The sequence below is a fragment of the Coregonus lavaretus genome, assembly GCF_964263955.1.
Source record: "Coregonus lavaretus genome assembly, chromosome: 2".
In the NCBI taxonomy this organism is placed as follows: Eukaryota; Metazoa; Chordata; class Actinopteri; order Salmoniformes; family Salmonidae; genus Coregonus; species Coregonus lavaretus.
The window spans coordinates 57,376,004-57,436,253 of record NC_139989.1 but is presented as its reverse complement, the minus strand read 5'-3'; the positions used below and the strand labels follow the sequence as shown (position 1 = coordinate 57,436,253).

General features: G+C 43.0%; 2 protein-coding genes across 2 annotated transcripts; both read right to left on the bottom strand.

The window, feature by feature from the left end:
- Positions 1 to 1,615: 1,615 nt before the first annotated feature.
- On the bottom strand, positions 1,616 to 4,064 carry LOC311104171 (lipopolysaccharide-induced tumor necrosis factor-alpha factor homolog). The gene is made up of 3 exons (XM_084145866.1): positions 4,000 to 4,064; positions 2,285 to 2,429; positions 1,616 to 1,975 (listed from the first exon to the last, which is right to left on the bottom strand). The coding sequence occupies exons 2-3, from the start codon at positions 2,413 to 2,415 to the stop codon at positions 1,870 to 1,872; spliced, it is 237 nt and encodes a 78-aa protein (XP_084001992.1). The 5' UTR covers positions 2,416 to 2,429; positions 4,000 to 4,064; the 3' UTR covers positions 1,616 to 1,869.
- Positions 4,065 to 18,492: 14,428 nt separating this feature from the next.
- Positions 18,493 to 29,253, bottom strand: LOC311145452 (lipopolysaccharide-induced tumor necrosis factor-alpha factor homolog). The gene is made up of 6 exons (XM_084181695.1): positions 29,219 to 29,253; positions 29,012 to 29,064; positions 23,194 to 23,390; positions 21,712 to 21,780; positions 19,784 to 19,928; positions 18,493 to 19,474 (listed from the first exon to the last, which is right to left on the bottom strand). Exons 3-6 carry the CDS (start codon positions 23,372 to 23,374, stop codon positions 19,369 to 19,371), a joined length of 501 nt encoding a protein of 166 aa, XP_084037821.1. The 5' UTR covers positions 23,375 to 23,390; positions 29,012 to 29,064; positions 29,219 to 29,253; the 3' UTR covers positions 18,493 to 19,368.
- Positions 29,254 to 60,250: the final 30,997 nt, after the last annotated feature.

Genomic DNA, 60,250 nt, shown 5'->3' with positions numbered 1-60,250 from the left:
TCACGTTGAGGGAGAGGTTGTTATCCTGGCACCACATGGCCAGGTCTCTGACCTCCTCCCTATAGGCTGTCTCATCGTTGCCGGTGATCAGGCCTACCACTGTTGTGTCGTCGGCAAACTTAATGATGGTGTTGGAGTCGTTCCTGGCCGTGCAGTCATGGGTGAACAGGGAGTACAGGAGGGGACTGAGCACGCACCCCTGTGGGGCCCCCGTGTTGAGGATCAGTGTGGCAGATGTGTTGTTACCTACCCTTAGCACCTGGGGGCGGCCTGTCAGGAAGTCCAGGATCCAGTTGCAGAGGTAGGTGTTTAGTCCCAGGATCCTTAACTTAGTGATGAGCTTTGAGGGCACTATGGTGTTGAATGCTGAGCTGTAGTTAATGAATAGCATTCTCACGTAGGTGTTCCTCTTGTCCAGGTGGGAAAGGGCAGTGTGCAGTGCAATAGAGATTGCATCATCTGTGGATCTGTTGGGGCGGTATGCAAATTGGAGTAGGTCTAGGGTTTCTGGGATAATGGTGTTGATGTGAGCCATGACCAGCCTTTCAAAGCACTTCATGGCTACAGACGTCAGTGCTACGGGTCGGTAGTTATTTAGGCAGGTTATCTTAGTGTCCTTGGGCACAGGGACTATGGTGGTCTGCTTGAAACATGTTGGTATTACAGACTCAGTCAGGGACATGTTGAAAATGTCAGTGAAGACACTTGCCAGTTGGTCAGCGCATGCTCGGAGTACACGTCCTTGTAATCCGTCTGGCCCTGCGGCCTTGTGAATGTTGACCTGCTTAAAAGTCTTACTCACATCGGCTACGGAGAGCGTGATCACATAGTCATCCGGAACAGCTGGTGCTCTCATGCATGCTTCAGTGTTGCTTGCCTCGAAGCGAGCATAGAAGTGGTTTAGCTCGTCTGGAAGTCTTGTGTCACTGGGCAGCTCGCGGCTTTGCTTCCCTTTGTAGTTGCAGTTTATGGATGACAAAGAACTGTTGGCAGTCTGCTCAAGCTTCCTATCTGCTCATAATAAAAATGCTGAGTCATCTCTTCAATTCAGACAACTTTAATCAGAGCTTTACGGAGCAACTAGGCAGGAAGTGAAAAGACAACCATAAGATCCATTGTAATTATTGACAACATTCCTTTATGACAAATGAGTAGTAGAACGTTCAGAGGAGAAAGAGAACGGGATCAGTGAGGGAACATCTACAAGAGTGTAATAAGAAAAACATCACAATATAACAATACTACAATAAGAAGTATGATGGTGATAGATACATCTCAATATAACAATATTACAATAAGAAGTAGAGTGGTTTAGAAGTTCCTTCACTCTCATGGACTTCAGACGAGTACAGAACTACAGTGAAACAGCTATAGTGCAGCTATTATCCTTCTTTGGTATCAGGATTCTCTTTGGAAGTCACTACAAATGTCAAGTCTGGCCAGGGACCTGTGTGGCTCAGTTGATAGAGCATGGCGCTTGTGGGTTTGAATTCCTACTAGGGTAACCCATACAAAACTGGATAAAAGCATCTGCTAAATGGCATATATTATACAGTATATTGTGGAGCTGAGGGAAGCTCACCGCCTGCTCAGGGACTATACAGGATATATATAACCCTTTTGGCTACACCTGGGTCGTATTCATTAGGCACCAAATGGAAGAAAATGGACTGAAAAAGGGAGGGACTACCTGGACAATGAGAAATATTTGTTTTTGTTTCTTTGTTTCTTCGTTGTAAAACATTTTAGAACATCACATGCCCTAATGAATACGACCCTCATACATTTACAGAAATGTTGATTTGATTCAAGTGCCATGTCCAAGTCCTTCAGATAAAGGTAGTACAGTGACGTCAGGTCAAGTTAATATCAAATGCGTTTGTAGACGTAGATGATTTTGTTGCAGGTGGGACAGCTGTGCTCCACGTCTTTACATGATTCTACACAGAACGGGATGACGCAGCATAGCCAGCACCTACAGGGTTAAACAGTGGAATTAATTAATTGTCTCTGTCCAAAATGGTACCCTATTCCATAATGCACAAATTAAAGGTATGCCTATAGGCTTTAGCTGAGAGGGCTAACACAGGCGTGTCATGCACAGAAGACCTGGGTTTGAACCCTACTTTCCATATTCCCTAGTGCACAACTCAAAGGTATTCCTAGGCTTTAGCTCAGAGGGCTAACACTGTTGTGTAGTGCACATGTGACCCGGGTTTCGTACCCCAGTCGGTCATATACACAGCTATACTACAGCATAGCATTAGAGGATGATTTCTCTCACCCGACGATGAAGAGGCCACCACAGATGAGCCAGGTGAGCAGGCCAGGGTTGGTTTCTGTCTTGGTGACCACGGTCTGCTGGCAGTGGGGACACATGGTCAAACCTCCAACCTCCTTCAGGCTAGGAGTCATTATTACATGTGTCACTGAGGAGAGAGAGAGACACAAGGTTAAGAATAATTATTACATGGGTCAATGAGGAGAGAGTCACACAAGGTAACCAAGTTCCCCACCAAGTTCCATTTTTTCCCTTATTTTTTTTCTTAACATTTCCCAATCTTTTATGCTTTCCTTATTCTGTCCATCTTTCTTTGGACACTCAAAACATTTTCTTGCCTCTTCCCATGTCTTTTGTCTATCTCTCACTTTCCTTCCATCATTCTTTACGACTTTGAAGGGGGCACCGATGTGACACGGATTGTAGTGTAATTGAAGAGTGTAATGTAAAAGGAACTATTTAGTGGATCATGAAAACAAATTAATTCAACTTATCCAGAAAGACAGAAATACTGACACCTGGTGGTCTGCTGAGTACAACTGCACTTTATAAACTTTCTACACACACGTGTGCACGCACACACACACACACGCGCACGTGCAGACACACACACACACACAAACACACACACACACACACAGTTGAATTGTACTTCCTTATACTAGCCCAAAGAGAATAAAATAACCTTCCCTTTCTAAAGACTAAATATTTACTCAGGTATTGTTTTGTTCTGCTAAACAGTTCTCCACAGCAGACAATGATGTTTCCTTTGAACCAGTTTACTGTAGAATCTTAGCCTGGTCTCTGACTTGTTTGTGCTCATTGTGACAATTACAGCAATGGAGTTGTAGATTGCAGATCTGGGACCAGGCTAGTCGAGTCTGCCTGAGAGCTGAGGAAGAAAATCTGATCCAGGATCAGAGAGTCCATTCATTCCCACCAGGCTGCTGCACATTTTAGAGTGCCTCCAAATCAAATCACCTCTCTGGCACAGCACAATAACATCAGTGTAAGAGAAGGGTCACAACCCAAATGGGTGAGAGAGGCTGTGTCTCAAATGGCACCCTATTCCCTATATAGTGTACTACTTTTGACCAGGGCCCATAGGCCCACTATATAGGGAATTGGGTTCCATTTGGGATGAAGCCAGAGAGGAAAAGCCTAATCCAAAACATGGATGGAAACATTGACTTGTTATCTTGTGAATGTATGCACAGATTTTACCTTCTGAACTTTTCTCCTTCTAGTCTTTGACTGAGACATTATGTAACTTCATATCCCCTGGTTTCCTGGAGTAGCTCTGACTGAGACATTATGTAACTTCATATCCCCTGGTTTCCCAGAGTAGCTTTAGATACAGTTTATAGATATTCTGTGAGTCACCTTGTTTTCCGGTATTTCACATTCCTTTCTCATTCCGGAAAATGTTTCATTCTTTCCATTCATTCCTGTTCTCACCCACCGCTCCTGTCCAGGACCTGCCCATACATATAGTCACTGCTCAGACTGCCCACACAGTTTGGGTCAATTCCGGGGAAATAATTCTACTCAGGTCACAAGTTGTTGTTCAAACATGTCATGTGCATTTGGGTTAATCTTCGAGTAAGTTCCTTATTTAGCTCATATTAGACCCCAATTAACCTTTGATAATGTGTGTGTGTGCGTGTGCGTGTGTGTGTGCGTGTGTGTGTGAGGTGGAAGTGGAAGTGTCAACTCACCGACTGGCACAGGTCCACTTGGTCCAGAGGTGTACTGTGGTGGAGGTGGGTACACACCTGCTTGGGGACCTTGAATAGGAGAGTAAGATCCCAATCACAATGTGGTCACAATGCAATGAACATGTTGTTACTATACCACCATGCTCTGTGGAGTTAGATTGTATCTGGTGGTGGAACCGTGCTTCTACATTTGCATTGCTTGCTGTTTGGGGTTTTAGGCTGAGTTTCTGTATAGCACTTTGTGACATCTGCTGATGTAAAAAGGGATTTATAAATACATTTGATTGATTGATTGATTGGAAATGGACTTGATTAAAGGGATAGTTCAGCAGTTTTACATAGCGGTTTGCCATTATTTAGGTACTTGTTATCTTACCTCAAAAGCAGTCTTTTGTCACAGGTTGCTTGCTCAGACTCCTTTCAATGTAAGGAAACAAATTGTCTAAATATGTAACATTGCTGAACTATCACTTTAACTGGGTTAACCCACATGATTCAGATAGTTGCGCTGTATCATCAACAAAATTCACACCCAGTGATGTTCATTTCCAGTTCCAATGGGTTCCACCCCATTTCCAGTTCCAATGGGTTCCACCCCATTTCCAGTTCCAATGGGTTCCACCCCATTTCCAGTTCCAATGGGTTCCACCCCATTTCCAGTTCCAATGGGTTCCACCCCATTTCCAGTTCCAATGAGTGGATGGAGGGTGGAGAGGAGGAGAGGAGGATGGAGGGATGGAGGGGGGAGAGGAGGAGAGAGGGTGTGGGAAGAACAAAGAGAAAACAAACCCATACCAGATCACTTCCATTTCCTCATGTCCTATGACGAAAACCAAACACCTGTCTTTAAACACCTGTCCTTAAACTCCTGTCTTTAAACTCCTGTCTTTAAACACCTGTCCTTAAACTCCTGTCTTTAAACACCTGTCCTTAAACTCAAGTCTTTAAACACCTGTCCTTAAACACCTGTCTTTAAACACCTGTCCTTGAACACCTGTACGTCCTCTCATTCCAGTATGAAGCACAGGTGACAGAGGAACGGTGACAATGGCCATAGGAGTTGGCAAGACAATGCAAACAGATCTGGGACCAGGCTAAGACAGGGGGTCATAGAGTCGGAGGCTAGAGACCAGAGGACTGTAGCCAACAGGAGTCCCCACAATAAGGGATGTTTATTTCCCTATTCTTTCACTTCATCGCTCCTTCCCTCTCCCTGATTAGTTTTCAGTATCAGGGGGACGCAAATGGGGGTTTCCTGACAGCCCATCAATCAAAGTCTGAGCTCCAATCTGTGGGACGCTAACGCAGGTGTCTGTAATTGTAGTCTATGCAGCATACTTACACATATACACACTGGTCGTGGCCGTAATCTGGCATGCCTTCTACTTACTTAAACTGCATATTGTGTAGTAATCATACTACGTACCTTTTAGCACATACTGTTTAGTAAAAAGTATGCAGTTTGCCACACCCGAAACGAATTACTTTTGGTACGTTCAAGACAACTGGTAATTCGGAAACAAAACGAGCTCAGACTGGGAAAAAGTTAGAGAAGTCGTAGCTCTAGGACGATGCCCGAGTTTATGATGTCCGATTTTTCCCAGTTGGAAAAGTTTTTTTCAGAGTTCCTTGTTGTCTTGAACGCACCATCAGTTACAGCTTCATATGAACAAGAAAGGATCTTCTGTAGCCCGACCCAGTGACCTTTCGTGTTGTTGTTTTGGGCTAACGTTAGCTAAGTAACTAGCATTTGGAACTACATATTTGGAGTAAACATGAGTGTACCGTTGGCCTACGCATGTATCAATTGAAGAGTCACCTGAAGCGTGAAAGGAATGGAAGATGCAGTAGAGGAATGCAGTGCTGAGACATAGGGCTCGTAATGAGGACGACTAGCTACTACTCTGAATATTGTGTAGTGAGCTTTCTGGCGCCCAGAGCTGCTGAGGCTTCACCCAAGTGGGTGCCATACAAGCAAGGGAGAAGTCCAGTGGCTACACGACTCATGCTGGTTCCCAGAGTAGGTAGCCCTCTACAAGATCGTCACCAGACTCCTTCATCAACCATCTCCCTGACCACCTTCCTCTGATCAAGCCATGAACTGTCCCTCTCTATCTTTGGAAGATGCATGCACTCAAAGACTTGGCCTCTATTGGTTGACCTAGCCAACTATAGCTAGGCTACTCATGATGTATTGCTTGTTTGTTTTTATATTTTGATGCGCTTTGAGATTGTTATGAAAAGCGGTGTAGAAATGTAATAAACAAAGATGGTTTATTTAGTTTAGTAGAGCAAACATCTATGAAGATGTATCTTATCTAATTGTTACCATGCAACTGCAACAACATAGCTTAGATGTGAGAGTGCATTTTTGAATGTTGAAATGTTCAAAGTAAAACACACCAACAGTGGCTGTACCGGTATCAAATACATTCTTTTTTTTACAAACAAGAAACATATCAATGAGAAAACAGAAATCCACTTTGGGCTTAAAAAAAAGGACTTCACCAAAAACAATTAACAGCTACATACAGAATACATAAAACTACTTCTTAATCATGGCCTCTAAAATGGCCATAAGGCGTGCCTCCCTGGCAGTCACCTCCTTCTTCCGCCTCCACATCTGGACCCTTCTGGGAGGGAGAGGAGGAGATTGGGTGATGGAGTGGCTGTAGCCTCCCTCCATGCTGACTCTGGTGGGGAAGCTTTCAGCTCCTGAAAAATATGGAAAAGGATAGCTTTCAGCATCAAACGTACTAGCTACATGTAAAAGGTATTATGCCATTCTCTAGAATACTTGCACTTTTCTAACATGTATATCTTCACACTTACATGAATGTTCCACCGAAGCATAGGAAATAGATGGGAAAGTGTTGTTGCTCTCAGAGAAAGGGGAACTTTAGTATCCAAGTACAGCACAGCAATAAATGGCAAGATAACATACAGTAGCGTACTGTGTATTTTTGCTTATGGTTCTCCCACTTATTTTTCACTCATGCAGGCGACAGCTGCCCCTTCAGCTCACACTCCTTCACGTAGATCATGAAAAGACATAAGATGAAGTACAACATTAACCAAAACATGAGCAAAGTAGAGTTGTGTGAAGTTTCTGTAGACAGCTAGACTTCCACATACTTTATCAAATTGGAGTGCCAAGGTGAAACAGCTACTTTCACCATAACAGGTGCAATGAAACTAGCTAGCCTAGACCCATTCAGGCTGTAACCGTTCAGGTGGAAAGTAATATTGCATAGCATGAACATTACAACACAGATAAACCGACTTGACAAATCAGGAGAACTAGAAAAAAAGTGTTGGGACCAGTACCACTGTGGAAAATAGGAATGTAATAGTAGGCTACCGTGTTACTAACATTAGCTATAACTAGTGGCAGTGCATAGTGCAGTGGAAAGAGAGCTAACTATGGCTAACATGACTTACTCAAAACCTTTGTAGCGGCATTTCTCCTGCCACGTTCGTCACTGAGTTAAATGCCTGGTATAGAGAGCAATAGTAATGGCGTCTTTTTGTAGGCACTCACTCTGTCATGGTTCATTGGACAAGGCCTATGGGAAAATGAATGGAGTTTGTGTAGGGTTTTTGGATAAACGCAGAAAATAAGGTCTGTGGTAAACACAGGCTTAGGAGATCTTACACGTTTTGTTCTTTAAGATAATCTTAATCAGCTAAGGTCGCTGTTTGTGAATTTTGAAGCATTTATGTAATCAAAATAAGCACATAAAGCACACAAAAGGCTTCATAATTCATAAAGGTAATGTTAACTGACTGATATTACCTCATAGAACAAAACGTTTAAGATCTCCTAAGCCTGTGTTAACCTCAGACCTTATTTTCAGCGTTTATCCCAAAACATTATTCTTTCCCAATCATTTTCCCCATAGGAATGGCTGAATGAACCCGAGGTAACGCATTTCCGGTTTTTAGGATTACAAGCTGGCGAGCTCTATTGTCATCAGATCATGTAACAGTTTTAACACAAGCCCTGGTATTTACAACAAGTAGCTAGCTAACAACGCTAATGTTAAATATGAAGTTGTCGCTCAACAGCAAGCAAGTAGCTAACCCTGTAGCTAACATGACTGTTCAAACAGTGCTAACTTATAAAGCAGATCTGTTTTCAAAGATGTAACGTTACGATGAAATAGTTTTGATAATTTTAAGGAGAACAAAAACTACTTTCATTTGAACACCAGCGCAGAAGCTTCGCTATTCACCATCTTCCAAGTTGTTTTGTTGTTTACTTGAAGAGACCTAGCTATCAAAACTCGCAGCCCCACTCTTCCAATACATTGTGGCTGTGAAATTCCCGAAAAGTGTGCAGCGAATTCTACTAGATGAAAATCCGAAATAAGTATAACATCCTGGCATTTAAACCATATTCGATTTTCGAAAATTCATATACTGTAAAACATGTTTTTGCATACTGAATGTTCATGTGCGATTGCGTTGTTTCACACTATTCCTTGATTTGGGTAGCACATATTTAATTGATCAGCTAATAATTGACCACCCCCACCCCCACCCCCACCCCCCCACCCCCCTACCCACCCACCCCCACACACACATACACTGTACCAGTAAATTAACAATGGGTACTACATAATATTTGGTCTCTCTCTCCTCTCTCTCTCTCCTCTCAGCTTGATCTACCACATTACAGTTTCTGCTTTACTCTCAGTTCAGTGAGTTCACAGTGCTTTACAGTCTGAGGAGGTATGCACTCTCTCTCTACCTCTCCCTCTCTCCCTTTCCCAATCATTCCCCACTCTGCCTAATACAACAGGTTGTGATTAATTTGTATGGTCGGTAGCAACAAAAGCTCCAATAAGTTGTCTTCACCACTCCCACAGGACTCTCTCTCTTTATCCTTTCTCCCGTTCTCTCTCTCTCTCTTCTTGGTTCAATTCCACCTCACTTTACCATGTCTTCAGCCCAGAGACCTTACTATTTGTGCGAGACTGTAATTTATTAGAGCTTACCCAAATCTCAAGGGGGTAAACTTCAGTAGCTATTAGCCCACTTGCATTGTAGCGAGGACGTTTTTCAATTAACCAATGTTCGTAAACTCCTCTAAAAACCAATGTTCCCAATGTTCGTAAAATTATAAAGATATCACAAGGAAGACGTCACTAACGGCATTCAATAGTTTGAATCACTCAATTATCATGTTTTGCAGAGAAGTGATTGCAGTCTGTTCCTCAAGACTTTGCAGAGAACAGCCAATTCAGTAAGTCTGAGTGCCCTCTACTGGCACACTGGAACTACAGCTTTGTTTCACTGTGGGTGTATTCACTAGGAACCAAACGGAGGCAAGCGGGCCAAAACGGGCCGGTAACTACCTGAATTTGACGAATAAGAAACTCAAATTTTCATTGGAAAAACATTTTTCTACGGTTTGCTATGGTGTGTACACTCTTAGAAAAAAGGGTTCCAAAAGGGTTTTTCGGCTGTCCCCATAGGAGAATCCTTTTTGGATTCAGGTAGAACCTTTTTTCCACTGTGGAAAGGGTTCTTCATGGAACCCAAAAGGGTTTTACCTGGAACCAAAAGGGGTTTTACCTGGAAACAATAAGGGTTATTCAAAGGGTTCTCCTATGGGGACAGCCGAATAACCCTGTTAGGTTCTAGATAGCACCTTTCATTCTAAGAGTGTACTAATGAATACAAATCAGATCAAATCAAATCAAATCAAATTTTATTGGCCACATGTGCCGAATACAACAGGTGCAGACATTACAGTGAAATGCTTACTTACAGCCCTTAACCAACAGTGCATTCATTTTAAATAAAAAAGTAAAATAAAACAACAAAAAAGTGTTGAGAAAAAAAGAGCAGAAGTAAAATAAAATAACAGTAGGGAGGCTATATATACAGGGGGGTACCGGTGCAAAGTCAATGTGCGGGGGCACCGGCTAGTTGAGGTAGTTGAAGTAATATGTACATGTGGGTAGAGTTAAAGTGACTATGCATAAATAATTAACAGAGTAACAGCAGCGTAAAAAGATGGGGTGGGTGGTGGGGGTGTCTTTTGGACCTAGACTTGGCACTCCGGTACCACTTGCCGTGCGGTAGCAGAGAGAACAGTCTATGACTAGGGTGGCTGGAGTCTTTGACAATTTTGAGGGCCTTCCTCTGACACCGCCTGGTATAGAGGTCCTGGATGGCAGGAAGCTTGGCCCCAGTGATGTACTGGGCCGTACGCACTACCCTCTATAGTGCCTTGCTGTCGGAGGCCAAGCAGTTGCCATACCAGGCGGCAGAGGTGGGACAAAGTCATTGTTATGCAAGTCACAAGTAAGTCTCAAGTCTTTGCCCTCGAGTCCCGAGTCAAGTCGAGTCAAAGATGAGGCAAGTCCCAAGTCGAGTCAAAAGTCAAAGCCATCAAGTCTCAAGTCGAGTCCAAAGTCCTACCATTTTAGTTTCGAGTCATTTCAAGTCCTCTTACCACAGAAATAAAATGTATACAAATCATGTATGTCTGTAAGATTTGTATTTATTTAAACCTTTTTATACAATAACATTAATCAAATACAGCAAAAAACATAACATTTAATTTTCACAAAAAAAATGCTTGTATTTGAACAGCATATTGCACTAGAACAATGCAGAGAGAGAGAGAGAGAGAGAGAGAGAGAGAGAGAGAGAGAGAGAGAGAGAGAGAGAGAGAGAGAGAGAGAGAGAGAGAGAGAGAGAGAGAGAGAGAAAATGGTTTACGGGGAAGGACAAACACCAAAGCTCTGGAAGTAAAAACAGTGTGGGAACCTGCACTGCAAATGAACAGATCTTACTCCATGTGAAACTCCTACCACAGGAGAGAGAGAGCTGTGTGGACAGGTGATGAGCAGAGAGTGAGTGTGTGTGCGCGCATGCGTGCTGTGGACAGGTGGAGGGAGGCCCCTATACTGCATTGCATTTGCAAAAGATCAAATTGGCCAAAAGTCTGTCAGTCATTTGTGCACGATGGGGACGCAGAATGATGCCACCATGGCTGAAAACTCGCTCCACTGGAGCACTAGAAGCAGGCACTGCCAAGACTCGGATGGCTACTTGAAAGAGTGAAGGAAGAGTCTTACTGTTCAGTGCCCAGAACAAAAGGGCATTCTGTCCTTCTGCCATGTCAATGTAGTGACTTAGCTGTACTGCTGGTGGGGTCCCAACATCCCTTTTCTGCCTCTTATGGTATGCAGCAAACAGCCCTTCTCCTTCCATGTCCTCTAGTTCTTCTTCAGCAGGCACCGGCACAGGCTGCTCTGTCTCTGCAGCATCTTGCAGGATCAATTCTAAAAATAAAAATAAAAACGTGTCACAACAGCAGAAACAAAAGAGCCCTTATTTCTGATGTTGATGATACTGTTCAAGACTGAAATTTTTTATTATTGTTAAAGTCAGATTAATATCACATTAGATCCTATATCAGATTAAGATCAAATTATTGTACGTTGCATTTAAGTTGCATTGCAAGTCAATAATATTTACCTTTAACTCGTTGTGCCACCTCTGCCTTGATGTCACGGTTGACCAGCACATGGGGCTCAATCCACAGCAGACAAAAGGCTGGATCCAAGGCAGCTGCTTTCAGGTAGACTGTGTCTGAAAAGGGGGCAGTGATCCCTTCTTGAGACTGGGCCATTTTTACATTAATGAAGATCCCAAGAAATCTTTTTTTCAGGGATGCCTGCAGACCTCTGACCAGGCCACTCAGGAAACGAACTTGAGGCTTCAGCTTCTCAAGATGGTGATTGAGGGACAAGATGGATGGAACAACTGCACTGATTGTAATGACTTTCTCCCCCTGTGTCAAATCAGTTGCTTCTCCGAACGGTTTTAAGATGTCCACCAACTCCTTCAGCAGATTCCACTCTCGTGGTGTGAATGACAGTTCTTTATGCCCGGCCTTCTCAAGAACTGCGCAGAGCTTTTGCTGATCACAATGAAGGACTGCTTTTACCTGCCGCAGTGTGGAATTCCACCTCGTGCTCACTGCAGCAGGGATGCCTCTGTGCTCCCCAAATTCACCATCGAAGATGTCTTTAAACGTTGTGCTTGTGTGGAGCAGGGAGCTAAGTTTTGATAACTTGGAGAGAGAAGGACATGCCGCTTTTGTTTCTTTCAAACCGTCTCCCACAACCAGCTGCAATGTGTGTGCAAAACACTGCAGGCGCTGTTTCTTTGCCATAGCAGCATCGACGGTTTGCTGGTCTTCTTGGGTTAAGTCATGCCATAGCTCAGGATCATCAAGATTATCTCCAGCATCTTCATCTTCCTCCTGTTCGCTGGGGAAGCAGACTGTAAATGCCTTGCGCATGTTAGCAGCATTGTCACTAATTATATAGTCCAATTTAGCTTTGATGTTGTATTCATCACATATTGCCTCAAATTGGTCACAGATTCGCTCTGCTGTGTGAGAGCCTTTGAAGCGGTTGCAGGCCAAGAGATTAGTCTTTAGCTGTACCCTCTCTGCATCTCGCTCCATCCAGTGCACAGTGACACCAAGGAATCCCCTCATCTTTCGATCAGACCAAATGTCCACAGTGACTGAAACATGGTCAGTGTTGCTCAATTGAGTTTTTAACTTTGACCGTCTCTCCTCAGCAAGGCTCTCTGTTTTTGTGGTCAGCGTTCGGCGACATACTGGGGTATACTTGCTGTCCAGCACAGCCAGAAAGTGACGAAAGCTCTTATTTTCCACAATAGACAGAGGGAAATTGCAATCAATAATCAAGTCAGACAGTATCGCATTGGAGATGGCCTTCTGCTGTGGGTGGGTCAGGCTGTAACGCACTACACGAGTGTCAAGGAATTGTGAGATTGAAGGCTGTTGTGGTTCATCTACGATGATTTTGTTCATCTGGTATTCTTCATACCTGTAACAGAGAAGAATATGAAACAGATGTCAGAAAATCCTTTACAGCCACACATGTTGTATTTGAAACTACTCTTTACTCATATCAATGTTGTTGTGTTAATATTCATTGCCTATTGTACACTACGGTTTACGATAATACATTTCAGTGTCAGTGTATGCAATATTAAGAATATTTTCACTGCTTCAAAATTCATAAGAAAGCCCTTTCCCTCAAGAAACTGAAGTCATATGCTTTATAGCAGTGGTTTTCAAAGTGGGGACGGGGACCCTTGGGTGCCGCGAGGGGGTTCTAGGGGGGCCATGGCAAGTTGGCATGAAAAGTATAGAAAAACAAAATAATTGAATAAATTAAATAACTAAAGTAAACCAAATTAAACCAAAAATAAGCTAAACAATATTCCCATTAGTTAAGAACTGCACTATAATAATCTATTGCATCTCTGAACATTACTACTATAATCGTTATTATTTTATTATATACTGTATATATCCCAGTGGTGCGCTGCCTCACAGACCTACTGTAGACTACGGTAGCACTCTGTCCATGCGCTGTCTGCTGTTTGGGCATGATATGAAAAGGGAAGGCTAATGGTGGATCTACTGTGACTGTGTTATCATTTTCCTCTTTACAATGTATACGTCTTACTATGTTTCCTGTTGTACTTGGATGGGTTTAGGGATGCACCAACTACATCCGAGTTGTGAAAGGGGGTGCATTCATTGTTTAATTGTGATATTTTGTCTTCAGCGACAGTTCAGCTTAGTTGTGATTAACCAAAATTACATAAACGACCTCAATGAGGCAGCACACCAGCAACTCTGAAACTGAATTCTAAAACGCTTAACGTGAAAAACGCTTAACGTTGCTTAATGCTTAATATACTAAGACAGTAATATTATAAGACCAAACTCTGCAAATATCATATTAATAAAGCATACTATGTACAAAACATCAGATGAGCCCAGAATACATAGTAGCCTACATAAGACATGTTAAGCCTTTTCTTATAATGGTTTTCTATGGGAGGAAAACACTTAACGTGTTGTTAAACGTGTTTGCGTTCATATTCTGGCCTCATCTGATGTTTTGTACATTTAGTATACTTTATTAATATGATATTTATAGTTTGGTCTTTTAATATTACTGTCTCAGTATATTAAGACACGTTAAGCCTTTTCTTATAATAGTTTTCTATGGGAGGAAAACGCAACGTGTTATTAAACGTGTTTGCGTTCAAATTCTGGGCTCATCTGATGTTTTGTACATAGTATACTTTATTAATATGATATTTACAGAGTTTGGTCTTTTAATAACACTGTCTTAGTACATTAAAGAACGTTAAGCGTTTTTCACGAAAGCGTTTTAGAATGTCCATATAATAGCAGTTCAAAAATCCATATTTTTGTAAGCATGAACCAGCAAGGGAGACGTGCGTTTGTCTCGTTGATACAGTAAATATGCAGCAGCTAGCTAGTAAGTTACGGTACATCCGATAAGGTGCGTAGCATTCGTTCAAAACTTACCTTTCTTTGTGCAACTTCAGGTGTCGAACAAAGTTGGACGTTGTGGCAGCTCCGTCTGTAATCTTCGATCCGCATGTTTTGCAGATTGCAACTCGTTTTTTGTCGACTACCTCGTAATTTTTATAGCCAAACCAAACTATCTTCGGTATCATTTTGACAACTGGCGCGTTGTTGCTTGATGTGCTTCATTGGTTGTCTTGCAATGTGCCTGCTTAGATGCTGTCGAATCAAAACAACGTGGGACTACAGTGATTGGATAACGTGCAGGCAGCGCGCGCTCTCTGTATGCATACAGGTGGATGGTGCACATTTTTTTCACAGATGCAGATAAACGGAGAGCGGCGCGGCCGTGTGAATTTTTTTTTCCCCAGTTTTCATGGGAAGTAGCAAGTCTTCTCGAGTCATAAGGCGCAAGTCCAAGTGAAGTCACGAGTCATTGATGTTAAAGTCCAAGTCGAGTTGCAAGTCTTTGTACATTTTGTCGAGTCGAGTCTGAAGTCATCAAATTCATGACTCGAGTCTGACTCGAGTCCAAGTCACATGACTCGAGTCCACACCTCTGCCAGGCGGTGATGCAACCAGTCAGGATGCTCTCGATGGTGCAGCTGTAGAATTTTTGGAGGATCTGAGGACCCATGCCAAATCTTTTCAGTCTCCTGAGGTGGAATAGGCTTTGTCGTGCCCTCTTCACGACTGTCTTGGTGTGTTTGGACCATGATAGTTTGTTGGTGATGTGGACACCAAGGAACTTGAAGCTCTCAACCTGTTCCACTACAGCCCCGTCGATGAGAATGTAGTCCACAATCATCTCCTTTGTCTTGGTCACGTTGAGGGAGAGGTTGTTATCCTGGCACCACATGGCCAGGTCTCTGACCTCCTTCCTATAGGCTGTCTCATCGTTGCCGGTGATCAGGCCTACCACTGTTGTGTCGTCGGCAAACTTAATGATGGTGTTGGAGTCGTTCCTGGCCGTGCAGTCATGGGTGAACAGGGAGTACAGGAGGGGACTGAGCACGCACCCCTGTGGGGCCCCCGTGTTGAGGATCAGTGTGGCAGATGTGTCGTTACCTACCCTTAGCACCTGGGGGCGGCCCGTCAGGAAGTCCAGGATCCAGTTGCAGAGGGAGGTGTTTAGTCCCAGGATCCTTAACTTAGTGATGAGCTTTGAGGGCACTATGGTGTTGAATGCTGAGCTGTAGTTAATGAATAGCATTCTCACGTAGGTGTTCCTCTTGTCCAGGTGGGAAAGGGCAGTGTGCAGTGTAATAGAGATTGCATCATCTGTGGATCTGTTGGGGCGGTATGCAAATTGGAGTAGGTCTAGGGTTTCTGGGATAATGGTGTTGATGTGAGCCATGACCAGCCTTTCAAAGCACTTCATGGCTACAGACGTCAGTGCTACGGGTCTGTAGTTATTTAGGCAGGTTATCTTAGTGTCCTTGGGCACAGGGACTATGGTGGTCTGCTTGAAACATGTTGGTATTACAGACTCAGTCAGGGACATGTTGAAAATGTCAGTGAAGACACTTGCCAGTTGGTCAGCGCATGCTCGGAGTACACGTCCTGGTAATCCGTCTGGCCCTGCGGCCTTGTGAATGTTGACCTGCTTAAAAGTCTTACTCACATCGGCTACGGAGAGCATGATCACATAGTCATCCGGAACAGCTGGTGCTCTCATGCATGCTTCAGTGTTGCTTGCCTCGAAGCGAGCATAGAAGTGGTTTAGCTCGTCTGGAAGTCTTGTGTCACTGGGCAGCTCGCGGCTTTGCTTCCCTTTGTAGTCTGTAATAGTTTTGAAGCCCTGCCACATCCGCCGAGCATCAGAGCCGGTGTAGTACGATTAAATCTGAGTCCTGTATTGACTCTTTGCCTGTTTGATGGTTCGTCGGAGGGCATAGCGGGATTTCTTATAAGCGTCCGGGTTAGAGTCCCGCTCCTTGAAAGCCGCATCTCTACCCTTTAGCTCAGTGCGGATGTTTCCTGTAATCCATGGCTTCTGGTTGGGGTATGTACGTACGGTCACTGTGGGGACAACATCATCGATGCACTTATTGATGAAGCCAGTTACTGATGTGGTGTACTCCTCAATGCTATCTGAAGAATCCTGGAACATGTTCCAGTCTGTGCTAGCAAAACAGTCCTGTAGCTTAGCATCTGTGTCATCTGACCACTTTTTTATTAACCGAGTCACTGGTGCTTCCTGCTTTAGTTTTTGCTTATAAGCAAGAATCAGGAGGATAGGGAGAGCTTTGTATGCGTCTCTGTGTGTGGAGTAAAGGTGGTCTAGTGTTTTTTTTTCTCTGGTTGCACATTTAACATGCTGGTAGAAATTAGGTAGAACGGATTTAAGTTTCCCTGCATTAAAGTCCCTGGCCACTAGGAGTGCTGCCTCTGAATGAGCGTTTTCCTGTTGACTTATGGCCTTATACAACTCATTCAGTGCAATCTTAATGCCAGCATTGGTTTGTGGTGGTAAATAGACAGCTATGAAAAATATAGATGAAAACTCTCTTGGTAAATAGTGTGGTCTACAGCTTATCATAAGATACTCTACCTCAGGCGAGCAAAACCTCGAGACTTCCTTAGTATTTGATTTTGTGCACCAGCTGATGTTTACAAATATACACAGACCGCCACCCCTTGTCTTACCGGAGTCAGCCGTTCTATCCTGTCGATGTAGCATATAGCCCGCTAGCTGTATGTTGTCCATGTCGTCGTTCAGCCACGACTCCGTGAAACATAAGATATTACAGTTTTTAATGTCCCGCTGGTAGGATAACCGTAATCTTAGGTCATCCAATTTATTCTCAAATGATTGAAAATTCGCTAATAGGATTGATGGGAGAGGCAGTTTACTCGCTCGCCGTCAGATCCTTACAATGCACCCCGACCTACGTCCACGATATCGTCTCTTCCTCATGCGAATGACGGGGATTTGGGCCTTGTCGGGTGTCTGTAGGATATCCTTTGCGGCCGCCTCGTTGAAGAAAAAATATTTGTCCAATGCGAGGTGAGTAATCGCTGTCCTGATATCCAGAAGCTCTTTTTGGTTATAAGAGACAATGGCAGAAACATTATGTACAAAATAAATTACAAATAACGCGGAAAAACACACATAATATTACAATTGGTTAGAGGGCTGTAAAACGGCAGCCATCTTCTCCAGCGCCATTCTGGTTTCAACCATTATTCTCACTGAATCCAGTGCTTGACTTGGACTGGAATAGGTGCCGGTACTCCACGATACTGTTCAGGTAATAAGAGGTGCAGGAGCTCAAGCAGTAGAACATTTGAGGTGCCGGTACTCAGGTCGTGCCCATGTCAAGCACTGACAGATTCAATAGGTTCAACAACAGATTATCATACTGTACATGTCCGGGCATATTGAACAAAGCACAAACAAAGGACTTGAGTGTTTTGAACAGCACACTGTTGTTTCTAGAAACAAACATCTAACAAACTGTATTAATCTCTCTCTGAATCCCTGTGTGACCCTTTCTAATTGTTGAAGAACAATTGTCTCTCATGAGAGTGTGCACTAAACTGGAGCATTCAGTTATCAGGAGCAATTATCAAGTCTGTCATTGAATTGCAACTTGAAAACTCACTTAAACTCGTGAAGAACACTTATTCTATCAGACGTCAACTGTGTCTCAGTTTAATGCTTCTCCATTTCCTCTATCTAGCCCAACAGGGACCGTTTCTGAATTGTGCTACTGATCTGGACTGATTAAATGTTAGTTATAGGAAGTTGATGGACTGTTGCAGGAAATGTATACAATAAATTGTTACAGGAATTGGTGCATTCCAATAATCTCACCTTCGTCCTGAAGTGTGCATGGGCTAGAGAGAGTTTCCATGTACTAGTCATTTCCTTTCAAATCCATGAAGAGAAGTGAACAGGTACACACTTTGGAGGAAAGGAGAGATAATTGGGACGCAATCCTGGTGAGATAAAGTTATAACACAGTAGCTGTGAAACCAGTGAGGCTTGAAGTAGTTGCAGTTTATGGATGACAAAGAACTGTTGGCAGTCTGCTCAAGCTTCCTATCTGCTCATAATAAAAATGCTGAGTCATCTCTTCAATTCAGACAACTTTAATCAGAGCTTTACGGAGCAACTAGGCAGGAAGTGAAAAGACAACCATAAGATCCATTGTAATTATTGACAACATTCCTTTATGACAAATGAGTAGTAGAACGTTCAGAGGAGAAAGAGAACGGGATCAGTGAGGGAACATCTACAAGAGTGTAATAAGAAAAACATCACAATATAAAAATACTACAATAAGAAGTATGATGGTGATAGATACATCTCAATATAACAATATTACAATAAGAAGTATGATGGTGATAGATACATCTCAATATAACAATATTACAATAAGAAGTAGAGTGGTTTAGAAGTTCCTTCACTTTCATGGACTTCAGACGAGTACAGAACTACAGTGAAACAGCTATAGTGCAGCTATTATCCTTCTTTGGTATCAGGATTCTCTTTGGAAGTCACTACAAATGTCAAGTCTGGCCAGGGACCTGTGTGGCTCAGTTGATAGAGCATGGCGCTTGTGGGTTTGAATTCCTACTAGGGTAACCCATGCAAAACTGGATAACAGCATCTGCTAAATGGCATATATTATACAGTATCTTGTGGAGCTGAGGGAAGCTCACCACCTGCTCAGGGACTATACAGGATAGATATAACCCTTTTGGCTACACCTGGGTCGTATTCATTAGGCACCAAATGGAAGAAAATGGACTGAAAAAGGGAGGGACTACCTGGACAATGAGAAATATTTGTTTTTGTTTCTTTGTTTCTTCGTTGTAAAACATTTTAAAACATCACATACCCTAATGAATACGACCCTCATACATTTACAGAAATGTTGATTTGATTCAAGTGCCATGTCCAAGTCCTTCAGATAAAGGTAGTACAGTGACGTCAGGTCAAGTTAATATCAAATGCGTTTGTAGACGTAGATGATTTTGTTGCAGGTGGGACAGCTGTGCTCCACGTCTTTACATGATTCTACACAGAACGGGATGACGCAGCATAGCCAGCACCTACAGGGTTAAACAGTGGAATTAATTAATTGTCTCCGTCCAAAATGGTACCCTATTCCATAATGCACAAATTAAAGGTATGCCTATAGGCTTTAGCTGAGAGGGCTAACACTGGCGTGTCATGCACAGAAGACCTGGGTTTGAACCCTACTTTCCATATTCCCTAGTGCACAACTCAAAGGTATTCCTAGGCTTTAGCTCAGAGGGCTAACACTGTTGTGTAGTGCACATGTGACCCGGGTTTCGTACCCCAGTCGGTCATATACACAGCTATACTACAGCATAGCATTAGAGGATGATTTCTCTCACCCGACGATGAAGAGGCCACCACAGATGAGCCAGGTGAGCAGGCCAGGGTTGGTTTCTGTCTTGGTGACCACGGTCTGCTGGCAGTGGGGACACATGGTCAAACCTCCAACCTCCTTCAGGCTAGGAGTCATTATTACATGGGTCACTGAGGAGAGAGAGAGACACAAGGTTAAGAATAATTATTACATGGGTCAATGAGGAGAGAGTCACACAAGGTAACCAAGTTCCCCACCAAGTTCAATTTTTTCCCTTATTTTTTTTCTTAACATTTCCCAATCTTTTATGCTTTCCTTATTCTGTCCATCTTTCTTTGGACACTCAAAACATTTTCTTGCCTCTTCCCATGTCTTTTGTCTATCTCTCACTTTCCTTCCATCATTCTTTACAACTTTGAAGGGGGCACCGATGTGACACGGATTGTAGTGTAATTGAAGAGTGTAATGTAAAAGGAACTATTTAGTGGATCATGAAAACAACTTAATTCAACTTATCCAGAAAGACAGAAATACTGACACCTGGTGGTCTGCTGAGTACAACTGCACTTTATAAACTTTCTACACACACGTGTGCACGCACACACACACACACGCGCACGTGCAGACACACACACACACAAACACACACACACACACACACACAGTTGAATTGTACTTCCTTATACTAGCCCAAAGAGAATAAAATAACCTTCCCTTTCTAAAGACTAAATATTTACTCAGGTATTGTTTTGTTCTGCTAAACAGTTCTCCACAGCAGACAATGATGTTTCCTTTGAACCAGTTTACTGTAGAATCTTAGCCTGGTCTCTGACTTGTTTGTGCTCATTGTGACAATTACAGCAATGGAGTTGTAGATTGCAGATCTGGGACCAGGCTAGTCGAGTCTGCCTGAGAGCTGAGGAAGAAAATCTGATCCAGGATCAGAGAGTCCATTCATTCCCACCAGGCTGCTGCACATTTTAGAGTGCCTCCAAATCAAATCACCTCTCTGGCACAGCACAATAACATCAGTGTAAGAGAAGGGTCACAACCCAAATGGGTGAGAGAGGCTGTGTCTCAAATGGCACCCTATTCCCTATATAGTGTACTACTTTTGACCAGGGCCCATAGGCCCACTATATAGGGAATTGGGTTCCATTTGGGATGAAGCCAGAGAGGAAAAGCCTAATCCAAAACATGGATGGAAACATTGACTTGTTATCTTGTGAATGTATGCACAGATTTTACCTTCTGAACTTTTCTCCTTCTAGTCTTTGACTAAGACATTATGTAACTTCATATCCCCTGGTTTCCTGGAGTAGCTCTGACTGAGACATTATGTAACTTCATATCCCCTGGTTTCCCGGAGTAGCTCTGACTGAGACATTATGTAACTTCATATCCCCTGGTTTCCTGGAGTAGCTCTGACTGAGACATTATGTAACTTCATATCCCCTGGTTTCCCGGAGTAGCTCTGACTGAGACATTATGTAACTTCATATCCCCTGGTTTCCTGGAGCAGCTCTGACTGAGACATTATGTAACTTCATATCCCCTGGTTTCCCAGAGTAGCTTTAGATACAGTTTATAGATATTCTGTGAGTCACCTTGTTTTCCGGTATTTCACATTCCTTTCTCATTCCGGAAAATGTTTTATTCTTTCCATTCATTCCTGTTCTCGCCCACCGCTCCTGTCCAGGACCTGCCCATACATATAGTCACTGCTCAGACTGCCCACACAGTTTGGGTCAATTCCGGGGAAATAATTATACTCAGGTCACAAGTTGTTGTTCAAACATGTCATGTGCATTTGGGTTAATCTTCGAGTAAGTTCCTTATTTAGCTCATATTAACCCCAATTAACCTTTGATAATGTGTGTGTGTGCGTGTGCGTGTGCGTGTGCGTGTGTGTGTGCGTGTGTGTGTGAGGTGGAAGTGGAAGTGTCAACTCACCGACTGGCACAGGATCACTTGGTCCAGAGGTGTACTGTGGTGGAGGTGGGTACACACCTGCTTGGGGACCTTGAATAGGAGAGTAAGATCCCAATCACAATGTGGTCACAATGCAATGAACATGTTGTTACTATACCACCATGCTCTGTGGAGTTAGATTGTATCTGGTGGTGGAACCGTGCTTCTACATTTGCATTGCTTGCTGTTTGGGGTTTTAGGCTGAGTTTCTGAAATAGCACTTTGTGACATCTGCTGATGTAAAAAGGGATTTATAAATACATTTGATTGATTGATTGATTGGAAATGGACTTGATTAAAGGGATAGTTCAGCAGTTTTACATAGCGGTTTGCCATTATTTAGGTACTTGTTATCTTACCTCAAAAGCAGTCTTTTGTCACAGGTTGCTTGCTCAGACTCCTTTGAATGTAAGGAAACAAATTGTCTAAATATGTAACATTGCTGAACTATCACTTTAACTGGGTTAACCCACATGATTCAGATAGTTGCGCTGTATCATCAACAAAATTCACACCCAGTGATGTTCATTTCCAGTTCCAATGGGTTCCACCCCATTTCCAGTTCCAATGGGTTCCACCCCATTTCCAGTTCCAATGGGTTCCACCCCATTTCCAGTTCCAATGGGTTCCACCCCATTTCCAGTTCCAATGGGTTCCACCCCATTTCCAGTTCCAATGAGTTCCACCGCATTTCCAATTCCAATGGGTTCCCCCCATTTCCACCATTGTATGATAGTTCTGCTCTTGATATGAGCTTGTTTACATATGTCTGGATAAGAGCATGTACTGTAATAAATGACTAGAATGTGCGTAGTTAAATATAATAGTCAAGGCTTTATGGTGTGCGTAGGTGTTTGAGTGTTTTCCCACACATTATTGACATTGAAGGGGAGTGTTTCCAAAGAAAAGTGGTGTTGCAAAATAGTACTTGAAGGAGGTAAGTGTTTGCTGTGATGTAATCCAAAACACAATCAATATAATTCAAAGGAGGGGAAAGAATACTCAAGATAACTTTTTTAACAGTATGTTCTCACTTTATAAGTGCTTGAATGGTTTCGGAGAACTGAAGGATAGGGTACTTTCCAAAGTCTCCATTCTCCACCAGTGTAACCAAAGAGCAGGAGAAACAGACACAGATAACCACAAATCAAGCTGTTTGTTTTTGTTGTGTATTCTTATTTGGCTTTGGCTGATTGTATCATATCTACAGTAGTTCCCACAAGGGATAGAGCACTTTCAATTAATCTCCATGGACCCAAATGTGTCTTTTAGTAGCATTTGTTGTGTGTCCTGTCGTCTCTAAGATCTAGGTGATTATGCAGAAAAAAAATAATTGAGAAACAAACATTCTAAGCCAGAGTTAGAGGAATTGGTTTAAAATTTCCAAAAATGCTTGGTTCTCACACGCAGAGTATACGGTAAATCCAGCCTTCTGAAGTACAGTATAAACCAGTAGACACTCACCTCCCTGGTAGGGACCAAGCTGGAACCCTGGTTGTGGAGGACCAGGGGAGGCAGGGTATCCTCCTGGAGGCTGAGTGTACAAGCCTGGCTGGGGGCCCTGGCCCGTGGTTATCCCCCCATAGTTCATGGGAGGTCCTGGGTAAGGGGCGGAAGGACCATCCCCGGGATAACCTTTCTCCATCTCCACTGATCTCTACCTGCAATGAGGGAAACTGTTATGTGTGTTGTGTTTATTTATTTGGATCCCCATTAGCTTTTGCAGAAGTATCAGCTACTCTTCCCGGGGTCCACAATAAAAAAAGAACATGACTAGTAACATAACACTGATAGACTGATACCCTTTACAGAAAGACTTTACGGTATGTTGCCTGTAAAAAAAAATCTGGCAATGTTTTTAAGAAGCCAATTTATAAAGTCAAATTTTTACCACGTTCTTGCCGGGAGAAGCCTTTTATATATCCCGTTCACATGCTGGCAAGTTTAGGAGTGGGAGTAGTCGTGGGCCGATGTGGGTGGACGCCTATTTTAATAAACCCATTGAATATACCACCATTAAAGAAATACATTATTAATTTGTTTAGGCAAGTCCTATGAAACATTATAAAACTAATACAATGAATTTTCAAAAGAACAGAATAGCATATTTTGAGCCTATAAGCTACATGGCCATGCACATGAAATCAATAGTTATTTTGTTCGTTAAACAGACAGTCAACAAATATATGTTATAGTAGGCTAAGAATATAATGGACTATAACAGAATAAAATACAAATAATATTTTTGCCACACAGCTTCCGTCACAGGAACGTGTGGAACCGCTGTCATATATCCACATTTCATCTCTTTTTCAACCTCCGCAGGCTTTTGGAGTTGCCTATACGTGGTCGAGCAAAATAAAGCACTTGATTTAGGCTACATTATTGCATGCTAAATGTGTCTGATCAGTGATAGATGAGAAAACGAATAGATGAGCTATACCACCTCCACTTATTTGCCCAGCCAGAGAATTAACCAAATATACACACAGAGATTCAGTGAAACAAAATCACATTGATTAAGACAAGTCACAGGCTTTTTGTCAGGAGTAAGCCTAGGCTACTAAGCAACATTAGTGAAGAGCAAAATAATCCACTTGTTAACTACATTAGCATGCAGGCAAAATGTTCTGATCAAGGCTAATAAATGAACCAACTAGACAAGATGATCATGAGCAGCACTCACCTCAACTTAGCTAACATTTCCACAGCCTAACTGTAGCCTATAACCAATATCCAAACGGAGACTAAGTGAAAATAGAAACCGGACATTAATTGAATTATTAAGACCAGTCCCCACTCTTGTCTCAAAGCTGCCCGAAACGGCGCTGAAATTGTTGACCACACGCAGTAGGCTATTGCTTCAATAAAATGTATTATAACAATTGGATGACTTTGGGAGTTTCAGTAAGCAACAATTTGTTGCCTTCAATTGCATTAGACTACTTTATTACAATATTTGTGTCATTCAGTGATATTTATTCCCACAGTAATTCTTTATGGCTCCATCCAGTTGTGGTTAAGAAAACAGTGCATGTGGTGGACTATGCGAAGAGATGGGTGAAGTGACATGCCTCGCAAAGTTTAGAAAGGATGATAGTAGTAACGGGCGCTGCCTAGCAACCATCAAGACCTTAAGAGTGTAGTGCGTGCCAATGCCGCCTCAGCATTACGGCTACATTTCATACTAAGCCATAGGCAGAACTTTACCGCAATCATCACTAGGCCGGTTAGCGGAAATAAAAGTTTATGCTTTGATACCGGCAACACCTTTCAGACATAGAGAAAAGGCAGAACAAAGTTGGCGGGATGCTAAAGTTGGTGGAACAAAGTATTGGTTTGAAAGGTGTATTATAGACAAGGACAGTCACACAAATGTAAAATACAATGATATACAAACAACTAAAGCATAATACAAACAATACAACTAAAAAATGTTGTGTGTGTTAGAGTGTGTCTGTGTGTGCATGTGTTTGTGTGCGTGTTCCCATACAGTCACTGCCATTCCATGATATGTTGTTTAATCTGTTTTTAAAGGTAATTAGCTTTTTGCTTGAGTAATCATGGCTCTGTATAATACTGTGCGTTGCCGTGAATTCATTTTGGACTTTGGGACTCTTTAGAGACCCCTGGTGACATGTATTGTGGGTTTGCTGAGTGATTAACCAACATTTGTTTTTTTGGGGGGGGGGGTTATTAAACAACTAATTGACCGACGTCAGTTCAATTTAGTTAATTTTTTGTGAGCCCAACACGCCATTTCTCTAGAGAGAAATTAAATAATTAACGAGAGAAATCTGAAGAAATTAAGTTAAGAACTATGTGGGACGCTGGGCTGAAGGGAGTTGTAGTTTTCATTAAGCAAATATTTAATCTAATTCAGAGCAGAAATGTGGTAATTAACTGCGGCAGTTTTTTCGAGCTCAGAGACAGATCAGAGAGGAAGAGACGAAGCAAGAGGTTTCACTCTCGCCAAAATCTGTCCAACATAAGCCCAGTGAGTTTCTATGGGCTTATTTTGGACCTAAACCTTTCTTACCGCCTTTGGGACAATGACTCGCATTGTTAGGGCATCGTCATTGTATAAAGATCTCTGGACGGATACACTTTTAAGCCTGCTAAGTTAAGTTAGCTACACACAGACCGCATAGACCACATGAATGAGGAATGTACAAAACACAACGAGAGGGACAGAGACAGTTTGTGAAAGAAAGTATACCTTATCTACTTTGAAGAACTAGTAAAATGATTTAGTCAGACAGCTCTGCAGCATACAGTGCCTTCAGAAAGTATTCAGACCCCTTGACCTTTTCCACATTTTGTTACGTTACAGCCTTATTCTAAAATAGATGACATGAATAAAAATCCTCAGCAATCTACAAACAAAACCCCATAATGACAAAGCGAAAACTGGTGTTTAGAAAATAACAGAAATACCTTATTTACATAAGTATTCAGACCCTTTGCTATGAGACTCGAAATTGAGCTCAGGTGCATCCTGTTTCCTTTGATCATCCATGATATGTTTCTACAACTTGATTAGAGTCCACCTGTGGTAAGTCAATTGATTGGAAATGATTTGGAAAGACACCCTCCTGTCTATATAAGGTCCCACAGTTGACAGTGCATGTCAGAGGGAAGCCACTCCTCAGTAAAAGGTATATGACGGCCCGCTTGGAGTTTGCCAAAAGGCTCCTAAAGACTCTCAGACCATGAGAAAAAATATTTTCTGGTCTGATGAAACCAAGATTGAACTCTTTGGCCCGAATGCCAAAGCGTCACGTCTGGAGGAAACCTGGCAACATCCCTACGGTGAAGCATGGAGGTGGCAGCATCATATATCACTCATGCAAATGTGATATTTCCGTTTTTTATTTTTAATAAATTAGCAAAAATATCTAGAAAACTGTTTTTGCTTTGTTATTATGGGGTATTGTGTGTAGATTGATGAGGACATTTAAAAAAAATCAATTTCAGAATAATGCTGTAATGTAACAAAATGTGGAAAACGTCAAGGGGTCTGAATACTTTCCGAAGGCACTGTACTTAGGCAGGGTAGCTAAATAGGATGACTAAAGAAAGTTCTGTATGGGGACCACATAACGTTAGATGGCCTGGCCTGCTGACTGCTATTGCCTGAGCAAAGATGAGATTATTCATTTAAGGAATGAAAAATAATAAAAAGTAAGTAATATACACAACTGAAATATTGTATTATTTCATAGTCATTTCCTATTTTTCTATTGATGTCTACTCAATATGGACCTGACAGAGACAATGGGATATTTTCAATGTTTTGGCAATTGAATGTTCGCTATTTTTGGCTTTGTAATTTCCATTAAAAAGCTCTAAAATCATTGTAACGTCATTATTCATAATACACTTTTTTTGTTGTTGTTTTATTTTTTTGTTAAAAATAAATGCACTGTTGGTTAAGGGCTGTAAGTAAGCATTTCACTGTAATGTCTGCACCTGTTGTATTCGGCGCATGTGACCAATACAATTTGATTTGATTTGAAGTCTCGTTCATCACTCGGTTATAAGTAAGGTTGGAAATTGAGGCTAGCTATATGTTATCTGGCTGCTGTATAAACCCATTACGAAGGATTAATGTTGTAAACGTTGCCTTGAGATCGTGGACTCCCCTGTGCTTCCCTCCCTATGTTGCTCTGTCTCTCCTCTCATTGATTTGATAAAAGCCTCTGGATAGCCTACTAAAGCTTTCACATTATCAAAATGGTGTACTTGGACATGGATGAAGTAGTGCATCTGTTCTTGTAGTGTATAATACATCTACATTCTGAAGTAGTGTATCTGTATTGTACAGTAAAGCTGTTAGTATGGTTGTGTTTTTCTGTAGCATGAAATGATGTACTGTAACTGTATATTCAACCTATATTAAGTTGTGAGTCTGTATAGTAAACATACAGTGTGTATGAGGTTGTGTGTCAGTGGAGGCTGCTGACGGGAGGACGGCTCATAATAATGGCTGGAACAGAGTAAATGGAATGCCATCAAACACATGGAAACCTTGTGTTGGCTATTTTTGATACCATTACACTCATTCCGCTCCAGCCATTACAATGAGTCGTCCTCCCCAATTAAAGGGGTCCTCTGTAGCTCAGCTGGTAGAGCATGGCGCTTGTAACGCTAAGGTAGTGGGTTCGATCCCCGGGACCACCCATACACAAAAAAAAAAATGATGCACGCATGACTGTAAGTCGCTTTGGATAAAAGCGTCTGCTAAATGGCATATTATATTATTATAAAGTGCCTCCAACCTCCTGTGAACTCTACCCTGAGTTGGCTCCTACTCAGAGTAGATAAGGCCAGTCATTCTCCTCCAGCTCTGTGCCTTCTCATCGGCCCTCACAGCAAGTCATCCATCTCTATGGATGAGCACTCAAGAGCACACACACCATCTATCTCAAACACACGCATGCACACATGTACAAACAGGCACGTATGTTTGCACAAAAACATTCAAGCACATATGCACGTACGCAAAAGAGCATATAAATGCACGTCACATTTACATCCTACCTCGTGACACACACACACGCACACACACACACACATACATGTTTATGAACACACATCCACAATTAAAGTACACAACCAGTGCCACACCCTGACAAGGATTTCCACATGACTAACTGTAGATAACAGAAAGACACTCCCTTTCAACACACACTCATTTTAACAACTCCTCTATTCTCATAATAACACTATTCAACAGAGGACAGACCAACATAAAGCTCTACTATAACACCAACACTGCTGTAGAGAACAGGATATAATACAGATGTTGGATCTTAATTTGAGCCAGTTTGCTACAGCAGGAAAAAAGAATCCTGCAACAACAGGAAATTTGAATTATTATGTGGATTATAATTAATGGACGTTTTTGTAGGGGTTGATACATTTCAAAGTGGAAATTACAAACGTTTACATTTCCTGCATTGCAGGAAAGTTCTCCAGCAACAGTGTGATCAAATTAAGATCCTACATCTGTAGGCTACATACCAGCTTAATTAGTAACTAAACATTGACAAGTGACTGTCTGTATCCCAGGCTTTAGGCTAGCTCTTAACCCCAAACATCTACTACAGTATGGAAGGCTGTTCAGGTCTTGTGTGTCAAAATGAACACGTCAAATAACACTATTTGATGCATCAAATAAGACTATTTCACGTGTCAAATAACCGAGACGACTGTGACCCCCCCCCCCCCCTCCCCCCACTCTCCTAAGGGGAGAATCTCTGATTCCTGGCCCAAATACCTCAAGGATTCCTGGGGTGAACGACTGGGCTGAGGGCCTGGAACTGTCCGGTCCTTGGAGAGAAAGAAAGAAGGAGATGCCTTTGGCTTGAGACCAAAGAGGAAATGGTGGGAGGAGAGTGTGAGAGGAGGAGGAAAAGCAAGCTTTCCCAAGACCTCCTACCGTTTCTGATATTACAGGAAATGGTTTAACTGTTGAAACTCTTACCTTAAGTTAGCATTAGGACTTCCTGTGTTTTGTGATGCTGTTCAAGCGGTTGCAATCAAAGGAAAGTGTTGAAATAACACTGGAGGCGGAAAGAGTGAAAGAGTTCCATTAGAACTAGCGAACAAAATAACCTGATCCATCAAAGTTTCAGGAAGAGAGAAAGAAAGAGAGAGGGGACGATGAGAGGGAGAGAGAGATTGAGAGAGAGAAATGGAAATGGAGAGAGAGAGGGAGGGAGGGAGATAAATAGAATGATTGTGTTTGCTAAATAAATCGTGTTTCAAAGCAGTTTGGGCTGACTGTTCCGTCATTAGCTTTCAGGAGAATCCCCGCCCATCACAAACTCATATGATGCCTGACCTCAACCTTTCAATAGTCACGCACAAACGCATGCATTGTTTAGGGTGACATTTACAAAGGGTTCAGTGGGCTCACAGCTTAATCCTACAGTTAACACTGGGCATGAAATATCATTGTTAAAGATCACACCATGGACTGTAGTCTATATGACACAACTGTAGGAATGGGTGGAAATATCAACAATGCAAGGGATTGTCATCCTTATATAAAGGGTGGATGATAAAATTATTCATTAATAATTTATATGAAATAGTTATAAAATGCACCACCTATTTTAGTCAACAGGAAACAATGTCTTACTGTAAGAAGGAGGGGAAATATCAAAAACATTAGCCGATCAATAGCCAATTAAATTACTATGAGAGGTCTGAGAAACATTGGACATACTGTAGATATCAATTCTAGAAACAAATGGGTATAAAATGAGTATTTCCACAACCTGTTGTAACTTTGAACTTCCTGGGTGGTGAGTGTTTTCTAATAGTGCTTGGTCTGTCTCTCTCTCTCTCTCTTTTTTGTTTTGTTTTTTACCTTTCTTTTATCAGGTTAGTCACATTGAGAGTAGAAACCCGTTTTCCAAGAGACCTGGCCAAAATAGCAGCACACAACAGAAAACCTGCATCTGTAAATATTTGGATTCCCTGACTGTGCATGACTCAACATCATAAACATTAGACACAGCACATGGTGACAGGCAGGGCAATAACTTTGATTGGAGATGTGGGGGGTGGGTTGGGGGTGTTCTAGTCTGGGTGTTCTTCCCAATGATTTGTTTTCCCACATAGAGTTCACTTCATTCACTTCAACTTCTACACAATCTAACAAGGTCCCCTGGCATGGGTATTTTGAAAGGAGCAAAACATAGAAACCATGTCCGTAATAAAAATTATAAATCAAATGAACAGCCTAATCCTACATTTGAGATATTGCACAAGGTTTTTACCGTAAACTAAGCTTACTGCACCTGGTACTGCTATTGATGTTCATAGGTGAAATGTAGGGTTGCGCTGCTCATTGAATCTCCTGTCTTTTTTGGCTACTACTCAACCTGTATGGAAACTGCCCCTATGTATTAAATGCACCCGCCCCTTTGTCCTCCCACTCACCAGGTGTCCTTTTGTGTGGTGGTATAATTGTGTTAATTTTTATATACAGTTTTTGTAGTTGTTGTTCTGAACCCACTGCCCCCAAGTTGTTGTGACATGGTCAAGTTCGTCACCTCCTACCCCGTCCGTTGGTCTGCCCTTTACGGAGCTCACATGCACCTGGTTTAACCTTTTTGTCCCAGCACGAGCCTGGTATCCAAACATCCTTACATCGTAGCGCAAGTGAAGAAAGTGGTGTCGTCACTCTAGCACATTCAGAGATCGATTCATAGTGAACTTTATCAAAGTAATCTAAAATAATTCATAGATTTTAAACAAAAAACACGTTCTGTTTGTCATATATTAATATCAGATGAAAGGCGAGTTCCTAACGAGTTCAGGAAACCAAGCTACTGTATGTATTTTACAGTTATAAGGAAGGTGCAATCTTATAGTTAGCCATTTTATAATTTGATTATACTATATTTAGAAAGCATATACAGCGCATTCGGAAAGTATTTAGACCCTTTGACTTTTTCCACATTTTGTTACATTACAGCCTTATTCTAAAATGTATTAAATTGTTTTTTCCCCTGATCAATCTACACACAATACCCCATAATGACAAAGCATTTAATCAATTTTAGAATAAGGCTTTAAGGTAACAAAATGTGGAAAAAGTCAAGGGGTCTGAATACTTTCCGAAGGCACTGTATATGACCTTATTACAGTATTATAGACACTATGTCCTGGGATTTCCTATGATCTTCTATGTAGAAGAACCCCTTACCTTCTAACAACTCTTGTGTAGCTTGTGAGCATCATAGAGCAAAACATGTGCTTGTTTGTGAGAGTCTCAGCTTTTCATAGATAGCTTTTAGTAGTTTTTAGCTCAAACCATTCAGACTCTACAGACATTTTTGTAAAAAGACCAACCTGGTCACCTTCAGTTCCGCCCTTGTCTCACAAACACCCCTTTAATCACACTGACTAATGATTTGTATCTATAGATGCAGAAGAAATAGACAAATCCAATGATACACTTCTGTAGCTCAAACACACACATTCTAAAAGGGGTTAGAAGTCCAAAACTTCGCAGGTGTTATGGTGGGACCTTCTGTCTTATGTAAGTATACAAAACATAACATATCATTACTAATTTGAGTGTCCTGGATTCACATTTACTATGTTACTTTTAGTCTATGAGACCAGGTTGGTCGGTTTAGAGAGAAATTAAATAATTTAGAATAGCCTACTACTACACAATGAGTAGGGCTATAATTTAGCCACAGGATCAATAGCTTTATTTTACAAAAAATGCCTAGCTGTGGTCTGTGTATAGTCCAATAACAAGGCTTAGCCTACATTCGGGAATGCGAGTCAAATCTGTCAGTGAACATCATTCAGACAAAACGCCTTTCGCTAAATTTCTAATTAAATTGCGAGAAAATAGGTTGGAAAGCAAATGGCTCCTGCTGAAAAGAGAAGAATAATCTGTCTGCTGTAGGCTACCAAAACATTTGATCAATTCCAAGTAGGACTGTTTACACGAGAGATATGCTTTTGGTATGAGCGCATCTGCCATCGCTAGCGAGTGATCTGAGCCTCATCATTGGGTGAGTCAGTGAAATTGGATATATTTTGTAGGACAATAATTTCCTTCTCATATTGTACATTATGTGTGTCTCCATAGACCTAGGCCAGGGCTATTGATGGATTCAAGACAAGGTTGTTTTTATTGAACTCAGATTCTCAGTTTGTCAGTGTAAAAGTAGCCTGTCATTTCGATTATTTGTGCTGTAAAACATTTTTTGCCAGCCTCCAGTCATGTAAAAGGACGTAGAATTGCATGAAATTATTTTATAAAAGGCCAAACATTTCCCAGGCCCTAGGCTAATAAAAATGGCCCCCATGTGTGCAACTTCTGTAAGCGCCTCTACTGTACTGCTCTGTGCCACTACGCAAATGCGATGATATGCATGCAATGCTTTATTATAAAATCGAAAAATTAAGCACTGAACACAGGTAGTCTAGACTCTAGCCAACCACCATATACTAAAATATCCACACAAGCCTCTAGCCAGCCAGCCATATATCATGAGTTAGAAGATAATGAATATTAGGCTCTATTATGAAGTTATTATTAAAGAGCATTGAAGATGAATCACAATCAGTAAAAAAAAGTATCGAGCTAGCTAACTAGCAGATTTACATCAATCATTAACATCCATGATCAGCTGATAGCCTATCCTCTTTTCCTGATGTCAATCATGTCTTTAGGAGGCACTGTAAGTAGCTTGCTTAATGTGTGAGGAGTGAGTGTGTTGTTGCAGAAATAAATAGGCATATGCAAAAAAAATAAAAAATCTATATTAAAATGAGTTCCTAGCACTGGGATTGAACCCGAGATCCTCCGAGCCGTAGCTCTTTAGCGAGGCCTACTAGCTGGTAATAGGTGCTCGCATTGCCCCTAGTGGACAATAGGACATTTCCTTGGAAATAAAATGAACCAGGATGCCATAATTTCACCATTTCAAATATGCAGAAATATGTCGTCATCCACTGGCCTGCTCTACTTCACGCTACCTGCTCAACCTAGAGCTGAACCTGTCAAAACATGGAAAACATTACAGGCTGGATAGAGCAGACAGTGTAAGGTAGATGTTTCCATGCTAGTTGAGTAGTGGAGTTGTTTATCCATACAAAGTAGGTAACATTTCTCAGTAGCTTTCCCAGAAATCCTTTTTCCATTGAAATAGATAGGCTTTCCCCAGAGTGTTTCAAGTAGTCGTGACAGTATCATAATATACGTATGCAGCAGAGGGCAGCATTAATCTGTGATTCAACTCCAGGTCATGTCAGGGAGTTTTTTGCAGTGACGTGTTGAGAATGACCAGTCACAGGACTGCCAAAAGAGCCTGAGCCAATCAGATGTGGGCTGGGTCAGTAAGGGTCAGTTACATTGTCATTTCTCATTCTAACAAATCCCCACTAGGAGTCAAAGAGTGTTGAGAAATTACCTATAATACTTATCATTAAATAATACTTTAATCTGGTGGGAAGTGAACTGGCAACCGGAGGGTTGCTGGTATCATATCCTAGATGCCATTGCCTGCCGTTGTGCCCTTGAGCAAAGCACTTAACCCCCCACAACAACAGCTCCCTGGGCACCCAGTATGGCAGCCCCCCACACCTCTCCAAAACCTGTATATGCACGTGTATGTTTCAAGGGTTTTAAAGAGGAACTCAAATTTCGGTTGGACCTTGTGTGCAATTGACCAATAAAGTGATCTTAATCTTAATAAAGTATCATTACCATACCATAATAAGTCAACATTGCATTACGGTAACATGGATCTCTCATATGACAGTGGACTGGATAGCGTTGTTGTGCAACCATGTACATTATATGGGTAATAATACAATATGGTAAAACAGGGTCCATGATTATCCTCTAACTACATGGACAGGGTCTCATTACAGGGGTGGAACACTGGATGGTGGTCTGGAGGCACTCTGTATCATCATATCGTTATAAGTAAAACTGCAGCAGAAGATGGACTGGAAGCTGATTTAATGGGTGTGTATTGCTGTAGACGGAACAAGAGGTGATTGTGTAATGGTTGATGGGGCTAGGTGTTATTACATGTAATTATACACTACCAGTCAAAAGTTTGGACACACCTACTCATTCAAGGCTTTTTCTTTCTTTTCTGAGATCAGAGGGACAACAGAGGATCAAAACAGTGTAATCATTATTCCAACAGTTGCAAACGAGAATTTCTATTGGACAAATTCAAAAACAATGCACACACACAAACAAACACACCCCAAGGGGTTGGAAGCACAGGGTCAGCCACGGTGTAGCGCACTTGTAAAAAGCAGACGTGAAACATATACATGCTATCTCTGCCTCTTTCTTGTAAAATGTATTCATGACCACTTCCCCATCTAGCATGGTTCCTGCTATAATAATGCCAGCTACTTCTCTCCAGCAAATCCTATTAAAGCCATTATCATACATTCACTCCTATCAGCCATTGGAGAGCTGACTGACAGTTTGAGAGAGAAAGTGGATGAAGATAATGTACAATGGAAAAGTCTTCATAAAGTATTGGCCTGTAATTGGTAATGGACATTTAAAGTTAAACACTCTCAATCTTAAACATACATGCATTGTATGCCCACACTGAAACTAACACATGCATGTGTACAGTTAGGCTTTGAAAATCAAACACACACACACAAAAACAACAACAACAACGGCATTGTTTACTGTACGTCTGTAAGTGATTTTGATTTGATGTATTAATTTGGGGAAAATATGCATTGAGTACAACCCAGGGGATAACACGTTAAAGTGAAATGCATTTTCCAATGTGGCTCCAGATAGTCAGGTACAGTACCTGTGATGTGGTGATTTGAAGGAGTATGGCGCAGGAGGGTAAATCACAGAATAACAGGATTTATTCCGGAATACAGAGTTACGCGATAAAGCGTCAAAACAGTCCAATGCGCAAAACAGGCGCACTGAAACCAAGAAGGCACACAGGGAAAATAACCCGGTGATACAAAATACAAGGAGCTTCACCAAGATTCACTAATCGACAATATACAATCACACACAAAGACAAGGGGGCAGAGGGAACACTTATACAGGTACTGATGACGGGATATGAACCAGGTTTGAGTAATAACAAGACAAAACAAATGGAATGATGAGATGAGGAGTGGCAGTGGCTAGAAGGCCGGTGATGACGAACGCTGAAGCCTGGCCAAACAAGGAGAGGAGGCAGCCTCGAAGGAAGTCGTGACAGTACCCCCCCCCCCATGAACGCCTTCCAGACCCTGGATGTGAACTCGGGACCCCGGTCAGACACTATGTCCTCTGGCACCCCGTAGTGGCCGTGGGGAGACCGGGCAGAGGAAGGAGGCGGCAGGCTTTGGAAAAGCGGTCCACAACAACCAGGATGGTGGTGTTACCTTGAGAGAGGGGAAGATCAGTAAGGAAGTCAATACACAAGTGGGACCATGGCCGTTGTGAAACTGGTAAGGGCTGTAACTTACCCGCTGGAAGGTGCCTAGGTGCCTTACTCTTGGCGCACACCGAGCAGGAGGAGACATAAACCCTCACATCCTTAGCCAAGGCAGGCCACCAGTACTTTCCCGTCAGGCAGCGCACTGTACGACCGATACCTGGGTGACCAGAGGAGGGGGACGTGTGTGCCCAATAGATCAGACGGTCACGGACAAGAGAAGGCACGTACTGCAGCCCAGCTGGACACTGAGGTGGAGATGGCTCTGTGCGTAACGCCCGCTCTATGTCCGCGTCCATCGCCCATACTACTGGCGCCACAATGCAGGAGGCCGGGAGTATGGAGGTGTTGTCTATGGGCCTCTCTTCTGGGTTGTACAGCCGTGACAATGTGTCTGCCTTCACGTTCTTCGTACCCGGGATGTAAGATAGTGTAAAGTCAAACCGGGTGAAGAATAGGGCCCACCTGGCCTGGCGAGGGTTCAGCCTCCTCGCTGCCCGGATGTACTCCAGGTTACGGTGGTCCGTCCAGACGAGGAAAGGATGTTTCGCCCCCTCGAGCAAGTGCCTCCACACGGTCAGGGCTCGGACAACAGCCAACAGCTCCCGATCACCAACGTCGTAGTTCTGCTCTGCAGGGCTGAGCTTCTTGGAGAAGAAGGCACAGGGGCGGCGCTTGGGTGGCATGCCCGAGCGTTGAGATAGGACAGCGCCTATCTCTACCTCGGACGCATCCACCTCCACTACGAACGGTAGTGATGGATCGGAATGGGCCAGTACCGGGGCTGAGGTGAACAGAACCCTCTGGTTACTGAAGGCCCTGTCAGCCTCATTAGACCAGCGGCATCGGGACGGCCCACCCTTCAACAGTGATGTGATGGGAGCTGCGACCTTGCCAGAGCCCCGGATAAACCTCCGATAGTAGTTGGCAAAGCCAATAAAGCGCTTCACCTCCTTTAACGTGGTTGGAGTCGGCCAATTACGCACGGCTGAAATGCGATCTCCCTCCATCTCAACACCTGAGGTGTTAATGCGGTATCCGAGGAAGGAGACGGACTGTTGGAAAAACAGACACTTTTCTGCCTTGGCATAAAGGTCATGTTCCAACAGTCGGGCCAGCACTTTGTGAACCAGGGACACATGCTCGGCGCACGTAGTGGAATACACCAAAATGTCATCAATGTAGACCACTACACCGCGACCAAGCATGTCCAGAAACACCTCGTTCACAAAGGACTGGAAGACGGATGGAGCATTCATTAAACCGTAAGGCATCACCAGGTATTCGTAATGTCCCGTGGTGGTGCTGAATGCTGTCTTCCACTCGTCCCCCTCTCGGACACGCACCAGGTTGTACACACTCTGGAGATCTAATTTTGTGAAGAATCGCGCACCATGCATTGACCGATCACAGATGGAATGAGGGGTAGAGGATAACTATAACGTATTGTCCCCTTGTTCAGGGTGCAGGGACTCGGAGATGACTCTGAGACGTATGTCTCCATAGCCTCCATTTAAGCTTGGGACAGGGGATACACATAACTCCTGGGATGCACAGCGTCTACCCGGAGGTTAATCGCGCAATTCCCCGCCCGATGAGGTGGTAATTTGGTAGCCTACATTTTGGAAAACGTATGTGCCAAATCGAGGTATTCGGGGGGAATGCGCACGGTGGAGGTACTATCTGGACTTTCCACCGTGGTTGCACCAACGGAAATACCTAGACACCTACCCTGACACTCTCGCGACCACCCCGTGAGAACCCTCTGCAGCCATGAAAAGGTGGGGTTGTGTAGTGCTAGCCAGGGAAGACCTAACACAACAGGGAAATCAGGAGACTCAATAATAATAAAGTGACTTGCTCTCGATGAGTCTCGTGCGTAACCATAGTGACTGGTTCTGTAACTCCCTAACGAACCCGGACCCTAATGGTCGACTGTCAAGTGCTCTCATGGGGAGTGGAATGGATAGGGGAACCAATGTAATGGACGTCCTGGGCAGGCCCCTTCCAGGACGTCCTCTAGCAGCCAGCAGGTTGTCCAACCGGATGGCCATGTCCACCAGTTGGTTGAAGGCAACATGGTGTCCCGGCAGGCTAGCTCCCTTCGGACGTCCTCCCACAGATGGCACCGGAAGTGGTCGATGAGGGCCCGCTCGTTCCACCCGGACCCAGCCGCTAGAGTCCAAAACTCCAGGGCGAAGTCCTGCACGGTCCTCGTCCCATGTCTCAGGTGGACCAGCTGCTCGCCCGCCTCTCTACCTTCGGGCGGGCGGTCGAAGACTGCCCGGAAGAGGTGAGTGAACTCCCCGTAGTTGTCCAACACGGCTCCTCCTTCACTCCAAACCGCGTTGGCCTACTCCAGGGCTTTCCCCGAGAGACAGGAGACGAGGGCGGAAACCTTTTTCCGCTCCGATGGAGCCGGGCTGATGTTTGAATAATATAGCTCCAGTTGTATGAGGAATCCCTGGCAGAGAGCAGCTGCCCCGTCGAAATCCCGTGGTCAGGAGATATGGATCCCTCTGGGTGCTGGGGTGTGGGTGGCTGGATCCGGTCGCCAGCTGGTCCCGACAGATCGGGTCCTCTCCTCTCCAGGCATTGGACGACCTGGAGAACCCGATCCATCGCTTCTCCCAAGCTGGCTAGCATCGCCGAATGCTCCCGGACCCGTGCCACGACTCCAGGCATGTGCTCCTCTCCTGCTGACTCCATGGCGGGTGTGTGATTCTGTGATGTGGTGATTTGAAGGAGTCAGGCGCAGGAGGGTAAATCACAGAATAACAGGATTTATTCGGGAATACAGTGTTACGCAATAAGGCGTCAAAACAGTGCGCAAAACAGGCGCACTGAAACCAAGAAGGCACACGGGATATGGATGGTGTTAAGAGATAGATGGGGGGTGTTGAATGGAGTTGAAGGATGGGACTAATAACAACTAACAACAACTAATAACATCAAGATAACTAATGTAAAGCATACTGTGTCCATAATAAGTATATAGGTTATAGGCTGAGAGCTTTTGTGAAAGAGCACAGTTAGAAAGATATGGCATATAGAAGCAAACCGGATAGACATCATGAAAATGATCAGAGAGGTTGAGGGTAGAGGAAGTTCAGGAGTAAAAATAAACAAAATAGAATTATTGTAAAATTGTCCATAAAATGTATATAGTATGTAGAAGCTGGAAGTAGAGGCCTAAGCATTGTTGTTCACTAGTTTGCTCCAATTAGGGAAGGGGTGGTGGGGTTGGAAAGTAATAAAGGGAAATATATATTTTTTAAAGGATATGTATATATATGTATGTATATGTATTTGTATGTGTATATGTATGTGTATGTATGTATGTATGTATATGTATATACAGTGGGGAGAACAAGTATTTGATACACTGCCGATTTTGCAGGTTTTCCTACTTACAAAGCATGTAGAGGTCTGTCATTTTTATCATACGTACACTTCAACTGTGAGAGACGGAATCTAAAACAAAAATCCAGAAAATCACATTGTATGATTTTATTGCATGACATAAGTATTTGATACATCAGAAAAGCAGAACTTAATATTTGGTACAGAAACCTTTGTTTGCAATTACAGAGATCATACGTTTCCTGTAGGTCTTGACCAGGTTTGCACACACTGCAGCAGGGATTTTGGCCCACTCCTCCATACAGACCTTCTCCAGATCCTTCAGATTTCGGGGCTGTCGCTGGGCAATACGGACTTTCAGCTCCTTCCAAAGATTTTCTATTGGGTTCAGGTCTGGAGACTGGCTAGGCCACTCCAGGACCTTGAGATGCTTCTTACGGAGCCACTCCTTAGTTGCCCTGGCTGTGTGTTTCGGGTCGTTGTCATGCTGGAAGACCCAGCCACGACCCATCTTCAATGCTCTTACTGAGGGAAGGAGGTTGTTGGCCAAGATCTCGCGATACATGGCCCCATCCATCCTCCCCTCAATACGGTGCAGTCGTCCTGTCCCCTTTGCAGAAAAGCATCCCCAAAGAATGATGTTTCCACCTCCATGCTTCATGGTTGGGATGGTGTTCTTGGGGTTGTACTCATCCTTCTTCTTCCTCCAAACACGGCGAGTGGAGTTTAGACCAAAAAGCTCTATTTTTGTCTCATCAGACCACATGACCTTCTCCCATTCCTCCTCTGGATCATCCAGATGGTCATTGGCAAACTTCAGACGGGCCTGGACATGCGCTGGCTTGAGCAGGGGGACCTTGCGTGCGCTGCAGGATTTTAATCCATGACAGCGTAGTGTGTTACTAATGGTTTTCTTTGAGACTGTGGTCCCAGCTCTCTTCAGGTCATTGACCAGGTCCTGCCGTGTAGTTCTGGGCTGATCCCTCACCTTCCTCATGATCATTGACGCCCCACGAGGTGAGATCTTGCATGGAGCCCCAGACCGAGGGTGATTGACCGTCATCTTGAACTTCTTCCATTTTCTAATAATTGCGCCAACAGTTGTTGCCTTCTCACCAAGCTGCTTGCCTATTGTCCAGTAGCCCATCCCAGCCTTGTGCAGGTCTACAATTGTATCCCTGATGTCCTTACACAGCTCTCTGGTCTTGGCCATTGTGGAGAGGTTGGAGTCTGTTTGATTGAGTGTGTGTGTGGACAGGTATCTTTTATACAGGTAACGAGTTCAAACAGGTGCAGTTAATACAGATAATGAGTGGAGAACAGGAGGGCTTCTTAAAGAAAAACTAACAGGTCTGTGAGAGTCGGAATTCTTACTGGTTGGTAGGTGATCAAATACTTATGTCATGCAATAAAATGCAAATTAATTACTTAAAAATCATACTATGTGATTTTCTGGATTTTTGTTTTAGATTCCGTCTCTCACAGTTGAAGTGTACCTATGATAAAAATTACAGACCTCTACATGCTTTGTAAGTAGGAAAACCTGCAAAATCGGCAGTGTATCAAATACTTGTTCTCCCCACTGTATATATATATATATATATATATATATATTTATATATATATATGCGAGGAAAAAAACATATGAGGTATTTGAAGTGATGCAGACCATTACATTGATGGAAGTTACAATCTATCTGCAATATTAAAGCTGATCTACCAAGAAAGAAGACACACAGGGAAAATAGGGGGCAGAGGGAACACTTATACAGGTACTGATAACGGGATATGAACCAGGTGTGTGTAATAAACAAGACAAAACAAATGGAATGGAATGATGAGATGAGGAGAGGCAGTGGCTAGAAGGCCGGTGACGACGAACGCCGAAGCCTGCCCGAACAAGGAGAGGAGGCAGCCTCGGAGGAAGTCGTGACAGTACCACTAATATTATTCATGTGGTTAAGCTTCAGCTGTTCCACCCTGAGCTGTACAGGCAACAGACCCACTGCCTGGAATTCATTTCCTCCAACATGTGTTATGGGGGGTACATTAAGCAGATACCTAATGATGTTGTTTGTGACTAAGTGGTATTTGACCTGTGTTTAGTGAAGCTAACAGACAAACAGTATGGAGGAGAACCCTGTCACCCAGAGAGAGAGAAATATAGAGTGGAAGAGGGAGAGAAAAGAGAGCATGAGTCTATTCTATCTTACCTCAAACCCATGTAACACCAACTTTTGACATTGTTCAACGACAACAAAACAAAGGCCTCTTGGAAAAGTGAAGTTAATGTCAAATATTAACAAAGCTCTGTCAAAGCATCTGCCACCAGAAGGGAAATCTCAAGACGTTTTCTATTCATCTGTTTGAGACGTGATTCAGTCACTCAGAGAGACAGAGGGGATTGTCTGTGTTTCTCTAGATAACAGGACACACACACACACACACTATTTTGCACTAACTATTTTCACATACGCTACTACTACTATTTATTATCTGTCCTGTTGACTAGTCACTTTACCCCTACCTATATGTGTACTGAACAAAAATGTAAACGCAGCATGTAAAGTGTTGTCCCATGTTTCATGAGCTGAAATTAAAGATCCCAGAAATGTTCCATATGCACAATAAGCTTATTTCTCTAAAATGTTGTGCACAAATTTGTTTACATCCCTGTTAGTGAGCATTTCTACTTTGCCAAGATAATCCATCCACCTGACAGGTGTGGCATATCAAGAAGCTGATTAAACAGCATGATCATTACACAGGTGCACCTTGTGTTAGGGACAATAAAAGGCCACTCTAAAATGTGCAGTTTTGTCACACAACACAATGCCACAGATGTCTCAAGTTTTGAGGGAGCGTGCACTTGGTATGCTGACTGCAGGAATGTCCACAGGGCTGTTACATTTTCATTTCTCTACCATAAGCTGCCTCCAACGTCGTTTTAGAGATACCGTAACGAGATCCTGAGACCCATTGTCATGTCATTCATTCGGCGCCATCACCTCATGTTTCAGCATGATAATGCACGGCCCCATGTCACAAGGATCTGTACACAATTCCTGGAAGCTGAAAATGTCCCAGTTCTTCCATGGCCTGCATACTCACCAGACATGTCAACCATTGAGCATGTTTGGGATGCTCTGGACGACAGCGTGTTCCAGTTCCTGCCAATATCCACAAACTTTGTACAGCCATTGAAGAGGAGTGGGACAACATTCCACAGGCCTCAATCAACAGCCTGATCAACTCTATGCGAAGGAGATGTCTCGCACTGCATTAGGCAAATGGTAGTCACATCAGATACTGACTGGTTTTCTGATCCACGCCCCGTTTTGTTTTTAAGGTATCTGTGACCAACATATGCATATCTGTATTCCCAGTCATGTGAAATAAATATAAATGGAATAAAAAGGAATATGGAATCATATGGAATCATGTAGTAACCAAAAAAGTGTTAAACAAATCAAAATATATTTTATATTTGAGATTCTTCAAATAGCCCCCCTTGATGACAGCTTTGCACACTCTTGGCATTCTCTCAACCAGCTTCATGAGGTAGTCACCTAGAATGCATTTCAATTAACAGGTATGCCTTGTTAAATGTTAATTTGTGGAATTTCTTTCCTTCTTAATGCGTTTGAGCCAATCAGTGGTGGTATACAGAAGATAGCCCTATTTGGTAAAAGACCAAGTACATATTATGGCAAGAACAGCTCAAATAAGCAAAGAGAAATGACAGTCCATTACTACTTTAAGACATGAAGGTCAGTCAATACGGAACATTTCAAGAACTTTGAAAGTTTTTCTTCAAGTGCAGTCGCAAAAACCATCAAGCGCTATGATAAAACTGGCTCTCATGAGGACCGCCACAGGAAAGGAAGACCCAGAGTTACCTCTGCTGCAGAAGATAAGTTCATTAGAGTTACCAGCCTCAGAAATTGCAGCCCAAATAAATGCTTCACAGAGTTCAAGTAACAGACACATCTCAACATCAACGATTCAGAGGAGACTGCGTGAATCAGGCCTTCATGGTCGAATTGCTGCAAAGAAACCACTACTAAAGGACACCAATAAGAAGAAGAGACTTGCTTGGGCCAAGAAACACGAGCAATGGACATTAGACTGGTGGAAATCTGTCCTTTGGTCTGATGAGTCCAAATTTGAGATTTTTGGTTCCAACCACCGTGTCTTTGTGAGACGCAGAGTAGGTGAACGGATGATCTCTGCATGTGTGGTTCCTACCGTGAAGCATGGAGGAGGAGGTGTGATGGTGTGGGGTTGCTTTGCTGGTGACACTGTCTGTGATTTATTTAGAATTCAAGGCACACTTAACCAGCATGGCAACCACAGCATTCTGCAGCGATACGCCATCCCATCTGGTTTGTGCTTAGTGGGACTATCATTTGTTTTTCAACAGGACAATGACCCAACACACCTCCAGGCTGTGTATGGGCTATTTGACCAAAAAGGAGAGTGATGGAGTGCTGCATCAGATGACCTGGCCTCCACAATCACCCGATCTCAACCCAATTGAGATGGTTTGAGATGAGTTGGACTGCAGAGTGAAGGAAAAGCAGCCAACAAGTGCTCAGCATATATGGGAACTCCTTCAAGACTGTTGGAAAAGCATTCCAGGTGAAGCTGGTTGAGAGAATGCCAAGAGTGTGCAAAGCTGTGTGTGTGTGTGTGTGTGTGTGTGTGTGTGTGTGTGTGTGTGTGTGTGTGTGTGTGTGTGTGTGTGTGTGTGTGTGTGTGTGTGTGTGTGTGTGTGTGTGTGTGTGTGTGTGTGTGTGTGAGACCTGGAAATGGGTGGACGTCACAAAACTGATCACCCCAAGGTAAGAGACTACTGCTTTAATAACATTGACCACAGCGTCAGGACTAGGACTGATTCTCTGTGTTGTTCATAATCTAGGTTCTGAGAGAGAGGCCAGTCTAACTCTGTGATGTTTGTACTGCAGCTTTTGGATGAGTGGACAGCCTGATGGTGTTATAAACCAGAACTGTGGGGATTTCAGAAAAAGCTAATCAGGCCAAGGAGGATGGGGAGACGTGGAATGTACCGGCAAATATAGATGGATCTGTGAGAAATACGCTTCTTACAGGTACTTTCTCTTCACTGCTGTTTAAAGACCTCTCTACTGTATGTTAATGATGGTCTGAAGAAGACTGATGTGATTTGGTAGAATGGTACTCTGAACTAGACGTAGGAGAGAATGGCGCACACACTCAAGCACGCACTAATTGATGCACGGACGGACGCACGCATGCACGCACACACACTTCACACAATGAGGTGTATATCATTCAACAGCAAAACAGTAAATCAAGGTTAGTTGAAGTCCCAGTGTTAAAACAATTAGGGTTAAATTGACTCTCCTGGGAGTTATCTTAACCCTCAAGAGAGTGATACGGTCCCTGGAGTTAGTGTTGATACGTGGAATTCATTGGGACGGTACTTTTAACTCCATTAAGAGGAACCAGAGACAGGGAGTTAAATCTATGGAGTTATCCACAGGTTTGGGAGGGGCCTTGTTGTCATATTTCCCAGCATGCTCTGTTGCAGGTTGTTTGTTTCAAATGGTTTGTTTCAATATCTGTTTTCGCATGTACATTGATTGTTTTTGATCTTATGCTAAACTAATCCAATCTGTAAGTGGTTGGATTTATAGCAACCGTTAGTCAGATTGTTGTTCCAGTTTACATGGTGCATTTTAAAGGCAAGTTGTGAGTGATGTAAAAGTGCTGGATATCACATTGCAAACCACACTAATGTGACACATTGAGAAATATTAATATAAGGCTTTACAACCTTATAACACAAAGGAAGTAAACTGAAAGAGACATGTACTCTGCTATAGTTGATTGTTAATTCAAAACAACACAGAAAGGTTTAAAATGGCAATTGGAGTTAAATTTAAGCATCTCTCTGAGAGTTGGATATTTACTCCATTTAGTGAAGTTTTAAAGTGAAATCAACTCCCAAATAATGTTAAATTAGATTATATAGGAGTAGAATTAACTGTGCACTGTCAATAAATCACTGTTAAGTTTTGCAGTTATAAATTAATTTTAAATGACAATATCAATGTCAATATGAAATGCTTCTTCTGCTTTAAATAATGTGCACTTTCTGCTCATTCAATAAATAATTGAACCTAGATTAAAGACAATAAAAGCCTAGACAATAGCTGTGGGAACTAACTCATTACTCATCATTCAGGTATGATTCACCAACCCACCTCTGTAACACTCTCATTAGATATTCGGCCTTCAGCATCACCTTTCATTGCACTTTGTCAGCCTGCTTCATTCTTTTTGAAACCATGCTGATTAGCTTTGATTTATCCTTGGATATGACTCAGACTTGCATTATTGTGGGTGACTAGGCAAAACGACAAATTAAAGCTAGAAATACATCTGTAGTGACGCCTCTAGCACTGCGATGCAGTGCCTTAGACCGCTGCACCACTCGGGAGGCCAAGTAAATATTCCTTTCCCAAGAGGAACAAGCATAATGAAAATGACACTGCACAAGGGCCCCTGCCAGTGTCTGTAGCGTTTTCCTATCCAGAAATCTACATTTCTCAGCCAGAAACGTGTGTATTTCCATCTGAAACTGTTAGGCCTACTGCTGCTAGGTAGCTCTCTCTCTGCTCTCCCCCTCCCCTCTGTCTGTCCTTGATTGCAGGAGTGAAGTCTGGTGTGCGGGAGTCAGGGTTCCAGCTGCAGCTCATTCACCATAATCACCTCAGCCTTAAAGACCCGGTCAAACTTGCCACTCATCGTCAGATCATAGTCAAGACGACCATATTATTGGAACCTGACTCCTGCCTCCGCTTCACTCCTGCCACCACCATCCTGCTTTCCACTACCGGACCTCCCTTTTGGACTCACCACGGACACTAGGACATTACGGTACCACACCTGCTCTGAACCTGGATCTGTTACCCTCCCTGTAAACCTGGACTTGCTCTTCCCCTATTATTGGAAACCTGGACAAATTGAACTTTGTAAATAAACCTGTTAAACCTTCTCTGGCTCTGTGTAGTTGTCTGCATTTGGGTTCAAATCCAGTTAAATCATGACAGAAACCAGACAGTAAATTGCTGTAAATTGCTGAAATAAGCCCCCGGGCATTATTGTGTTTATTTATTCTCTATCATTTTTTATGTATGTAATGTTGTCTTCTGCTGGAGCAGCTTACTTGTTGTCCAATAAATTGTTGTTGTGCTTTTAATTGTCCAATAAATTCAATCATTTAAGTAATGACTGTTGTTTTGACGTGTTTAGGGCTCTTTCCATTGTTCTATTGTTTGTTGAAGCTCAGACGTCTCTTTGAAGTTAAAAACTAGGTAGTGTTCCCTGCCATTCAGAATGTATATGCAAAAATGTGAAAGTAGACTTTATATTTTTGTAATGTATGTTATTGTAAGCCTGTGACAGTGAAGCCTCTCTCTCTCTCTCTCTCTCTCTCTCTCTCTCAATTCAATTCAATTTCAATTTAAGGGCTTTATTGGCATGGGAAACGTGTGTTAACATTGCCAAAGCAAGTGAAGTAGATAGTAAACAAAAGTGAAATAAACAATAAATATTAACAGTAAACATTACACTCAGAAGTTTCAAAAGAATAAAGACATTTCAAATGTCATGGTATGTATATATACAGTGTTGTAACAATGTGCAAATAGTTAAAGTACAAATGGGAAAATAAATAAACATACATTTACATTTTAGTCATTTAGCAGACGCTCTTATCCAGAGCGACTTACAGTTAGTGAATACAAATTTTTTTTTTTTATACTGGCCCCCCGTGGGAATCGAACCCACAACCCTGGCGTTGCAAACGCCATGCTCTATCAACTGAGCTACATCCCTGCCGGCCATTCCCTCCCCTACCCTGGACCAATTGTGCGCCGCCCATGAGTCTCCCGGTCGCGGCCGGCTGCGACAGAGCCTGGATTCGAACCAGGATCTCTAGTGGCACAGTTAGCATTGCGATGCAGTGCCTTAGACCACTGCGCCACAACATAAATATGGGTTGTATTTACAATGGTGTTTGTTCTTCACTGGTTGCCCTTTTCTTGTGGCAACAGGTCACAAATCTTGCAGCTGTGATGGCACACTGTGGTTTTTCACCCAGTAGATAAGGGAGTTTATCAAAATTGGGTTTGTTTTCGAATTCTTTGTGGATCGCTGTAATCTGAGGGAAATATGTGTCTCTAATATGGTCATACATTTGGCAGGAGGTTAGGAAGTGCAGCTCAGTTTCCACCTCATTTTGTGGGCAGTGTGCATATAGCCTGTCTTCTCTTGAGAGCCAGGTCTGCCTACGGCGGCCTTTCTCAATAGCAAGGCTATGCTCACTGAGTCTGTACATAGTCAAAGCTTTCCTTAAGTTTGGGTCAGTCCCAGTGGTCAGGTATTCTGCCACTGTGTACTCTCTGTTTAGGGCCAAATAGCATTCTAGTTTGCTCTGTTTTTTTGTTTGTTCTTTCCAATGTGTCAAGTAATTCTCTTTTTGTTTTCTCATGATTTGGTTGGGTCTAGTTGTGTTGTTGTTGTTGTTGTCCTGGGGCTGTGTGGGGTCTGTTTGTGTTTGTGAACAGAGCCCCAGGACAAGCTTACTTAGGGGACTCTTCTCCAAGTTCATCTCTCTGTAGGTGATGGCTTTGTTATGGAAGGTTTGGGAATCGCTTCCTTTTAAGTGGTTATAGAATTTAACGGCTCTTTTCTGGATTTTGATAATTAGCGGATATTGGCCTAATTCTGCTCTGCATGCATTATTTGGTGTTTTACATTGTACACGGAGGATGTTTTTGCAGAATTCTGCATGCAGAGTCTCAATTTGGTGTTTGTCCCATTTTGTGAATTCTTGGTTGGTGAGCGGACCCCAGACCTCAGAACCATAAAGGGCAATGGGTTCTATAACTGATTCAAGTATTTTTAGCCAGATCCTAATTGGTATGTCAAATTGTATGTTCCTTTTGATGGCATAGAAGGCCCTTCTTGCCTTGTCTCTCAGATCGTTCACTGCTTTGTGGAAGTTACCTGTGGTGCTGATGTTTAGGCCGAGGTATGTATAGTTTTTTGTGTGCTCTAGGGCAACGGTGTCTAGATGGAATTTGTATTTGTGGACCTTTTTTGGAACACCATTATTTTTGTCTTACTGAGATTTACTGTCAGGGCCCAGGTCTGACAGAATCTGTGCAGAAGATCTAGGTGCTGCTGTAGGCCCTCCTTGGTTGGTGACAGAAGCACCAGATCATCAGCAAACAGAAGACATTTGACTTCAGATTCTAGTAGGGTGAGGCCGGGTGCTGCAGACTGTTCTAGTGCCCTCGCCAATTCGTTCATATATATGTTGAAGAGGGTGGGGCTTAAACTGCATCCCTGTCTCACCCCACGGCCCTGTGGAAAGAAATGTGTGTGTTTTTTGCCAATTTTAACCGCACACTTGTTGTTTGTGTACATGGATTTTATAATGTCGTATGTTTTTCCCCCAACCCCACTTTCCATCAATTTGTATAGCAGACCCTCATGCCAAATTGAGTCAAAAGCTTTTTTGAAATCAACAAAGCATGAGAAGACTTTGCCTTTGTTTTGGTTTGTTTGTTTGTCAATTAGGGTGTGCAGGGTGAATACGTGGTCTGTCGTACGGTAATTTGGTAAAAAGCCAATTTGACATTTGCTCAGTACATTGTTTTCACTGAGGAAATGAACTAGTCTGCTGTTAATGATAATGCAGAGGATTTTCCCAAGGTTGCTGTTGACGCATATCCCACGGTAGTTATTGGGGTCAAATTTGTCTCCACTTTTGTGGATTGGGGTGATCAGTCCTTGGTTCCAAATATTGGGGAAGATGCCAGAGCTAAGGATGATGTTAAAGAGTTTAAGTATAGCTAATTGAAATTTGTGGTCTGTATATTTTATCATTTCATTGAGGATACCATCAACACCACAGGACTTTTTGGGTTGGAGGGTCTCTCTCTCTCTCTCTCTCTCTCTCTCTCTCTCTCTCTCCCTCTGTCGCCCTCTCTCTCTCCCTCTGTCGCCCTCTCTGTCGCCCTCTCTCTCTCTCTCTCTCTCTCTCTCTCTCTCTCTCTCTTGCTCTCTCGCTCTCTCGCTCTCTCGCTTTCTCTCTCTCGCTCTCTCTCTCTCTCTCTCTCTCTCTCTCTCTCTCTCTCTCTCTCTCTCTCTCTCTCTCTCTCTCTCTCTCAATTAAATTAAATTCAAGGGGCTTTATTGGCATGGGAAACATTGCCAAAGCACGTGAAATAGATAATAAACAAAAGTGAAATAAACATATTCTAATAAAAACATCATATTATGTCTATATACAGTGTTGTAACGACGTGCAAATAGTTAAAGCAAATAAAGGGAAAATAAATAAACATAAATATGGGAACAATGGTGTTTGTTCTTCACTGGTTGCCCTTTTCTTGTGGCAATAGGTCACACATCTTGCTGCTGTGATTGCACACTGTGGTATTTCACCAAATAGATATGGGAGTTTATCAACATTGGATTTATTTTCGAATTCTTAATGGGTCTGTGTAATTTGAGGGAAATATGTGTCTCTAATATATATGGTCATACATTTGGCAGGAGGTTAGGAAATGCATCTCAGTTTCCACCTCATTTTGTGGGCAGAGTGTGCAACGCCTGTCTTCTCTTGAGAGCCAGGTCTGCCTACGGCAACCTTTCTCAACAGCAAGGCTATGCTCAGTGAGTCTGTACATAGTCAAAGCTTTCCTTAATTTTGGGTCAGTCACAGTGGTCTGGTATTCTGCCACTGTGTACTCTCTGTTTAGGGCCAAATAGCATTCTAGTTTGCTCCGTTTTTTTGTAAATTCTTTCCAATGTGTCAAGTAATTATCTTTTTGTTTTCTCATGATTTGGTTGGGTCTAATTGTGTTGCTGTCCTGGGGCTCTTTGGGGTCTATTTGTGTTTGTGAACAGAGCCCCAGGACCAGCTTGCTTAGGGGACTCTTCTCCAGGTTAATCTCTCTGTAGGTGATGGCTTTGTTATGAAAGGTTTGGGAATCACTTCCTTTTAGGTGGTTGTAGAATTTAACAGCTCTTTTCTGGATTTTGATCATTAGCGTGTATCGGCCTAATTCTGCTCTGCATGCATTATTTGGTGTTTTACGTTGTACACTGAGGATATTTTTGCAGAATTCTGCACGCAGTCTCAATTTGGTGTTTGTCCCATTTTGTGAATTATTGGTTGCTGAATGGACCCCAGACCTTACAACCATAAAGGGCAATGGGTTCTATAACTGATTCAAGTATTTTTAGCCAGATCCTAATTGGTATGTCGAATGTTATGTTCCTTTTGATGGCATAGAAGGCCCTTCTTGCCTTGTCTCTCACTCTCTCTCTATCTCTCACTGTCTCTTTCTCTCTCACTCTCTCTCTCTCTGTGGAGAAAGGAAGAATACCACTGCTTTCTGTTTTAATTAAAGGTACAATAGGCAGAAATCCTTCTGCCATTTCCTGGTTGCAAAAATTCTAAGGGTTAGCCTAATTACAGTTTATGTGGCAAAACAAGCAATGAATAGTGTAGAGAATCATTGTACCACCTAAAACGCTGTGAAATATATTTTCAATATCCAAAATAGAGTATTTTTCTGCTGTTTGAAGCTGGAGTACAAAACTCTAGGTAAACAAGCAAAAAGGAATCTTAACAACGGGAAGCATTAAAAAAATAGCACACAAACAACAGCAGTGCGTGGTTAAATTCACTGGAGAAGCCAAGCCAGAAAAAAAAGCCATATTACAACCTGTGTTGTGATGATTGCGTTGTTTACTCTATAAATCCTGTTGATATATAGGCCTAAGGCCGAGACAATAAGAAGACACAGTGGCAGAATATATTCAACCACACCTTTGTTTCATCAAAAAACCTCTGTCCGGTGGAGTCCACAAAGCATATTGCATGTAACAAACAGTTACATGACCTACAGCATGGCCAAGAAAGTTAATGTTTCCGACTTTTTCGGACCTCTAAACAACTATTGACTTAGAACCACAGAGAGTTAACGCAAGTCGCAAATAAAACAGGAGCTGCCTCCACTATACCACCACCATTTCAACTTCAACATTTCAACATCATCAAATCACCTCTGCTTAGTCTAATACAGTGACAACTAAAAGATACCAAAAACAATGTAGTCCAATCAACGTAAGCTAAATATGATGTGGCTGTCCATGGTTCTGATTTCTGTGTGTGTGTGTGTGTGTGTGTGCGTGCACGTTTGTGCAAGTAGAAAAAACATGTTGACTCACCCTACTTGTAGAGAAACACCATGCCATCCTCCTCTCTTTCATGTTGAGGAAATGGTCTATCATCTGTCATACAGTACACACTTTCATTTTTTGTTGTCGTAGGCTACCTGGCTAAAAAGCTTGCTCGCTAGCCTGTCTTCCTTTAATGGGCAATGTTAATGGGCAATCCTCCTCTCAGGCCAGGGGCACAATGTATGAATTTATGGTTGGATCAGAATCACTGTTATAATCATTGGGCAGTACGGAGAGTTAAGTAAAACCACAAGTCCAAATCCCTTTCTCCGTCAACGGCTAATTTAGGAAAGGGACAATTTTAGCTAACTAGCTAGCTAGACACCGGAGGACAACACAACGAGATGCACAACGAGTTTCTGTCAGTGACGTATGCTCTCGATGCGATGTGATTGGAGTAAATCCAAACTGGCTTCCCTTGACACTTCTTTTTTGGTGCGCCAGGACCATTCACAGTTGAGCTCACTCAGTTTAGCTCAACACTGATTGGCTATTTTTTATACTTTTTTTAATGAATGGAGGCCAAATGCTATCTGGCTTCCCTTGCATTCAATGCTACAGGCAACAACAATGTCATACTCTTTTCAACCAGACAGCATCAGATAAATGGCCTATACATACAGAGACAGAGGGGTGCTGTTTCGCTCGCTTGGATACCTTCTCTGGTGAGATACATTCAGCCTCTTGCGAATTAAGGACAATTATGAAACACACAGAGACAAAAAATAAATGATTCTTTTTTTCTTGGTACGTTTTTTGGGGAAGCCTGGCTTCCCTTGGCATCCATGAATACACTCCACTGGCACATAGACCGGATCTATCGCTTATCAGACTCAGGCTCCAAGTAGTTTTGACAGTACATAACATTAACTATATGCAGCAGAGGGCAGCATTACTCTGTGAAGGAAATTGGTGATTCAACTCCAGAAAATGTGCAGTGACACCCTCTCCTGTCACAGGACAGTCAGAAATCTGAGCCAATCAAATGTGGGCGGGCTGAGTAACATTAGGATCTCGTTCTTACTCCCCACTATACTAGGAGTAAAAGAGTGTTGAGAAATGAACTATAATACAGCATCATTACCATACCATAATAAGTCAACATTGTACTACAGTAACATATATCTCTCATATCCTCCTGAGACCCAGTAATTCATTTTGGTCCTCTCTAGTTGACATCAGTTCTTGGTCAGTATATCTGAGGCCATACAAGCCATTGTATTAAGTCCTGTTGTCCCTTTACATTTACATTTACATTTACGTCATTTAGCAGACGCTCTTATCCAGAGCGACTTACAAATAGGTGCATTCACCCTATAGCCAGTGGGATAACCACTTTACAATATCTTTTTTTTTTTTTTTTTTTTTTTAGGGGGGGGTAGAAGGATTACTTTATCCTATCCCAGGTATTCCTTAAAGAGGTGGGGTTTCAAATGTCTCCGGAAGGTGGTGAGTGACTCCGCTGTCCTGGCGTCGTGAGGGAGCTTGTTCCACCATTGGGGTGCCAGAGCAGCGAACAGTTTTGACTGGGCTGAGCGGGAACTATGCTTCCGCAGAGGAAGGGGAGCCAGCAGGCCAGAGGTGGATGAACGCAATGCCCTCGTTTGGATGTAGGGACTGATCAGAGCCTGAAGGTACAGAGGTGCCGATCCCCTCACAGCTCCATAGGCAAGCACCATGGTCTTGTAACAGATGCGAGCTTCAACTGGAAGCCAGTGGAGTGTGCGGAGGAGCGGGGTGACGTGAGAGAACTTGGGAAGGTTGAACACCAGGCGGGCTGCGGCATTCTGGATGAGTTGTAGGGGTTTAATGGCACAGGCAGGGAGCCCAGCCAACAGCGAGTTGCAGTAATCCAGACGGGAGATGACAAGTGCCTGGATTAGGACCTGTGCCGCTTCCTGTGTAAGGCAGGGTCGTACTCTCCGAATGTTGTAGAGCATGAACCTGCAGGATCGGGTCACCGCCTTGATGTTAGCGGAGAACGACAGGGTGTTGTCCAGGGTCACGCCAATGCTCTTCGCACTCTGGGAGGAGGACACAATGGAGTTGTCAACCGTGATGGCGAGATCATGGAACGGGCAGTCCTTCCCCGGGAGGAAGAGCAGCTCCGTCTTGCCAAGGTTCAGATTGAGGTGGTGATCCGTCATCCATACTGATATGTCTGCCAGACAGGAAATTATGGGCTTTCCAATGATATCACATGTGTTTGGTGTGACCTTGACAACTTTATCTTCCTGGTTTTTGGCTGTCGTCAAAATTAGCACATTTAATGGAAATTTGAAAAGAAGTGTGTGTAATTATTGATTATCATTTTTGTGAGTTTAATATTCAAATTGTTTCTAGTAAGTAAATATCTCAGGAATAGTTAAATGAGATGTCAGGACTGTGTAATATTTTTTTCACATCAAATAATAGCTAAATAAGAGCTTATCAAAAAATGTCCTCTGTAGTGGACACCCAGATGCCGCAACTATGTTTTTCACCTACTCTACCCATTGACGTCCTAATGACCACTACAGAAGAACATTTTGATATAAAAAATTAAAGCAAAATAACAATATAAAACAAATATTGGGAACATGTTTTTTTTCACCCCAAACACTGGTCTCAGGAGGACTATGGACTGCATAGCGGTGTTGTGCAACCATGTACTGTGCCTTCAGAAAGTATTCATAACCCTTGATTTATTCCACATTTTGCTGTGTTACAGCCTGAATTCAAAATTCATCAAATTGCTATTTTTTTCTTGCCCATGTACACACAATACCCTATAATGGAAAAGTGAAAACATGTTTTTTTTTGCTAATTTATTGAAAACGAAATACAGAAATATCTAATTACATAAGTATTTACACCCTTGAGTAAATACATGTTAGAATCACCTTTGGCAGTGATTACAGCTGTGAGTCTTTCTGGGTAAGTCTCTATGAGCTTTGCACACCTGGATTGTACAATATTTGTACAATATATACTACCGGTCAAAAGTTTTAGAACACCTACTCATTCAAGGGTTTTTCTTTATTTTTTACTATTTTCTACATTGTAGAATAATAGTGAAGACATCAAAACTATGAAATAACACATATGGAATCATGTAGTAACCAAAAAGTGTTAAACAAATCAAAATATATTTTATATTTGAGATTCTTCAAATAGCCACCCTTTGCCTTGATGACAGCTTTGCACACTCTTGACGTTCTCTCAACCAGCTTTACCTGTAATGCTTTTCCAACAGTCTTGAAGGAGTTCCCACATATGCTCAGCACTTGTTGGCTGCTTTTCCTTCACTCTGCGGTCCGACTCATCCCAAACCATCTCAATTGGGTTGAGGTCGGGGGATTGTGGAGGCCAGGTCATCTGATGCAGCACTCCATCACTTTCCTTCTTGGTAAAAAAAAAGCCCTTATACAGCCTGGAGGTGTGTTGGGTCATTGTCCTGTTGAAAAACAAATGATAGTCCCACTAAGCCCAAACCAGATGGGATGGCGAATCGCTGCAGAATGCTATGGTATCCATGCTGGTTAAGTGTGCCTTGAATTCTAAATAAATCACAGACAGTGTCACCAGCAAAGCACCCCCACACCATAAGACCTCATCCTCCATGCTTTACGGTGGGAAATACACATGCAGAGATCTTCCGTTCACCCACACGACTCCAGACCAAAGGACACATTTTCACCGGTCTAATGTCCATTGCTCATGTTTACATTTACATTTACATTTTAGTCATTTAGCAGACGCTCTTATCCAGAGCGACTTACAGTTAGTGAATACATATTTTTTTTTATACTGGCCCCCCGTGGGAATCGAACCCACAACCCTGGCGTTGCAAACGCCATGCTCTATCAACTGAGCTACATCCCTGCCGGCCATTCCCTCCCCTACCCTGGACGACGCTGGGCCAATTGATCACCGCCCATGAGTCTCCCGGTCGCGGCCGGCGGCGACAGAGCCTGGATTCGAACCAGGATCTCTAGTGGCACAGTTAGCACTGCATATTACTCCATATTACTCCAGTGCTAGCTTCCCTACACTGGCTTCCTGTTAAGGCAAGGGCTGATTTCAAGGTTTTACTGTTAACCTATAAAGCGTTACATGGGCTTGCTCCTACCTATCTTTCCGAGTTGGTCCTGCCGTACATACCAATACGTACGCTACGGTCACAAGACGCAGGCCTCCTAATTGTCCCTAGAATTTCTAAGCAAACAGCGGGAGGCAGGGCTTTCTCCTATAGATCTCCATTTTTATGGAACAGTCTGCCTACCCATGTGAGAGACGCAGACTCGGTCTCAACCTTTAAGTCTTTACTGAAGACTTATCTCTTCAGTAGGTCATATGATTGAGTGTAGTCTGGCCCAGGAGTGTGAAGGTGAACGGAAAGGCTGGAGCAACGAACAGCCCTTGCTGTCTCTGCCGGGCCGGTTCCCCTCTCCACTGGGGTTCTCTGCCTCTAACCCTGTTGCAGGGGCTGAGTCACTGGCTTGCTGGTGCTCTTTCATGCCGTCCCTGGGAGGGGTGCGTCACTTGAGTGGGTTGAGTTACTGACGTGATCTTCCTGTCTGGGTTGGCGCCCCCCCCCTTGGTTTGTGCTGTGGTGGAGACCTCTGTGGGCTATACTCGGCCTTGTCTCAGGATTGTAAGTTGGTGGTTGGGGATATCCCTCTAGTGGTGCGGGGGCTGTGCTTTGGCGGAGTGGGTGGGGTTATATCCTTCCTGTTTGGCCCTGTCCGGGGGTTTCTTCGGATGGGGCCACAGTGTCTCCGGACCGCTCCTGTCTCAGCCTCCAGTATTTATGCTGCAGTAGTTTATGTGTCGGGGGGCTGGGGTTAGTTGGTTATACCTGGAGTACTTCTCCTGTCTTATCCAGTGTCCTGTGTGAATTTAAGTATGCTCTCTCTAATTCTCTCGTTCTCTCTTTCTCTCTGAGAACCTGAGCCCTAGGACCATACGTCAGGACTACCGGGCATGATGACACCTTGCTGTCCCCAGTCCGCCTGGCCTTGCTGCTATTCCAGTTTCAACTGTTCTGCCTGCGGCTACGAAACCCCTACCTGTCCCAGACCTGCTGTTTTCAACTCTTAATGATCGGCTATGAAAAGCCAACTGAGAGACCTGAGCCCTAGGACCATACGTCGGGACTACCGGCCGTGGTGACTCCTTGCTGTCCCCAGTCCGCCTGGCCTTGCTGCTATTCCAGTTTCAACTGTTCTGCCTGCGGTTATGGAACCCCTACCTGTCCCAGACCTGCTGTTTTCAACTCTTAATGATCGGCTATGAAAAGCCAACTGAGATTTATTCCTGATTATTATTTGACCATGCTTGTCACTTATGAACATTTTTGAACATCTTGGCATGGTTCTGTTATAATCTCCACCCGGCACAGCCAGAAGAGGACTGGCCACCCCTCATAGCCTGGTTCCTCTCTAGGTTTCTTCCTAGGTTTTGCCTTTCTAGGGAGTTTTTCCTAGCCACCGTGCTTCTACACCTGCATTACTAGCTGTTTGGGGTTTTAGGCTGGGTTTCTGTACAGCACTTCGAGATATTAGCTGATGTAAGAAGGGCTATATAAAATAAAATTGATTGATTGACCACTGCGCCACTCAGGAGTATGTTTCTTGGCACAAGCAAGTCTCTTCTTCTTATTGGTGTCCTTTAGTAGTGGTTTCTTTGCAGCAATTCGACCATGAAGGCCTGATTCACACAGTCTCCTATGAACAGTTGATGTTGAGATGTGACTGTTACTTGAACTCTGTGAAGCATTTATTTGGCCTGCAATTTCTGAGGCTGGTAACTCTAATGAACTTATCGTCTGCAGCAGAGGTAACTCTGGGTCTTCCATTCCTGTGGCGGTCCTCAAGAGAGCCAGTTTCATCATAGCGCTTGATGGTTTTTTGCGACTGCACTTCAAGAAACTTTTTAAGTTCTTGGCAGCAGGTAGCTTAGTGGTTAAGAGCATTGTGCCAGTAACCGAAAGGTTGCTGGTTCTAATCCCCGAGCCAACTAGGTGAAAAATCTGTTGATGTGCCCTTGAGCAAGGCACTTAACCCTATTTGGTCCTGTAAGTCGCTCTGGATAAGAGCGTCTGCTAAAATTTAAATTTCATTGTTTTGATGTCTTCACTATTATTCTACAATGTAGAAAATAGTAAAAATATAGAAAAACCCTTGAATGAGTAGGTGTTCTAAAACTTTTGACCGGTAGTGTATATATTAAAATTCTTCAAGCTCTGTGAAGTTGGTTGTTGATCATAGCTAGACAGCCATCTTCAAGTTTTGCCATAGATTTTCAAGCCGATTTAAGTCAAAACATGAACTATGCCACTTAAGAACATTGAAAGTCGTCTTGGTAAGCAGCTCCAGTGTATATTTGGCTATTGTCCTGCTGAACAGAGAATTTGTCTGGAAAGTAGACTGAACCAGGTTTTCCTCTAGGATTTTGCCTGTGCTTAGCTCTATTCTATTTATTTTTATCAAAAAGAAAAACTCCCTAATCCTTGCCGATGACAAGTATACCCATAACATGATGCAGCCACCACCATGCTTGAAAATATGAAGAGTGGTACACAGTGATGTGTTGTATTGGATTTGCCCCAAACATAATGCTTTTTATTCAGGACATAAAGTTAATTTATTTGCCAATTTGTTTTGCAGTTTTACTTTAGTGACTTATTGCAAAACGGATGCATGTTTTGGAAAATGTTTATTCTGTACAGGCTTCCTTCTTTTCACTCTGTCATTTAGGTTAGCATTGTGGAGTAACTACAATGTTGTTGATCCATCCTCAGTTTTTTCCTATCATAGCCATTAAACTCTGTAACTGTTTTAAAGTCACCATTGGTCTCATGGTGAAATCCCTGAGCGGTTTCCTTCCCTATCCGGCAACTGAGTTAGGAAGGACTCTTGCATCTTTGTAGTGACTGGGTGTATTGATACACCATCCAAATTGTAATTAATAACTTCACCATGCTAAAAGGGATATTCAATGTCTGCTTCTTTTTTTTACCCATCTCCCAAAAGGTGCCTTTCTTTGAGAGGCATTGGAAAACCTCCCTGGTCTTTGTGGTTGAATCATTGTTTGAAATTCACTGCTCGACTGAGAGACCTTAGAGATAATTGTATGTGTGGGGTACAGAGATGAGGTGCCTAGCCTGAACCATGAACCATGAAAAACAGCCCCAGACCATTATTCCTCTTTCACCAAACTTTACAGTTGGCACTATGCATTGGGGCAGGTAGCGCTCTCCTGGCTTCCACCAAACCCAGATTCGTCCGTCGGACTGCCACATGGTGAAGGTTGATTCATCACTCCAGAGAACGCGTTTCCACTGCTCCAGAGTCCAATGGCGGCGAGCTTTACACCACTCCAGCTGACGCTTGGCATTTTGCATCGTGATCTAGGGCTTGTGTGAGGCTGCTCGGACATGGAGACCCATTTCATGACTCTCCCGACGAACAGTTATTGTGATTGTGACGTTGCTTCCAGAGGAAGTTTGGAACTCGGTAGTAAGTGTTGCAACCGAGGACAGGTCCAGTTCGGCGGTCCCGTTCTGTGAGCTTGTGTGGTCTACCACTTCGCGGCTGAGCCGTTGTTGCTCCTAGACGTTTCCACTTCACAATAAAAGCACTTACAGTTGACCGGGGCTGCTCTAGCAGTGAGCTCTTCAGTAAGGCCATTCTACTGTCTATGATTGTCTATTGAGATTGGATGGCTGTGCGCTCGATTTTATACACCTGTCAGCATCGGGTGTGGCTGAAATAGCCGAATCCACTAATTTGAAGGGGTGTCCACCTGCTTTTGTATATATAGTGTATCTCTGCCTCTCTTTCTCATAAAATGTATTCATGATCATTTCCCCATCTGGCATGGTTTCTGCTATATTCCCCTGTCAGCTACTTCTCTCCCGCAAATCCAATTAAAGCTATTATCATACATTCACTCCTGTCAGCCATTGGAGATCTGACTGACAGTTTGAGAGAGAAAGTGTATGAAGATAATTTATCATGGAAAAAGATGGAGTCTTTGTACAATACGGGCCCCTATTTTTCTGTTATTGGTAATGGACACTTGACCTCTCAGTCTTAAAAACACAAAGCTCTGTACCTATCTCAACACCTGCACATTGTCTGCCCGCACTCAAATGTACACATGCATGCACACGCACACACGCACACATACACACATACACACAGATACACACACAACAGTGGAGGCTGCTGAGTGGAGGACGGCTCATAATAATAGCTAGAAAGGAGCGAATGGAATGGCATCAAAACATGTGTTTGATGTATTTGATACCTTTCCACTCATTCCTCTCCAGCCATTACCACGAGCCCGTCCTCCCCAATTAAGGTGCCCCTAACCTCCTGTGACACACATCCACCAATGGCATTGTTTACTGTAAGTCTGTAAGTGATTTTGATTTGATTTGATTGATTCATTGGGGGGGGATATGCACTGAGTACAACCCAGGGGATAACATGTTAAAGTGAAATGCACTTGTTTCCAATGTGGCTCCAGATAGTCAGGTACAGTACCACTAATATTATTCATGTGGTTAAGCTTCAGCTGTTCCACCCTGAGCTGTACAGGCAACAGACCCACTGCTTGGAATTAATTAATTCATTTCCTCCAACATGTGTTATGGGGGGTACATTAAGCAGATACCTAATGATGTTGTTTGTGACTAAGTGGTATTTGATCTGTGTTTAGTGAAGCTAACAGACAAACAGTTGACATGGAGGAGGACCCTGTTAGGAGGCCTGTTTAGTCTCCCTGTCACTGTTTCACATGGAGACCTGACTTACTCAACCAACATGAGAGAGAGAGCAAGATAGAGAGAGAGAGAGAGAGAGAGAGAGAGAGAGAGAGAGAGAGAGAGA

Excerpts from the sequence above, each read along its gene's own strand:
- LOC311104171 (XM_084145866.1), bottom strand. The coding sequence starts at position 2,415 with ATGACTCCTAGCCTGAAGGAGGTTGGAGGTTTGACCATGTGTCCCCAC. Across the intron at positions 1,976-2,284 it reads GGTGGCCTCTTCATCGTCGG|GTGCTGGCTATGCTGCGTCA; the intron begins GTGAGAGAAATC and ends TTAACCCTGTAG.
- LOC311145452 (XM_084181695.1), bottom strand. The coding sequence starts at position 23,374 with ATGGAGAAAGGTTATCCCGGGGATGGTCCTTCCGCCCCTTACCCAGGA. Across the intron at positions 21,781-23,193 it reads GCTTGGTCCCTACCAGGGAG|GTCCCCAAGCAGGTGTGTAC; the intron begins GTGAGTGTCTAC and ends CTCCTATTCAAG. Across the intron at positions 19,929-21,711 it reads AAGTGATCCTGTGCCAGTCG|TGACCCATGTAATAATGACT; the intron begins GTGAGTTGACAC and ends CTCTCTCCTCAG.